Source organism: Populus nigra, chromosome 13, assembly GCF_951802175.1.
Source record: "Populus nigra chromosome 13, ddPopNigr1.1, whole genome shotgun sequence".
Classification (NCBI taxonomy): domain Eukaryota; kingdom Viridiplantae; phylum Streptophyta; class Magnoliopsida; order Malpighiales; family Salicaceae; genus Populus; species Populus nigra.
In genome coordinates, this window is record NC_084864.1 from 7875980 (window position 1) to 7940442 (window position 64463).

Genomic DNA, 64463 nt, shown 5'->3' on the forward strand with positions numbered 1-64463 from the left:
CATACCAACCGATATTTCATACTAACCAATCGACATCCCAATTATAATACCAGCAGCTTCTTCTTCTACTTCTTCCATATCAACTTGTCATAAACAACTCATAACTAATAATAAAACTTTGAATTTTAAAAGAAAGTGATGAATCACCTACCGTCTGCTAGTGATGGCCCAGCTCCTCCTGCCTGATGCACTGCTCCCAATACAACTCCTGAATCAATCAGATTGCACTACATTATTAATCCATTATTATTTCTCCTACGTGCCTAAATTTGAAGCACGTAATATCTTTTATTTAATTGGGGTTTACACCAAAATTTTCATTCATTTGTCACCTCATTTTCAACATATAGTTTTAATCAATTTTCTTCTTTTAACTCACTTAAAGAATTCTACCATGAACTTTTCCTACCATTTATTTATTCCTTCTTATCACATTCTTATGATGTTTCTTCACTTGTTTATATTTTGAATACTTCAAATAAGATAAAGAATATCATTTCTCAAACATAAAACAATCAAAACCTCATTCCTATATTTCCTCATCTTTAATTACAAGTTTTTTTTTCTTCAAAATTATTTAATTTCTTTCTTAATTACTACTTACATTCACTATTTCTATACTATTCTACCTCAATTCCATCATGTTTACTATTTTTCTCAAAATCCTCATAAGAACCCTAATTTAAAAAAAAAATCAAGATTATAAGAAATTAAATCAAATTTTATTGTCATTGTTTGATAACTCACTCAAATAAACCCAAAATCACTTTATTTAAGTAATAATCTAAACTTTTCATGCTTACCAATATAAGTTCTCCCAACGTTTCTTCTCCTCCTAGTGTGGCCAGCCCTCCTCACCTTTCTGATATCTTCCTTCACTTGATTCGTCCTTAATTTAATGTTCCAAGTCTTTCAATCTTACAAGTTTCAAACCTCTCTCTCTCACTCACTTTTTTCTTGTTTTTCTCTTAATTTCTCACATTCTTCTTTTATTTTCTTTTCACATTTGTTACTGCCCAGTCGGCAGTTCATAACAGAAAAGGGACCGCCTTGTTTTATTTTTAATGGTAAATTACCATTTTACCCTTAATGAGTATTTTTGCTTCGATTTGACGGTCCTTATTCTTTGCTAGCACTACCAAGCTCCGTTCATCCTAAACTTTTAACCAGATTTTATTCAATATATTTTAAGGTTTCCCATAAAATTTTAGCTCAATTTGATGGTCGGATTTCAAATTACATCCAATAACATAAAACTTGTCAAATTATGATTTTTCGTCAAATTTTTGAATTTCTTTAAAAATTCTGAAATTTTAACTCAATCTAAGGAATCATATTAGAAGGCTCCATGTAAATTTTCAGAAATTTCTGATAACCCGATCGAGAGTTACAAAATTTTTTCTTTTTGTTTTACATGAAACTAGTTAATTTATAATTTTTCGCCCGGGGATTTTACAATTATACAACTAAAAAAATTATTAGCACTTTTAATATTTAAAAAAATTAGTTGAACCCAAAAAGGCAAATAAAATAATACATACGCAAGGTTAATTTAGTCATGTAATTTTTCGAGCTATTAATTATAATTCCAACCAAATTACAAAATGCTTAATTTTCCAAATTAATAATAATAATAAGAAGAAGAACGATAACAATAAAAACCACCTTTGCATGCACAAAATAATGAGCATTGGCATTTAGCCCGATGAGCTCCCTCTCCCATAACTACCATCCAAAACAACCAAACCATACTCTTCAAAGCTTCCACAATCCTGTAATGACCAAACAATATCAAAGGCTGTCATAGTAAAAAACCAATGTTAATGTTTTTGAAAAAATTTCCCGAGCTCTACCTTCTCCGTTGCTATTAATATCCAGGATTCAACCATCAACAACAATCTACTTTCTCTCTCTCTCTCTCTAAAAAAATAAAAAAACTTTGAAAAAATAAATGAAATTTCCACTCTCTCTATAAATAGTCTTTTTTTTTTACTCTTCAAAACGCCCTCTCATGCTCTCTCATTATTATTTAAAACTCTAATTTATCATTGTTTGATTCAGTTATCGACTAAAATTAGAGAGAGAGAGAGAGAAGTGAAACTGCTAGGCGAAATGTTTGAAACAGCGATGTTGGAGTTTTTAGTGCCGGGAGATCTAGGTGACGGTGACGGCTCCGATATTTGTGATCGCGGCTTACTGGTCTTTCTTGTGGAGGTGGCAGAGATGATATTGGTGATTTAAGAGAATTTTGGACATGGCATTGATGATAAGGACAAGGATAGCTTACGGGTTATTTTTATGTTAATCTTGATTCTTATTATCTTTTTTAAACTTTGATTTTTTCATTCGATGAGATTTTTTTAATATGCCGAGATAGATTTTTGTGGTTTTTAGTTTGTTTTCATGAATTCAATTTCGTGTCAAATCTTGATATCTTAACATTATTTTTTATATGTTTTTTGGGTTTTAAATGTATAATTTGATTCTTTCTTTATTTTTATTTGATTTTTTATTGTTTTAGATAATTAGTGTTCTCGTTGTGGATTGTCTGAATGCTTGAAGATTTTTTTCATGAATTTTGTGTGGGCAATGTCATTGATACTTTGAAAAAGTCCAATCTTTTTTCAAAAAATAAAATAAAATAAAATAAAACTCTGATGTGTAATTGGTTTTCGATGATTAATATTTTCAATGCAAATAGTTTGATTTCTTTGTTTGTTGTTGGTGGGAAAGTATTAATTTGGTTTCTGTCTCATGTTGTTGGGTTATTTTTTTGCAATTTCACGTGTTTCCTTGCTCTTGTGGATATCAACACTTCTACTTTCCTTGTCGATTCAAGGAAGCTTAGTGCATAATTACATTGTTGGGCTTTGGGACATTTTTGAAATTTACCAGAACACAGTAGTATGTTGATAACTTTTAGTCTGTTTATAGATGTGCAGTAGAGTGAAGACCCAATCTATTAGGGCATCCAAACATTTGGATTATGGAATTCGCCTCTAACACTCAGGTTTTTTTTTCTTTTCATCTACCCATTTTTTACTCTCAGGTAAAGATCTTGATGTTGTTCTTAAAGCTACTCCTGTATTACCTGAAAGAGAAGCTAGGATCATTATTGTCCAAATATTTCAAGGCCTTGTATCCTTGAATAAGAGAGCACAAAAGATTATCCATTATGATCTAAAGCTCGTGAATGTTTTTTTTTTTTTATGGATTCGATATCGCAAAAGTTACTGATTTTGGTCTTAGCAAGATAGTGGAGGGAGATGTTGGATCCCAGGGAATGGAACTTACATCTCAGGGAGCTGGAACTTATTGGCAAGTAACACTAAAGTTTGTCATCTGTGATTTTGGATGTTGTAAATAAATGTTTGATCTTTTGCTTCAAGAAATAAATGCACTTACAGTAAGTTCCTAGACAATTATTTCCCACTCTCTTGATAAATCTTCTCTAGTTTAGCTATATGGGCAAAATTCCGATTCCGTTTTCTTCTTTTGTAATTTTAGGTATTTGCCACCAGAATGCTTTGAGCTCAGCAAGACCCCTTTAATATCATTGAAGGTATATTTCTCCCCATCAAGGACATTTAGTCATAGCCATAGCCATAGCCAAGAGAATAAAATGCATTTACTGAAATGAGAATGTCCCTATTTTTTTAGGATTCATGGTACTCTTACTCGTTGCTCACCTGCTATTCAGTGATTGAGTCTATTTAGACCTCCATGAAAATTTCAAAGAGTTGGTTATCACATAATAAAATTGACTGCTTAAGCTTCATCCATTTAACCTTATTTAAAATGCCCTTTCTTGGGATGCAGATTGATGTCTGGTCAGCTGGAGTTCTGTTTTAAGGAACTGATTGGATCTTGGTTAATTTATTAATTTTTCTTTTGAGCCTTCTTTGTTTCATCAATTTATCTGACTTTATGTGGATTCTCTATCTTTTAGACATTACCCAAGTAACCCTCACTCAAAATTATAATTATTGAACTTGACATGGTTAGAAGAATAGCTCAAAACCTAATATATATGGGTTTTCTTTTGAATTTGAATGGACATTGACTAGTCAAACTAAGATGAAACCTAATATTATGAATTTTAAAAATTTTTATTTTCAATTATTTTTTTTAAATAATATTATTTTAGGATAAATTTAGATTGTCTATTATAATTTATGAGTTTATCCATCAACTCACAATATGAATCTTGAATTAAATTTAATAACTATGAGAAAAACGTTTTTCTTCATAATGACATAAAAGAGTGACATAAAAAGAGGACCTATTTGTATTAAAATGAAAATATTTTTATCACATATTATAATAATATGGGTATTCCTAAATCCATGGGGATCCCATTAGTACTTGAGAAAAAAGAAAAAAAACTATCCGTTAACAGTCTAGAAATATCAAATCGACATCACAATCCTTGCGTTAAAAAACAACCCGTCTGTTACGCTTCCACTTTATTGATTTTGATTTACAGTACACGAAAAAAAAATTCCTTGATCTTTCAAGTTCCTCTTTTCTTTGCCTGTTAAATTCTGTATCAACAATGGAGTTCCACGGTGGAGACAGACAAAGTACAAGTATGGAGCGAAGAGACAGGATTTCTTGGATCATATTATGCAGCGCACAGCGGTCAAGAAACTTGAGGCCAACTCTTAAGTAGTGCAGTACGAGAACCTAGTGGAAGAGGAAGACATGTCAAAGCATCTGATAGAGACACACCGCAAGCCCAGCGCTAAAACACACCGCTGGAGCACTATACTCAACGGCCTTAACCTGCGCACTCACCCAACCCCTAAACCATTAACTCGCCCGCTCGCCCGCTCAAACCCAGTCCTCCACTACTCCTCATCTTCTTCAAGCCAAGCCCCTTTCTAGTCGATGGAGTGACAATTTCGTAAGTTTTCTTGCTAATCTTGCTCCGCTACGCCGTGGTTTTAGTGCCTGTATTTGTTACTTAGAACTTGGGGTTTGAGACTTCGATTTTTGTATGTTCTGTAAATTTCTGGAAGTTGAAACCCTAGTTAGTAGTTAGTTTTTTTAAGCATTTATTTTTTAATCCTGGAAACTGTTTTTTTTTTAATTTCCTGTTTAAAAAAGTAAGAAAACTAATTTTTTAATTTTTTTTATTTAAATTAATTATTTTCTGTCTCTAACAGTAAGAAAACTCCGCTAGTGGTGCTGTTCTTTAATCTCTTTGATAGAAGGTGGATGATTCTGTAATTTCAGGATGTATGTAAAGCAGGTAATGTCGTGCCGGAAGTGGGAAAAGTAGTGTTGTTGGTGTCTCTTATTTTGCACCCTTACTAATAATTGGATATTCTAAAGTGGGAAATGTAATGTTGAGGAGGAGAATACTTAGCAAATGGGTTCAGTTGTTGGTGTCTCTTATTTTGCACCCTTACTAATAATTGGATATTCTAAAGTGAGAAATGTAATGTTGAGGAGGAGATTAAATATGGCCTCCCAATAAAGAAATGTATAAATGGTGCAGGAAGCTTATAGAGTTGATGAAACTTGGAAAGAACAAAACATTTAACAATGTTTTAGCTTGAAGACAATGACATTTAAGGCATGCATTCTTGCATGTCATCGGTGAAGAGTTCTGGGCCTGTTGATTTACTTGATTTCAACTTGTCAGTTAATAGCATTTGCATATGGCTTTAGCTGGAATCTTGATACTGGCATTTTTTTTTTCAGGCATTTAACCTGCTTGCTTAGTTCTCTTCATTGTGCAACCAACAATAGGCAGGGTATCCACTCATTCAGCAGTGTAACAAGTTTTTCATTAGCAGATTTGTGACCATATCTAATGCTCGTCTTCTTCTTGATGCAGAGAACCAAAATCATATCGGATCTGCTGATATCTGTTTCAAAAGAATAGAGACAAGCCAGGATTAAAGTTCACCAAGATTCCTTAAGACTTGGTAGTGTGGGTGTTATCGGGTATACTCACATCTTTTTAAGCTTGTCCTGAATGTGCTTGAATGATCTCTCTTGGTGTTCTTTGTGAGTGATAAAAGTAGAGATAAAAGATATTGATAAAAAAGACCACCAAATTAGATAATCCAGTCTGCAAGTTTTGGATTGTATAACATGCATGATGCGTTGAGGAAATAACAAAAAAACTAAAAGGATTAGTGAATCCACTGTATATCAAGAGACAACTTCCTATTCAATGGAACAGTGCAAAGTGCTTCTTGGCTGGCTTTTTTACCTCTTGCTCATTTCTTTTTGGCTGGCTTTCCCCCCTTCTATTCAGCTTATGTTGGTGGGCTTGGGCTAGGAGCATGCTTTTTTTTTTCCTTGTGTTAATTTCCCTTCATTCGGCATAGGGCATTATGTTTTTTGGTTTGGGTTTCATTTGCTGGGGCTGGGATTGGGGCTGCTAGCTATTGGGTTAAGCTCATCTTCTCCTTTGTTTATGTGAATTTTTTGTGTCTCTCTCTCCTGGTTTTCGTGCACTCTTCTCTTTCTCCATCGAAGCCACCAAGAACTGAGCTGTTAGGGTAAGGTGGGATTGCTTTTGTGTCTCTATTTGCCTCGCAATGATGGCGTGACTTATCAGCCTTCTTTTTCTTCTTTTTTGTCTGGGTTTTGGCTTGCTGTTTTTGGGGGATTTGGTGCTGATCTCGAAGGCTTTTGGCTCTGATTCGTCGGTCCTTTTCGCTTTATTGATGCATTGGAATTGCTGCCCATGAAAGGTGCTCCAAGTTGGCAAGTTGTGCAGGATGTTTGCAGGTTATACAAGGTGTTTTTGTGTTGGGAAGGTGTTGATCCTACGTGAGGCTGGATTTGTTTTGGGTTACCCAATCCATCTTCTCTGTTTGGGGGTTATAGGTATGGTTTTCATTTAGTTAGGTTTGGTGATGACTGATTCTCAGCTTGGTTTGGTTTGATTTGCTTTTTTATTTATTGCTATTCAGTACATCCTTGCCATGTTAAGTTAATTGAATTTAGGTTGAGCAGCACGTTAGCTATGGCAATCATGCATTCTGCCCTAATTACCATCTTTCCCATCATGGGCAGATGGGGTTTGACTTTTTGGATTTTTTGGCTTGTGTCTATTTGAGTCTGATTAGGAGACTTGCAGAGAAATTCTTATGTTATCCAATCTCTTTTTTCCATTGTTTTGCATTCATACTCTTTTTCTCAGTGGTTAGCTCTACTTGGATTCCAATTGCTGTCATTTGTTTATTGTTAACTTTCAGGTTCCTATTATTCTTTCTTATCCCATTAAGAGCGCTTGTCATTTGCTCTTATTTGTTGTTGTGAGTTTGATTTTTGCAGTTTTATAAAGCTCAACTCTTTTTTGTAGCTTCCTTTTTCAGGTTTTCGGTACCTTTTATGACTTTTTTCTGTCGCAGCCACCTGGTGTTCCATGGCTTGGGTTGCTTTTTGTTGCTCCAATTCTAAAATTGTCATTAAAGCCTATGTTATTTTCTCTCCTTTTTCCACTGTTTTGCATTCCTACTCTCTTTTTCTTAGCGGTTTAGCTTTACTTTGATTCCAATTACTGTCATTTGTTTATTGTTAGCTTCCAGGTTCTTATTATTCAATCTTATCCCATTGTCTTGAGTTAGTCATTTTGCTCTTATTTTTTGTGTTACGAGTTTGATTTTTGTAGTTTTATGAAGATCAACTCTTTTTTGCTGCTTCCTTTCTCAGGTTTTCGGTACTTTTATAACTTTTTCTTGTCGCAGCCACCTGGTGTTCCATGGCTTGGGTTGCTTCTTTTTGCTCCAATTCTAAAATTGTCATTATAGCCTATGTATTACTGGTGTGCTTCTTTTAGAGCCCATCCAGGTGTCTTATTTTGGGGGGCTTTTTATTCAGTTTAAGAGCATATCTGTGTTTTCTGCTTTTTTTTTTGTTGCTCACCTTTATGGTTTGGTTTAATTTGGTGTTCTTTTTCTGGTGGTGTCCTGCTTTCAGGAATATCATGTATCGGGTATCTCATTGGTAATATTTTTATGTTTGGGTACCTATGTAAACCTCGGTTGAAAACTATTCGTTATAGCCTAGAAAAATCAAACCAACCTCACAATCCTTTTCCCTTCAGGAAAATAGTCAGGGCCAAAAACAACCCACCTGCAACACTTCCATTTCATTGATTTTGATTTGTAGTACACAAAAAACAATTTCTTGCTCATCAAGTTCCTCTTTTCTTTGCCTGTTATTAATTTCTTTAACAACAATGGAGTTCCACAAGGGAGACAAAGTAGAAGAGGGTCCATGTATTTTGTGTACTTCGTTCGAGACTATAGGGTTGAGGTTGCTTACCATGTTTCAAGTTTGAGGTTTCACTTGGATTGGTCTAATGGCTGGTGGGTTTCTTCAAAGAAAAGGGTTTCTTGATTATCTTATGTGTTCTTTTCTTGACTAGGAAGCATTATCATTAATATCTTATGTTTTGTAGGTCAAGTTGTTGAATTGCTGCATTCATCAGAAAAAAGTGGGAGGGGCTTGGCTATTATATGCTTGAAAAGCGTATTGTGCGGGACTGGTCAGAGCGTGTATGTTTGGTGTGTAAGGATTTCCTTATCCAAAACTTGGATAGCGCAATCCCATACACCGCAACCCCTTTCAGTTTGTTTTTCATTGTGAATTATTAATTTGTTTTAAATATAATCTTATTCATTTGTTGTGTGATGAGTATTTTAAATATTTGGACTGAAGGATTATTCCCTTTTTGATGAGTGTCAATAGTCAAATTTATCTCTTGTATTGCTATCCATGCAAACAATGCACTTAAGAGCCTTTGTTCTAGGGTCCCCTTAACTTTCCCTCTAAAAAGCTACATATCCAGACTACCATCAGACTTAACCTTAATCGAATAGACCCACTTACATCCAAGTGGAGACACACCTGCAGGACAATCCACCACGTCCCAAGTCTTGTTAGTCTCAAGAGCACAGTTCTTCTTCTATGGCCTGCTGCCAGAATTGTTCTTTGACTGCCTGTGAATAACCAGTAGGAATAACATTAGAAGATAGAGTGGCTAGCAATGCAGAAGTAGTATTTTAGCATTGTTCTTTGACTATTACTTTAGCCCCTCATGGCTTGCTTGGAAATGCATGGCAGTGTATTTTAACATCGATTAATAGGAAGATTGCTGCTTGTGCCTGTGAATTTTTTTTTTAATGCTGTGTTTTTCTTTTCCTTTTAAGATTTCTCTGAACTATTTATCATTGACGTGAAATATGCTTTTCTGCCTTAAACATAATGTTACAAAATGGAATTCCTTGGCCATAGATATCCGAGGAGGTGTTTAAGCAGTGTTAGATTATCTTGACATTCAATTTGAAGACTCTTTATCCAGGATCTAAACTGTATTGTTTCATTTTATTTTCCGAAGCAAGGTAGCCCTTATATATTTCTGTCCTTTTCTCATGTGGAGGAGGCTCGGAGTAAGATTTCTTAAAATCAGTAAAGATGTTTAATGAGGTGTTGAATTGAATGCCTATGAGGAGTCCAAGGACTTGGAGAAGGTGCTCAAAGATCTTACGAAAGAAGTTCAAGCATTGAGCAGAGAGAAAGAGGAAGCAAAGAAATGACAAACATAAGCGATAAAAAAGCAGACAGAGCTTGAGCTTGATGTGAAAGACCTGCTAGAGAGAATTTCAGGACATATCCAAGCAAAGGTATCAAACTCTAACAAAGAGAAAAATGCTAATTATTTTTTGGGGATGCATGTTGAATGCTTTTATTTAACATGTGCTTTGCTTTCAGGACGATGCTATGATTTAACATGTGCTATGCCAAAATGTAAGGTATCTCATCAACTAAAATTTTCCACATATTACTACCTAAGCAATAATTTTAGCTGAAAGTGCCTCACATTAGGTTTTTGTCGTCTATTGCAATAAACTAATGCATACACCTAACATGGTAGATAATAATACAACATAGTCTAGTACATGGACAATCTGCAAATAAGTAATTAAAACATCATTATTTAAGAATTATTTGGTATGTCTCTGGCTATGAGAAACTATCTGAAGCTTTTGTGGCATTCCAAGTTACTGCCATATTTCTGATATGCTTTGTGACAGGCCTCTTGCTTGTTATCATGCATGCCTATATGCTGATGGGTGTATGGTAATATATTGCCCCAAAAGTTTATGTATATTCGTTGCTAACTCAGGTGCGTGACTTTTTGGAAGAAAATAGTTTATTATCATTTATTATTGCCACCTGTTGCACTAGAGGTGATAGACTGATGTTGCACTGATGTGTCGTGGCCTCAAACCCCAGAAAAATAATTTTCAGATTTTAAATCACTGATATGCCCTTTTAACCCTTTTTGGGAAAGGAGGATTTAGTGAGGTTTACAAAGGAGGATTGGGATAACAATATAGGATTCTGCCACTATCCTTCCTTCCATGCATGAAATTGGAAACCTGTCATGCTAGAGGAACGGGGGCGGGGGGCGGGGCATTGAAGTGCTCTATATAATTTTTTTTTCTCTATTTTCTTCATCCCTCTCGACCCTCAAAAGATGAAAGTAAACCTGATTACTCTTTTCTTATTCGAAAGTGCTCAGTCTACGTGTTCTTTGTGAATATTTTTATCACATAGATCAACCAGTTTGGTTAATTTTTTATTAGCCTATTTTATAATTGGCTACATATTTCCTTACTGTTTTGGTTGTCCATCCAGAAAAGATTTGTTTTTGTGCTTCCGTGTTGGTTTGTTGTCTTTTATGAAACCTAGTGTCCACAAATATTTTTATTTTCTTTGTTGTGCTGGTGTGGATCTGTTGTCAGCATGGTTGGTTTTATCAGCTATATTCTGTCATCTTTTTATCGCTCACCACATCTCTTACAATCTACGATGCACTTCTCTGTGTTAATCTCTTATAGATTTGGTGCCTCATTTGGCACGATCATATACCAAACCTGCCTCATCCTTCTGATGTTTGATTGGATAATCTTAGAAATAATTGCTTGTTTTTCCATTTATTAGGTGATCGTTGTTTTTCCTTAAAAGTCATTTTTTAAGCATCTTTTCTGGAAGTGCTTAATTGGTTGAATGTGCTTTTAGTTTGTAAAGGTGTAATACTTTACAATCTTTCATTCCTGTATATTTATATAAGGCTACAAGAAATAATTGATTCTTTACAATATATTCTTCTATACTTTACAATCTTTCATTCTTGTATATTTTTATGGTCACGATCATGATGGAAAAGACATTGAAGAACTCAAGCATTCTGCGGCAAAAGATCACATCCAGGTTAGTCATCTTAAAGCTGCACCTTATTTGATGATGGTGTTGGAAAGATTAGCTTTTAAGGTCTTATAACACGGTGTATCCATGATTTCCAGCAATGTTGTTACAAGCATGGAAAATTTCCAAGTGAATTTACATTTAAAACAAGCTATTTTTTCCTGCAATTAAATGCTATGGGATCTATGGTTACTCTCCAGATAAAAGGTTAAGCACAAAGATTCAATTAAGTGCTCTTTCTGCTTGGCATTAAAAATATGCTATTGATAGATAGAAAAATTAAAATGTTCTTGTGATATATTGCTAGATTAGAAATAGAAACAAACATAAAATATGGAAACATACATGAAATTTTCTACCCTCATATTGGTTGATAACTATGAGAAATAAAAATGTTTTTAAATTTTTAGTCATTGAACATCCCATTTCATTCAAGCAATAGATTTGCTGGGCAGATGAGGTCCAAGAAGCTGCTTTGGTCTTGTGTGTCGATTTATTAGAAGTAAATGGTTTTACATTGCTGATCACTGAATCTCCCATTTCATTCAAGCATTAGATTCGTTGGGTAAAAGAGGTCCTGAAAGCTGCTTTGGGCTTGTGTAGATTTATCTTTGTGCCACCCTTAGTATTAATCATGTTGTTAACTCACCTTTTGATAAGTTTCGAGTCATTCAATGATCCTAAGTTATGATTGTGTCATGATTTGATCTCTAACTAATTGATTTCATGTTGTCTAGACTGTGGATGACTGCAAATTTGAGGGGTTATGTACTGACCAATAGTGATGGGGAAAGGTATATATATTATCTTGTTGTGCAGCATAGCTCTATTTTGTTGCCAAACATTTATGTTGTACTCCTAGACTTACTCTATCAACCACATTCTTAATATGAATAATTAAGGTATCCTCAGTTAGTTTCTCCAAATGTTGAAAGTGCATAGAATATTTAATCCACACAACAAGATGTAACTCCTCTTAAGAATACAATAGACCAGTCATACCATACATTCATGTTAAATATTTTTAATAAGTCTCTTTTGGGTACTTTGTTAACTTTAAATACTTGGAGTTTGACTGACCTTAAAAATTTTCTTATGATGCTTTTCTTAGGTAAAATGGCTGGAAGCTTTAACTTACTATGAGACACCTATTGCATAAGCTTTTCTCTTATCATAAATAGTAAGGACCTTAGCATCCATGATTATGTTTATTATGACTTTCATATAACTTTTCATTTTTTTTTTCTAAGATGATGAAACAAGAACACGTATGAAACATAACTCAAGACACACTTTTTGTGTGGCCATAATATTTCTCTTGCTAATAAGGCTGTTACATGTTTTGCTGGCAATGATAGTTTGTTTTTAGACTTTTGATGTCTCTTTATACTGTGACTGTGCGATGCTCTTATTAGCATTTCTTTAATGGGTGCTGGTAAGGATTATGAACATTAGTTTTATCAATAGTGATGCACATCATTCACATATTTGCCTTTTATGCCCATGTGTTGTGTTAACAAATGCTGTTGCCCATAATTTTTTCCCAGATCTTTTTCGTGCTTTCCTAGGCTGCCAATAAGGCTGTTACGTGTTTTGCTAGCAATGATAGTTTGTTTTTAAATTTTGATGTCTCTCTACATACTGTGACTATGCGATACCTTTATTAGCGTTTCTGTAATGGATGCTGGTAAGGATTATGAGCATTATTCAATCAGGATAAAATTGTTGCTGCTGCAACTTGACTACACCTACTAGAGAAAGCAGTTGAGAATATGATTGATTTGGTGACTGCCTTTATTTTAAACAAAACTGGTTTCCATTCTGTTTATGCAATAACTGTTTTGCTACTTAAATATGCATGGTGGATTGAATGGGTTCCCTATCTGCTTGGATATGTCTCTTTTTTCTCTCTTTTTTCTCTCTTTTTTTTCTGTTATTTTTTTCTTTTTTTTTTCGTTTTCTATGTCTTTATGGGTTTTTTTTTTGCTTTTTTCTGTGTTTTTTTTCTTTTAATGAAATTTTTTTGTTTAATTTAGTTTGTTAATGTTAATTTTTTTTTATTTAGTTATCAGATTTTCAAGACACGGATCCCGGGTTTGACGGGTTAACCTGATTTGACGAGTTAATCCGGAATTTTTTTTTGTTTTTTTTTTCTTTTTAATTAATAATATATACTAAAAATGTTTAGTGTTTCACTGTGGACTCCACAGTGAAACACTAAGCTGTTTTTTTTTTTGCTTTTTTTCTTTGTTTTTTTTCTTTTAATGAATTTTTTTTGTTTAATTTAGTTTGTTAATGTTATTTTTTTTAGTTATCACACTTTCATGACATGGATTACCTGATTTAACGAATTAACCCGGATTTTTTTTTTATTTAACATGACATGAATTTTTTTTGCTTTTTTTTAAGTTTGACGAGTTAACTCGAATTTTTTTTTTGCTTTTTCTCTTTTTAATTAATTTTTTTTGTTTAGTTTAGTTTTTTAATGTTAAATTTCTTTCTATTTAATTATCAGATTTTCATGACACGTATCCCGGGCTTGACGGGTTAACCTGTCAATTTTGTTTTCTATTTAGTTATCAAACTTTCATGGCGCGAATCCCAAGTTTGACGGGTTAACCTGGTTTGAAGGGTTAACCCAGTTAATTCAGATTTTTTTTCTTCATTAGTTTTTTTTCTTCGTGTTGGTTTTTTTTTCTTTGTTTTTTTAATTAATCTTTTTAATTATCACACTTTTATGACATGACCTTGCAGCCAGACCCACATTCAAGGCTCTTGAGTCCGGTGTTGCAGCCAGACTCACTTAAACTTGAGTCATGTAAGTTTAATATTATTATTAAAATTATAAATATTACTAATGGGTCAAGCGTTGCAGCTAAACCAAAGGCTCTAGGGCATATCTTTGCAGAAAGACCCAACACTTTTAGATCTTAGCCGTTTTTGATATTTTTTATGCAAGAAAAATTTTTAACACGTGGCGTGTGCCTTTGTTTCTTTTTTCTCTTTTCCTTTTTAAGCCTTTTATTGTGGATTGCACAGTACAGTCCACAGTGAAAAAACTGATGTCTTTAGTTTTTGTCTTTTTTTTAATTAATTTTTTTAATTTAGTTTCTTAATATTAAATTTTTTCTACTTAATTATCAGACTTTCATGACATGGATCCCAGGTTTGACGAGCTAACCTAGTTTATTCAGATTTTTTTTAATTTTTCTTTATTAATTTTATTTTTCCTGTATGTTCTTTTCTCTTTGCTTTTTCCTTTCTAATTAATCTTTTTTGAATTTATTTAATTAATAATAAATCTTTTTCTATTTAGTTATTATACTTTCATGACACAAATTTCAGGTTTGACAGGTTAACCTGATTTGGCGGGTTAACCCGGTTGATTCAGATTTTTTTCTTTTTCCTCATCTTTTTTTTATTTAGTTTCTTAATATGAAATTTTTTCTCTTTAATTATCAGACCTTCATGACATAGATTTCAGGTTTGACGGGTTAACCCAGTTTATTCAGATTTTTTTTATTTTTCTTAGTTAGTTTTTTTTCTTCCTGTATGTTTTTTTTTCTTTGCTTTTTCCTTTTTAATTAATCTTTTTTTTTAATTTATTTCATTAATAATAAATCTTTTTTCTATTTAGTTATTACACTTTCATGACACGAATTCCAAGTTTGACACGTTAACCCGGTTGATTCGGATTTTTTTTCCTCATTAGTTTTGTTCTTCTGATTTCATCTTTTAATATTGCATGCAGTCCACAGTGAAAAGGTTGAAGCCTTTTGTTTTTTTTTTCTTTTTTTTATGCCTTTCACTGTAGACTGCACTGTGCAGCCCACGGTGAAAAGGCTGATGCCTTCTTCTTCTTTTTTTTAATTAATATTTTTTATTTAGTTTGTTGATATTAAATTTTTTTCTATTTATTTATCAGACTTTCATGACATGGATCTCAGGTTTCACGGGTTAACCTAGTTAATTTAGATTTTCTATGTTTCTTCATTAGTTTTTTTCTTCTTATAAGTTTTTTTTTCTTTTATTGTTTCTTTTTATTTAATATTTTTTTATTTAATTTAGTTTATCAATATTAAAATTTTTCCTATTTAGTTATCGACCGATGCTTTTATTTTTTCTTTTTTTTTGTTTTTTTGCTGTTTTTATGCCTTTAACTGTGTAGTGCACACTAGAGTCCACAGTGAAAAGGTTGATGCCTTTTTGTTTGTTTTTTTTCTTTTTTTTTATTTATTTTTCATTTAGATTAGTTTGTTAATGTTCAATTTTTTTCTATTTAGTTATCAAACTTTCATGACACGGATCCCGGGTTTGACGAGTTACCCTGGTTAATTTTGTGTTAACCCGTTAATTTTTTTTTCTATTTAGTTATCAAACTTTCACGATATGAATCCAAGGTTTGACGGGTTAACCTGGTTTGAAAGGTTAACCCTGTTAATTCAGATTTTTTTTCTTTTTCTTCATTAACTTTTTTCTTCATTTTGGTTTTTTTTCTTTGTTTTTTTAATTAATCTATTTAATTATCACACTTTTATGACACGACCTTACAGCCAGACCCACATTCAAGACTATTGGGTCTGGTATTGCAGTCAGACCCACTTAAACTTGGGTCATGCAAGTTTAATGTTATTATTAATATTATAAATATTTGTCTTGGGTCAGGCGTTGCAGCCACGCCCAAGACTCTTGGGTATACCTTTGCAAAAAGACCTAATACTTTTAGATCTTAATTTTTTTTTGATATTTTTTATGCAAAAACCATTGACCCGCGGCATCGCACGGGTCATGTAACTAGTTAATTTCTATAAGAGATGCCTTTATGATGGATGATTTCTGCACAATTGTGTTGTTTCATTTACATTTTCATTGAGTCACTTTCTACATGCAACCATTGATTTATTTGATTTTTATCTTGAGAGAATATATGACCTGAGTGCATTTGAGTAGTTAAGGCCAAATGATGAGTTTGGGATCGGCTGGTGAGTGCACCTGCCATTCGTACCGTTCCACCACTGTTTACCTGTAGTAACCCCATTCAGCTCTTCTGCTTCTATTCCTCATAGCTCAGTTTGTTACAACACTTTTAGTCACTTATGTACTCGGATAGCAACCATGATTATTGATCTGAATGTTGTGTGATCTAGCCTTTTCAATTGTTAAGACATCTTAATAGAAAGCTTCTCCATATGGTTGCACATTTTGACCTAAACACTGAAGATTTTTCTTTAACCATTTATACTAGGTTCTTTGTCTGCTCCGCTTCTTAGATTAGTTCAAGTAATCCTCACTTGACTTCTTGCATCATTCCTATAACAACCCGTGACATCTCGCAAGTACTTTACCTAGTCTATTAGATTGTGTTAAATACTCTGTTAGAGTTGTGTTCCCAATCTGCTAGACGATATGGCATAATCAGTAGCAGTTTCTTGACCTTCTGCCATGGTCACTTTATCATTTGAATGATGTACTCAGATAATTATGCACCTTAATGCTTTGAAATGGGGACAAGCCACTTTTATCCCACTAAACAGGTAAGGATAAAGTATCCGTGTGTACCTTATCTATATGGTTTTGATGTGGTACCTTTATTAAAAAAGTTGAAGTTTCTCCCAATTTTACCCTAGAATTTGCATAGGATAGTCCTCCACCATGCTTGATCTAATTGAAATAGTATTGATCTAGTAGAAACATTGATTCAAGTTTTGTTGTTCTTAATTTATATGCAAGTCTCCTCGTGTAACTTATCCATCCACATGGTTCTGATGTGGTCCCTTTATTAAAAAAGTTGAAGTTTTCTCCTAATTTTTCCCCACGACTAGCGCAGGTTAGTTCTCCACTGTGCTTGTTCTAACTGAAATAGGAGATCCAGCAAAAACATTGGTTCGAGTCGAGTTGTTAATAATTTGTATGTTGGTCTACACACAAGTGAAAACTGAGTAATTACTTATGCTATTTTCTTCCAGATGGTCATTTCTCAACATGTTTTGTTAATTGATTGTTGATGTTTTCATTAGCTTGGTGTGCAAATTTGGGTTGAAAGTTTTTGGCATGAGAACCTTTGTAGTGATTGCTTTTGGAATCCAAGAATGGATAGTTGTGAGAGTTTTAATTTGATAATTGTGGTTGAGTGGTACCAATAACAAAAATACGCTCTAAAGTACCTGCATATATGTTTATGGTGTGCACCTCCAACCATAATGCTACTAGGAAATTTATATGATCTGCGAAGCAAAACACTTTTTACTTGATGTGATATTTGTAAGTAACTTAAATTATTTCACTAGCATGTTCTTGAATGCTAGTGGAGCATTGTTTATACCCAAGGACTTGTCTATAAATGTGTGTGCTTTTTGAAAATTTGCATGAGCTAAATTGTTGATGAAGTTGATATGACTCCTGTAATGGTCTGCATGCTTATATCGTTGATTATTCTTCTTATTCTCCTAAGTATTTACCTAAGCTGTAATCTGTTGAGATTTGGATGTGTCCATAAACTAATGGTTTGGACTGCATAACTGTGGATGGTTAGGATAAAAATCTTATATGTTATTTTTTACATGATGATTCTTATACATGTTTATGATGCCTTAACAAGTTACTAATGATCAGGTGATTAAGTAAGGAAGAAAGTTGATATGACGGGGGGGTTTTATGACTATCGATGCTCAAAGTTGAAGTTTATGGACATGAGTAATTACTTGTGTTATTTTGTTCTAGAAGGTTATTTCTCTACGTGTTTTGTTAATTGATTGCGGATGTTTTCATTAGCTTGGTGTGCAAATTTGGGTTGAAAGTTTTTGGTGTGAGAAGCTCTGTAGTTATTGCTTTTGGAATCCAAGGATGGATAGTTCTGAGAAAAAGTTTTAATTTGATAATTTTGGTTGATTGGTACCAACAATAAATGTAAGCTATAAAGTACCTGCATGTACGCTTCTGGTGTCCACCCCAACCACAATGCTACTAGGAAATTTATATGATTTGCGAAGTAAAACACTTTTTCTTTGATATGATATTTGTATGTAACTTAAATTATTTGACCGACATGTTCTTGAGGTAAGAACATGTTTATGATGCCTTATACATGATCCTTGTACATGTTTATGATGCCTTATACATGATGATCCTTCTACATGTTTATGATGCCTTATACATGATGATCCTTCTACATGTTTATGATGCCTTAACAAGTTACTAATGATCAGGTGATTAAGTAAGGAAGAAAGCCGCTTTTATGATTATCGATGCTCAAAGTTGAAGTTTATGAACATAATTATGTAGAACAAATCACATTGAGGTAAGAAATCTCATGAATGTGCAGTTTCCATCACAGACTAAAATGAGAAAACAGAGCTAGAGACTAATTTCACAACTAATCTGAAATAACAAAAACAAAATTTGGAAGCCCTAATATCCTTTGCTAAATCTGAGATGTTACATGGTTCTTTAATTGTAGGGGCAGGAACTAAATGATGCTAACTCATTGGCTGAAGTCATAACACTAACTCTAAAGTGTGCTTTGAGTTGTTTCTAGAAACTTGATTTTAATTTTGCACTATAAAAATATTTTTTTGACTAGCTGTTCTTCCAGGTGTTTCTGACAGGATGGATAGACTCAATGGCTGAAGTCACAACACAACTCTGAACTGTGAATATGCTTTATTGTTTCTTTATGTGATAAATGACTAGTCTAAGCTTCAGTTTTTTGTTCTTGCCTTTTAATGTATTATTAAACTATTATGGCTTGTAATCAATGTTTTAAATTAATTTATCCTGCCTGATTTTCCAGCCGTTATCCTTGCTGAAATCCTAGAAGATGATGTTTTGGTCTTCCCCCACATGTACTCGGTACTTACTGAGATAGGTCATGTTTACATGGTTCCACTTAAGCATTCATCTTTTCAAAAGTGACATGCTCTGTTTTATTGGAACTTATAGGTATAAGAGGAGTTTGAAAGAGTTGCATAAAATGCTTCATTGTTGCAATGAGCATTTCAACAGTTCAGCCATGTAAACAAGGAGGCACTAGATCAACATGTAAATCTCACTAGGAAACAGGAGGAACTTCAGACACGGCAAGCTGAACTTGAGGCAAGTGACAAGGTACTACGGTACTGGATTTTAATGGTTAAATGTCTTCTGTTGTACTTATTGTTTTTAATGTGAGATTATGATTTATGTATCTTTACTTCAACGATAAACATAAGCCATAAAAAAATAGACCGAGCTTCAACCTGATGTGAAAGACGTGCTAGAGAGAATTTCAGAACATATCCAAGCCAAGGTATCAACCTGTAGCAAAGAGAAAAATGCTAATTATTTTTTGGGGATAAAAAATGTTGAGTGCTTTTATTTAACATGTGCTTTGCTTTCAGGATGATGCTATGATTTAACGTGTGCTATGCTAAAGCTAAAATGTAAGGTATCTCCTCAACTAAAATTTTCCACATATTACTACCTAAGCTATAATTTCAGCTGAAAGGGCCTCAATTTAGGTTTTTGTCCTCTACTGTCAATAAACTAATTTATACAGCTAACATGGTCGGTAATAATAAAACACAGTCTAGTAGATGGAGAATTTGCAAATAAGTAATTAAAACATCATTATTTAAGAGTTATTTGTGTATTTTGTTACTTAAATTAATATGTTAGGGGATTTTATACCTTCTTTGATTTGACCTAGTGGAGGATTTGGGGGACCTGAATAGACACACATAGTCGAGTGAAATTTGATTTTTTGCACTTTGTACAGGTTTCCTTACTCTTGTGGATATGAACTCTTCTACTTTCGTCGTAGATTCAAGGAAGCTTTTGTGGATTTCTAGGTTTTCTTTCCTTCACTTGTTGTTGGGTGATTTTTCGTTTTAGTCCGAGGAACCGGAACCATCTTGTTATGAGAAGTAATTGATTTTTCTTTTCCACATTAACTGGACACTTCGATGATAAGTTTTTTACCTTTTCCAGATGTTGTACTGGCTACAAATGTTCGGGATTTATTCAAGGTCTATAGCAGTAACTAGTAGATGCCCACCATTATACTAAAAACAAGACCCCTTTGAAAATTTCTAGTTTTATGATGAGTTGTCTTCAAGGTTTATGTGTAAATGTATGGATTAATTGAAATTAGATAAGTATGTTTTGCTACTTGGTATGAGTATGCAATTGAACTTCTTAACTCTGTTGTTGCAAGTCCTCGTGCCTTTCTTGCCATTTCCTTTATATTCTGATTTTTTGATTTTAAATAAGTCATCTACTTCAGGAAGAAAATTATAGGCTGAATGCAGACTTCAAAGAGCGAAATGCCTACGTTGAGAGCTGCAGAGCTGAAATCGTTATTTTCTAGTCTCATGAAGGATTCAATAGTCATAAAGCATATAGAAACAAGCTATAGGAAGCATGTATCCTCTTCTCTTTCTATTTTGGTCAGGCTTATTGAAAGGGCATAGTTTGACTAGACTTTTCTGCTTCTGTAGATCATGGTGAAAAAGGGAAGTGAACTTATTGTTGAATTTGATAAGCTAAGACCACAAGTGTTCTTATTCCTCTGCCGTTGGGTCTTGTTTATAGGAAAAATCTCTTGTAGATGCCACTAATCAAATAGTGAGCTTAAAGCCACTGTGACCACGAAACAAGGTGAGGTGGGCACAGAGCTCATTGATCACTTAACACCACAGGAAAAACATGAACTATCCCAGCTGAACTAAGAAATAAAAGATCTTAAAGAGGAGCTTATTAAATTTAGAACAGATCGCATCGAGGTAAGATATCTCAACCTTGTTGAGAAGCAACTGTACTTATCCTTAACAGGTATTTGTTCTGTTTCACATTAAGCTTTTGTGGCCTTCCAAGCTACTTCCATATTTATGATCTGCTTTCTGATAGGCCTCTTGCTTGCTGTCATGCATGCCTATATGCTAATGGGTGTATGGTAATACATTGCCCCAAAAGTTTCTGTATATTTGTTGCTAACTGAGGTGGGTGACTTTTTGCAAGAAAATAGTTTATTATCGTTTATTATTGCCACCTGTTGCACTAGAGGTGATAGACTGATGTTGCACTGATGTGTCTTGGCCTCAAACCCTAGAAAAATAATATTACTTGTCACTGAAAAATGAGTAAATAAAAATAAACGAATTATTCCTCATGCTTTTACAATGTCTATCTGCTATTTGTGATTTATTAAGATACATTTTGAGTATTAACATTAGTTTTTGTTACTATGAAGGCAAAGGTGATGGTACAAATGCAAAATCTGGAGCACATGAAGAAGATTTTCTCATCCAGGATGAGATTTCTAAATCTTGTCTAGTGAGTGTCTAGCGTGTAAGTCATTCTTTATGGAGATGTTGCATTTTGCAAGTATTGCAAAAGTTGCAAGTGCTCCATTATACATGTGTCCCTTGTTATTGAGTTGTTGATTATCTGTAGGAGGAAGAGACAATTTTGCATGAGAGAGACGGCTATAAACTGGAAGAGGGACGTCTTATACGTGAATTGAAAAGGATACGAGATGAGGATGATTCAAGTTTTAATAATTTTCAGATTTTAAATCATCAATATGCCCTTTTAAACCTTCTTGGGCAAGGAGGATTTAGTGAGGTTTACAAGGTCCGAACTTCGGCAAGTAGTTTCAATTGATAATAGAAAGTAGTTTCATTTGATAATAGAAACACTAACCTTTGCTTGTTTGATGAAAATTCTTATATACCATGACAAGAGTATAGATCATTCTGTTGCCAATATTGGCAATTGTAAAAGCACATCCTTTTGCAGTGGTTTGAAGTGAGAAATTTCCGGCAGGCTTATGATTTGGTCGAGCATAGGTATGTTCCATGTAAGCTACATGGTTTGAATATCTATGAGATTGAGGTAGTTTCTCAATGTCACCGTTTTAAGTTTGTATTCTAATGATTGTTGTTATTCAACAGGAAGGTGCAGAGCATCATGTTTTATCTGCTTTTGTTGAGATTGTGTTGATAATTCCGACAATCACATCCCGGTAATACTTCATAACCTACCTTTTCTTTTCTGAGGTATGGAGTGTAAATAATGGTCCACATCTTATTACGAAAGGAGAAGGATCCTGAATTTTATATTTGTTTTTTTCTTCTTCTAACATATAAGCTTATCTTTATCTTTACAAAGCTTCTCCCACAATGCTCCAGAATTTCTTTTGAATTAGTTGCTCTATCATGAGGCATAATTTTATTTTAGTTCAGAAAGTCAAACTTTGGCCACCATTGATTGGGATAACAATCTAGGATTCTGCCACTATCCTTCCATCCATGCATGAAATTGGAAACATTGTAATGCTTTATGGAAGAACTAGGGGGGAAACAGAGAAGTGCTTTATATTTGCCGCCATAGAAATTTTTTTTTCTATTTTCTTCATCCCTCCGAACCCTTAGAAGATGAAAGGAAACCTGATTACTCTTTTCTTATTCCAAAGTGCTCAATCTAAGTGTTGTTCTTTTTGAATATTTTTACCACAAAGATCAACCAATTTGGTTAATTTTTTATTAGGTTCTTGTCTTCAATTACTACCTCTTGGAATCTTCAACTTTATCGATCTCGGCGAGTTGCTTGAACTTAACTGCTATAATTTCTAGTCCTCACTCTTCTGGCTTCCTAAATAGGTTGGGTTGGAAGTCTCTATTTCAGTTGTTTATTGTCCACATCAACCAACCAGGACCATCTTCACTGTTGATGGCCACCTCAAATAGCAAGTTGCTGGCATGGCTATTTTTTTATAGTAAATGGATGGCTATATTGTTGCGTGTGAGAGTCATGAGAGAATTCATTAAGAGTAAAAATTTGATTGGTGGTTCCATGTTGCTATGTTATTTTAACATGACTGCTAAATGCTTTATACAATATGTCCCCTGTATCCATGTTAACTTTTTCCTCATAAAGATATTGTTGCATATGGTGTGCGTTCGACTGTCGTTTTCTTCTTGTCCTCTCATTTGTTAAGCATGTTTTCACCTTTCAACAGGTTGATAAGGAGGAATTGCATCCCTGTAGAACAATTGCTTCTCCGTAGAAAAGAATCTATGTTCTTTATGCACTCTATTTCTCATTGCCTTTTGATTGGTGCTTCTTTGTTGCTATTTTATTTTAATGACTGCAAATTGCTTTATACAATGTCCTTGGATCCATGTTACCTTTCCTTATAAGAGAAATTGTTACATATGGCGTGCATTCATTTGGTGTTTTCTTCTTGCCCTCTCACTTGTTAGGCATATGCTTTCACAATTGGTTGATTAGGAGGAATTGCATCTCCATAGAACAATTGGTTTGAAACAGGATGAGTATTTTTTGGATGGAAAGCACATCACGTTCATCTATGTTCTTTATGCACTCTATTTCTCACTACCTTTTCCTTTGTTTTTGGAAGATCAATGATTGAAAGTAATAATTTTAGGAAAACTGAAGTTATGAATTTATTGGAAAGTGGTGGGTTCTCTTGCTCCAATCTATAGCAGCAAGGAAAGGTTTGATTCTTTGAACCTTTTGTTATTGCTTAATTTTCCCAAAAAATATGTATATTATTTTCCTATTGATTTTAAAATTTCTTTTGTTTCTCGTGACGATGATAGCATCATTGACAGTGATGAAAGACTTTGAGTGTCTTGATTTATTGAAAGAAGTTAGTGGCACTCAAGTGTATGAAGAGAGACGCCATGAAAGAATATTTGATTCCTTGAACCTTTTGTTAGTGCTTAATTTTGCTAAAAATTATGTATATTCTTTTCCTATTGATTTTTAAATTTCGTGTTTTTTGTGACACTTAATAGATAGCATCATTGACATTGTTGACAGACTCTGAGTGTCTCGAATGTGGGATGCCATGAAAGTTTGAAAATTATTCTGGAAACATGCAAGGTTAGTGGCACTCAAGTGTATGAAGAGAGACGCCATGAAAGAATATTTGATTCCTTGAACCTTTTGTTAGTGCTTAATTTTGCTAAAAATTATGTATATTCTTTTCCTATTGATTTTTAAATTTCGTGTTTCTTGTGACACTTAATAGATAGCATCATTGACAATGTTGACAGACTCCGAGTGTCTCGAATGTGGGATGCCATGAAAGTTTGAAAATTATTCTGGAAACATGCAAGGAAGGGATAGTTGAGGCGGGTTTTCTTCTGTTGATGGTTTTTCAGGGTGTATAATTTTATTTTCTCTGTTAAACAGGGATCAATAGAAAACAAATAATTCAAGTAGTTCAGTACTTGGATGAGAGGCTGAAGGACCGGTATGAAGAGAAAAGGGAGGTGAGAAAATATCAGCAGCTTGACAAGCAGTGAAAATCTCTAGAATATACTATTTATGATAAGGAACTCCAATGAGCTCAACAGATATTATTGGAGGTCAGTAGTTGTTAGATGTTTGGACATGCATAAGGTTTCTTCATGTAGTGATTTTATGAATCTCGCAAAATATGCACCAAATTGTTAGTTGAAGCATCGAAGGACAGGCATGCTGGTGACAATAAGGTTTCTTCCACTAGTTGTTGTTCCTTGTCCTTTATGTGTGTATTTATTACAAGATAATTTTGGAGTTTTAAACAACAAACTGAGAGGTGAGCTTAATTCTTACGTTAAAAATAAAATATTTGACAGTTATGTTATTCTTTATCAGGTTCTTGTTTCTAGACTAGTTTTGGAAACTGTTGGATTTATAATCAGCACCGCAATCCAGGAATTAAACATTAAATTGACAATCTTGAGGGTAGAATGTCGTGAAGTGTGAATGGCTAGTTGCCATACAATGAGTGCTGCATAAAGATTTAGGTCTAGTATTTCTCATTTGTATTCATTGTTGGAGACTTTTACTTTAGCCCCTCATGGCTTGCTTGGAAATGGCAGTGTGTTTTAGCATCAACTAGTAGGAAGAGTTGTGCTTGTGCTGTGATTTTTTTGATGCTGTGTTTTTTCTTTTCCTTCAAGATTTCTCTAGACTGTTTATCATTGGAATGACATATGCTTTTCTTCTTTAAAAATAATGTTACAAAATGGAAATCCTTGGCCATAGTTATATCAAGTGGTGTGTTAGATTGTCTTGACATTCAATTTCAAGACTCTATCCAGGATCTAAATTGTATTGTTTCATTTTTTTCTCTTGAGGCAAGGTAGTGCCCTTATATCTTTATTTGTCTCCTTCCAGGTGAAGGAGGCTCGAAGCAAGGTCTCTGAGAAATTGGCTAAGATGCATGATGAGGTGTTGAATGCCCATGAGGAATCTAAGGACTTGGAGAAGGTGCTCAAAGATCTTACAAAAGAAGTTCAAGCATTGAACATAGCGAAAGAGGTAGCAGAGAAACGAGAAACAGGAAGCGATAAAAAAAGCGGAAAGAGCTTGAGCTTGATATGAAAGACCTGCAAGAGTCCCTAGAGTGTATTTTCTTTCCTTATCTTGATGGTTCTGTGTATGCCAAAATAGCAATTTATATGGTAGAAGGATTTTTGGTTTGTGCAGGATCTTTCTTTCATAAACAATTTTGGCAACTTGCAGTATAATGGAGCGTGAAAAGCAGCTTAGCATCCTTTATCAAAAAACAAGGTCGGGCAACCCATTTTCCAGCAAAGCTACTCGTGAACAAAGGCTGCAAAAGGAAAATGGTGATTTACAATGTCTTTTTCCTTCAAATTTGGCTCAGGCAAGAGTTCAAATTAGTCTATTATGATACTTTAACATCAATGCAGATGTATGCTGCTAGTGTTGTCAGAATCTTCCAATAGGTGGCACTTTCTTATCTCATGCTCATCATTTAATTAGGAAAGGACTAGGCCCTCATATCTAATAATTCCCTGATCAAAACACAATGTTAAGGGTTTTCTTTTTTATTTTCTTTTTTGAATTGTTTAGGTAGTTTTAGTAAATTGGACTTAACAGGAGCTATATCTAAAGAAATGATTAACCTCTCTGGCATATTATTTGTTCAATTTCTTCATTTTGTTTCCATTCCTTGGATTGCAGGCAACTTGTGTTTTGCCTTTTCTTTTTTTTATAGGTATGCAAATTTCAAGAGGTTACTCCTTAGTATATTTAGGTTGAAAGGGACAATGTCAACACACTTATTGAATACTATAGGGGTGTGCCTTAGAATAGGATGTTACTCTTTAGTATATTTAGGTGTGAAAAGGACAATGTCAACACACTTCTTGAATGCTATAGGGGTGTAGCTTAGAATAAGCTAAAATGTAAGGCATCTCCTCAAGTAAAAGTTTCTACATGTTACTACCTAATTTATGATTTCAGCTGAAAATTCCCCTCACAATAAACTAATTCATGCAGCTGACATTGCAGATAATAATAAAACATGGTCTATAGAACACAATTATTTAAGAATTATTTGGGCATCTTATTTCCTGATTTGGTTTGGCCTAGTGTAGGATTTGAGGGACCTGTATAGGCACCCATTTTTTCAAGTCTTAATGCTAGATGCTTGTTGAGTGAAATTTGAGTTTTTGCAATTTTGCATGTTTCCTTACTCTTGTAGATAACAACACTTCTACTTTCTTGTAGATTCAGGGAAGCTACTTGTGGATTTCTTGGTTTTTTTCTTTCCTTAATTTGTTGTTGGGTGATTTTTTTCAATTTCACATGTTTCCTTGCTCCTGCGGATATCAACACTTCTACTTTCCTTGTCGATGTAAGGAAGCTTCTTGTGGATTTCTACGTTTATTTTGTTCTTCACTCGTTGTTGGTGATTTTTCATTTTTGTTTTCCTTCAATCCTTTGGTAAGCTTGCATTGCAGTTTTTTGTTTTGATCTACGTGATTTTAATCAGCATTTCAATTTTATATGTTTTTTCATCTTTTCAGAATGTTGGCACAGGTATTTTTATCAATAGTGTTGCACAACGTACACATGTTTGCCCTTTATGTCCATGTTTTGTGTTAACACATGCTCCTGCCTGTTATATTTTCCTAGATCTTTTCCGTGCTTTCCTAGGCTGCTAATAAGGTTGTTACATGTTTTGCTGGCAATGATAGTTTGTTTTTAGACTTTTGATGTCTCTTTATACTGTGACTGTGCGATGCTCTTATTAGCATTTCTTTAATGGGTGCTGGTAAGGATTATGAACATTAGTTTTATCAATAGTGATGCACATCATTCACATATTTGCCCTTTATGCCCATGTGTTGTGTTAACAAATGCTGCTGCCCATAATTTTTTCCCAGATCTTTTTCGTGCTTTCCTAGGCTGCCAATAAGGCTGTTACGTGTTTTGCTAGCAATGATAGTTTGTTTTTAAATTTTGATGTCTCTCTACATACTGTGACTGTGCGATACCCTTATTAGCGTTTCTGTAATGGATGCTGGTAAGAATTAGGAGCATTATTCAATCATGATAAAATTGTTGCTGCTGCAACTTGACTACACCTACTGGAGAAAGCAGTTGAGAATATGATTGATTTGGTGACTGCCTTTATTTTTAACAAAACTGGTTTCCATTTTGTTCATGCAATGACTGTTTTGCTACTTAAATATGCATGGTGGATTGAATGGGTTCCCTATCTGCCTTATCTAATGAATTAACAATAAACTAAAACTACTCAGTGTTTTACTGTGCAAGTCCATAGTGAAACACTAAGCAGTCTTCTTCTTTTTTTCTTTTTTTTTCTTTTTTTTTTCTGTTTTTTTTTTCGTTTTCTATGCCTTTATGGTTTTTTTTTTTGCTTTTTTCTGTGTTTTTTTCTTTTAATGAAATTTTTTTGTTTAATTTAGCTTGTTAATGTTAATTTTTTTATTTAGTTATCAGATTTTCATGACACGGATCCCGGGTTTGACGGGTTAACCTGGTTTGACGAGTTAACCCTGAATTTTGTTTTTGCTTTTTTTTCTTTTTAATTAATAATATATACTAAAAATGTTCAGTGTTTCACTGTGCAGTCCACAGTGAAACACTAAGCTGTTTTTTTTTTTTGCTTTTTTTCTGTGTTTTTTTTTCTTTTAATGAATTTTTTTTGTTTAATTTCGTTTGTTAATGTTATTTTTTTTTAGTTATCACACTTTCATGACACGGATCCTGGATTTGACGGGTTAACCCGGTTGATTTAGATTTTTTTCTTTTTCCTCATCTTTTTTTATTTAGTTTCTTAATATTTAATTTTTTCTATTGAATTATCAAACTTTCATGACATGGATCCCAGGTTTGACGGGTTAACCTAGTTTATTCAGATTTTTTTAAATTTTTCTTTATTAGTTTTTTTCTTCTTGTATGTTTTTTTTCTCTTTGCTTTTTCCTTTTTAATTAATCTTTTTTTTTAATTTATTTCATTAATAATAAATCTTTTTATATTTAGTTATAACACTTTCATGACACGAATTTCAGGTTTGACAGGTTAACCTGATTTGGCGGGTTAACCCGGTTGATTCGGATTTTTTTTTCTTTTTCCTCATTAGTTTTGTTCTTCTGATTTCATCTTTTAATATTGTATGCAGTCCACAGTAAAAAGGCTGAAGCCTTTATTTTTTTTTTTTTGCTTTTTTTATGCCTTTCACTGTACACTGTATAGTGCACCCCACGGTGAAAAGGTTGATGCTTTTTTTTTTCTTTTTAATTAATTTTTTTTATTTAGTTTGTTGATATTAAATTTTTTTCTATTCATTTATCAGACTTTCATGACACGGATTTCAGGTTTCACGGGTTAACCTAGTTAACCTAGTTAATTTAGATTTTTTCTCTCTTTCTTCATTAGTTTTTTTCTTCTTATAAGTTTTTTTTCTTTTATTGTTTCTTTTTATTTAATATTTTTTTATTTAATTTAGTTTATCAATATTAAAATTTTTCCTATTTAGTTATCTACCGATGCTTCTTTTTTTTTTTTTATGCCTTTAACTGTGGAGTGCACACTGGAGTCCACAGTGAAAAGGTTGATACTTTTTTGTTTGTTTTTTTTCCTTTTTATTTTTTTTTCATTTAGTTTAGTTTGTTAATGTTTAATTTTTTTCTATTTTGTTATCAAACTTTCACGACACAGATCCCGGGTTTGACGAGTTACCCCGGTTAATTTTGTGTTAACCCGTCAATTTTTTTTTTCTATTTAGTTATCAAACTTTCACAATACGAATCCAAGGTTTGACGGGTTAACCTAGTTTGAAGGGTTAACCCTGTTAATTCAGATTTTTTTTCTTTTTCTTCATTAATTTTTTTCTTCATTTTGGTTTTTTTTCTTCGTTTTTTTAATTAATTTATTTAATTATCACACTTTTATGACACGACCTTACAGCCAGACCCACATCCAAGACTATTGGGTCTAATATTGCAGTCAGACTCACTTAAACTTGGGCCATGCAAGTTTAATGTTATTATTAATATTATAAATATTTGTCTTGGGTCAGGCGTTGCAGCCACGCCCAAGACTCTTGGGTTTACCTTTGCAAAAAAATCTAATACTTTTAGATCTTAATTTTTTTTATATTTTTTATGCAAAAACCATTGACCCGCGGCATCGCGCGGGTCATGTAACTAGTTAATTTCTATAAGAGATGCCTTTATGATGGATGATTTCTGCACAATTGTGTTGTTTCATTTACATTTTCATTGAGTCTTTTTCTACATGCAACCATTGATTTATTTGATTTTTATCTTGAGAGAATATATGACCTGAGAGCATTTGAGTAGTTAAGGCCAAATGATGAGTTTGGGATCGGCTGGTGAGTGCACCTGCCATTCGTACCGTTCCACCACTGTTTACCTGTAGTAACCCCATTCAGCTCTTCTACTTCTTTTCCTCATAGCTCACATGGTTTACCTATAGTAACCCCATTCGTACTTCCACTAAACAGGTAAGGATAAAGTATTTGTGTGTAGTTTATCTATATGGTTCTGATGTGGTACCTTTATTAAAAAAGTTGAAGTTTTCTCCCAATTTTACCCCAGTATTTGCACAGGATAGTACTCCACCATGCTTGATCTAATTGAAATAGTATTGATCTAGTAGAAACATTGATTCAAGTTTTGTTGTTCTTAATTTATATGCAAGTCTCCTCGTGTAACTTATCCATCCACATGGTTCTGATGTGGTCCTTTTATTAAAAAAGTTGAAGTTTTCTCCCAATTTTTCCCCACGACTAGCGCATGTTAGTTCTCCACCGTGCTTATTCTAACTGAAATAGTAGATCCAACAAAAATATTGGTTCGAGTTTTGTTGTTAATAATTTGTATGTTGGTCTACACACAAGTGAAAACTGAGTAATTACTTGTGTTATTTTGTTCCAGATGGTCATTTCTTAACATGTTTTGTTAATTGATTGTTGATGTTTTCATTAGCTTGGTGTGTAAATTTGGGTTGAAAGTTTTTGGTGTGAGAAGCTTTGTAGTGATTGCTTTTGGAATCCAAGAATGGATAGTTTTGAGAGAGTTTTAATTTGATAATTGTGGTTGAGTGGTACCAACAATAAAAGTACGCTATAAAGTACCTGCATATATGTTTCTGGTGTGCACCCCCAACCACAATGCTACTGGGAAATTTATATGATTTGCGAAGCAAAACACTCTTTCCTTGATGTGATATTTGTAAGTAACTTAAATTATTTGACTCGCATGTTCTTGAATACTAGTGGAGCATTGTTTATGCCCAAGGACTTGTCTATAAATGTGTGCTTTTTGTAATCTGTTGAGATTTGGATGTGTCCACAAACTAATGGTTTGGACTGCATAACTGTGGATGGTTAGGATAAAAATCTTATATGTTATTTTTTACATGATGATTCTTATACATGTTATGATGCCTTAACAAGTTACTAATGATCAGGTGATTAAGTAAGGAAGAAAGTTGATTGACGGGGGGTTTTTCTGACTATCGATGCTCAAAGTTGAAGTTTATGGACATAATTATGTAGAACAGATTGCATTGAGGTAATAAATCTCATGAATGTGCACTTCCCATCAAATAGACTAAAATGAGAAAACAAAGCTACAGACTAATTTCACAACTAATCTGAAATGACAAAAACAAAAGTTGGAAGCCATAATATCCTTTGTAAAGTTTGAAATGTTATATGGTGAAGCTGAATTGAAGGAGCAGGAACTAAATGATGTTAACTCATTAGTTGAACTCATAAAACAAGAACTCTAAAGTGAGCTTTGAGTTGTTTCTAGGAACTTGATTTTAATATTTCACTATAAAAAGATTTTTTTTACTAGCTGTTCTTCCAGGTGTTTTTGACAGGATGGATAGACTCATTGGCTGAAGTCACAACACAAGAACTATGAATTGTGAATCTGCTTTATTGTTTCTTTATGTGATAAATGACTAGTCTGAGCTTCAGTTTTTTGTTCTTGGCTTTTAATGTATCGTTAAACTATTATTTCTTGTAATTAATGTTTTAAATATATTTATCCTGCTTGATTTGCCAGTCGATATCTTTGCTGAAATCCTAAAAGATGATGTTTTGGTCTTGCGCATACTCGGTACTTACTAAGATAGGTCATGCTTCCACTTAAGCTTTCATCTTTTCAGAAGTGACATGCTCTCTTTTATTGGAACATATACTCGGTACTTACAGAATTTATATGTAAGTCTCCTTGTTCAACTTATCCATCCACATGGTTCTGATGTGGTCCCTTTATTAAAGAAGTTGAAGTTTTCTCACAATTTTTTCCTTGGATTAGCGAAGGTTAGTATATATACCTTAATTCACAATATACTAACAAGAAAATCAATTACAATTTGACAATTAATTTAATCCAATTATAATCATCATCAACACATCTTCATATGCTAAATACATACAATAATTAAACATTCACTTTAGCTCCATAATTTCCTCACTTTTTACCTATTTGGTCGGTTTTAATTTAACCAAAATACCAAAATTTTCTTCTTTAGTTACTCATTATTTGAGTCATTCATATTCTAATCTTCTCCAATTACATCATTCCACTATAATTTCATAATTCACTCAATTTTCATCCAAAAATCCTAATTGAAATTTAAGAATTTTACATAAAAATTCATTTGTCTCTACTTTAACTTGCACATTTGAGTTCAGAACTCCTTACCGAACAATCAAATGAGCTTCGAATGTTAACTAGTCAATATTTTTTCACTCCTTTTTTTTGCTAACTTTTTTTACTTGTTATTTATTTTATTTTCAAGTTTTTTAAGGGTTTACAGAACTGCTCATACTTATCCTTTTCTACTCATTTGCAAAGAGCTTCACAAGCTCTCCCGGAAGACATTGAAAATACAAAAATTATATGAGTGATGTAAGTTTTTAAATTAACATTGAAATACAAAAATACATTGGAATCACTTAAATTAACATTTTTACTAGTGATGTCCAAGAATAAACACTCCATGATTGCAAAACTAGCATCAAACAACTAGCATCATACATACATCCAAATGTTCATATAACATACAAAACCTGTAATTTGTATGCAGTTCATATCACCTAATGCAACATTATTAACAATATCTTATATGCATATATGAATAAATACAAACGCTAATATGCAAACCGACACACTCACTTTAAGGAACGCTTGTACTCAGAAGAAAAGTAGAATAAAACGGAAAGCCTACATAACAGCAGGTATGAAAGGAGAAATTGAGTGAGTCCAAGAAACTGTAAACAAAAGTACTAATAGATGGAAAACTTAAAGTGACAGAATGGCGCCTTAAAATTACAAGTGGTTGCTCCATCGATTGGTTGTTCACATCATTGGAGTTCTCTTCTTGGAAATGCTAATATTAACAGTTAAAGTAATCCTCCAATATAAATGTAAAATTAATGTTTTTCTTACAAAAAAGTTTGGTTGATGAAAAATGCATAATAGTTAGAGGACTCACATGAGAAAGATTTTAGTCTATAGACCATGTTAAAAAAAGTTGATAATTAAAGGACTCATTCCAAGGTTTGCCTAAATCTTCTGATAACCAATTAACCATAACAATAAGAAAAAATCACCCTTGGCAAGTTTTTAATGAATTGCGATTACCCGCTGTATTTTGAAAAATTACACTTTACATCTTGTACTTGTATACTCGCACTAGCACATTATATCATAAAAATATATGAATATTTACAAAATTGTCATTATTTTTTATTTATGGATTAAAGAGCCCTTGCAATATTAAGATGACAACTTTCCCATCAAATTAATATTAAACTCTGCCAAAAAATATAAAGGAACTATAACTTGGTATTTCGCGTGCGCAATACAAAATCAACTCCAATTTCATATTTTTCAGCAACACAAACCTAAAAGATGGACGAACTTGGTTTAGATCATCAAGAGAAGAGAATATTAGTGTTTAAAGAGAGAAACTTTGTGTAATTGATTTTTATGATATATATTATAAGAAAAATTAAATGGTGTGGTGTTTTTACTACAATTTAATTATTGTTTATCTTAACACATTTCACTGTGGATTATAGTAGTGAAATTTTTTAAAAAATTTAATTTGATCCCTAAGTTTTTTTTTTTTTGCACAATTGAACCATTTTGAGCCAAAATTAGAACTCAATAGCATGTTTTTTAGGGGTGGGGGTTGAATTGAAATCTAGGAGACTGAAGTGATAAAAGCAGATAAAATTGATAGCAGGTATATAATTTGTTTGAGAATTTCATTTTCTCCCACCATTTTTTTAAGCAATTAGGTATCCGGTCTCTATAATTTTCAAAAAATATATTTTGAAACCAAACTTCATTTTTCTCTTTTCTTAGTCTTTTTATTATAGAGGAGAGAGAGGAGGTCGCCAAATCCCGGTTTAGAGAGAGAAAATTATTGTTGGGGAAGCTTTAGGCCACCAAAACATATAGTGTTTGTGTCAAAAGGTTCCATATAATATAAAAAGTTAAGATTATGTATTTTTTTCTTACCTTGAAAACATCTAAAAAACAAATCTGAGCCCGAGAAGATTTTTGGTTTCTAGTTGATTTTAGGTTTCGGGCTAGGTTTTTTTTGCGTTTTTATAGGCCATGGTTAGGTTTAACAAGGTTCCTTGGGTGTTAGTAAAAAACGAGTTGAAAATGAGTTTTTGAAAGGAAAAAAACAATGGACCCTGTTTTTCTGGCTACTATAGTGGCATGATTCTGGGATTTCAAATAGCACTGTGTTTTTTTTTTATATAAATAAAAAAAGCATTAGGGCATATGAGATGTCATCTGCCCCTTTAACTTAAAAAAACATTACAGGTCCATGTGCGACCTGAACTAGTAGCTAGGCCTGCACGTGATCATATTGAGTTGGAGTTTGATTTTGTGATTGTCTGTTTTTGTTATCATATAGTTAAATAAAAAATAGTTTTGAAAAAAAAATTATAATTCTATTGGAGTTCATAACCCGGTTTACAGGCTAGTCTGAGTTGCTCGGTTTATAGGTTTGACGAGTTCACCTATTAGACCAACACGCTTTTTTGTTTTGTTTTTGGTTCTTTAATTTTTTTTCTCAATTTTACCCTTCAATATTATATTGGTTTCGAAATAAACCATATGATTTATTTTTGTTTGCTTTCTATAATGATTATTTCTATAGGTTGGCGCTCAATTTTGTAACCATATATTTTTATCATACAATTAAAAAAAATGTGCATAAAAAAGTTATTAAACTCTATAGGGTCCATGACATGGGTCGTTGGGGGACTCAGATTCAATATATCCTTGTCTCAATAATTTTTTTTTAAATAATTATCATATTGAAGTTTTTTTACAAGCTAAGTCATCAAGTTTGTATTTGAACCCATGAAATCAATCATTTTAGTTTGGGCTAGCTCCAACGTAATTTAGTTAAAAACTAGAGTTAGACAAATAGATTATAAGATTTTAAAATTGACCATTAAACCATATTTAATTATTGTAACACCCTCAAATTATAATGTCATAAAATCTCAAACATTTCTTTACTAATGTCAAGTATTGAATAGTATGTCTAAGGAAATTCTGAAATTTTAACTCAATCTAAGGAATCATATTAGAAGGCTACACGTAAATTTTCAGAAATTTCTGATAACCCGATCGAGAGTTATAAAATTTTTTCTTTTTGTTTTACATGAAACTAGTTAATTTATAATTTTTCGCCCAGAGATTTTACAATTATACAACTAAAAAAATTATTAGCACTTTTAATATTTAACAAAATTAGTTGAACCCAAAAAGGCAAATAAAATAATACATATGCAAGGTTAATTTAGTCATGTAATTTTTCAAGCTATTAATTATAATTCCAACCAAATTACAAAATGCTTAATTTTCCAAATTAATAATAATAATAAGAAGAAGAACGATAACAATAAAAACCACCTTTGCATGCACAAAATAATGAGCATTGGCATTTAGCCCGATGAGCTCCCTCTCCCATAACTACCATCCAAAACAACCAAACCATACTCTTCAAAGCTTCCACAATCCTGTAATGACCAAACAATATCAAAGGCTGTCATAGTAAAAAACCAATGTTAATGTTTTTAAAAAAATTTCCCGAGCTCTACCTTCTCCGTTGCTATTAATATCCAGGATTCAACCATCAACAACAGTCTACTTTCTCTCTCTCTCTCTCTCTAAAAAAATAAAAAAACTTTGAAAAAATAAATGAAATTTCCACTCTCTCTATAAATAGTTTTTTTGTTTTACTCTTCAAAACGCCCTCTCATGCTCTCTCATTATTATTTAAAACTCTAATTTATCACTGTTTGATTCAGTTATCGACTAAAATTAGAGAGAGAGAGAGACGTGAAACTGCTAGGCAAAATGTTTGAAACGGCGATGTTGGAGTTTTTAGTGCCGGGAGATCTAGGTGACGGTGACGGCTGCGATATTTGTGATCGCGGCTTACTGGTTTTTCTTGTGGAGGTGGCAGAGATGATACTGGTGATTTAAGAGAATTCTGGACATGGCATTGATGATAAGGACAAGGATAGCTTACGGGTTATTTTTATGTTAATCTTGATTCTTATTATCTTTTTAAACTTTGATTTTTTCATTCGATGAGATTTTTTTAATATGCCGAGATAGATTTTTGTGGTTTTTAGTTTGTTTTCATGAATTCAATTTCGTGTCAAATCTTGATATCTTAACATTATTTTTTATATGTTTTTTGGGTTTTAAATGTATAATTTGATTCTTTCTTTATTTTTATTTGATTTTTTATTGTTTTAGATAATTAGTGTTCTCGTTGTGGATTGTCTGAATGCTTGAAGATTTTTTTCATGAATTTTGTGTGGGCAATGTCATTGATACTTTGAAAAAGTCCAATCTTTTTTCAAAAAATAAAATAAAATAAAATAAAACTCTGATGTGTAATTGGTTTTCGATGATTAATATTTTCAATGCAAATAGTTTGATTTCTTTGTTTGTTGTTGGTGGGAAAGTATTAATTTGGTTTCTGTCTCATGTTGTTGGGTTATTTTTTTGCAATTTCACGTGTTTCCTTGCTCTTGTGGATATCAACACTTCTACTTTCCTTGTCGATTCAAGGAAGCTTGGTGCATAATCACATTGTTGGGCTTTGGGACATTTTTGAAATTTACCAGAACACAGTAGTATGTTGATAACTTTTAGTCTGTTTATAGATGTGCAGTAGAGTGAAGACCCAATCTATTAGGGCATCCAAACATTTGGATTATGGAATTCGCCTCTAACACTCAAGTTTTTTTTCTTTTCATCTACCCATTTTTTACTCTCAAGTAAAGATCTTGATGTTGTTCTTAAAGCTACTCCTGTATTACCTGAAAGAGAAGCTAGGATCATTATTGTCCAGATATTTCAAGGCCTTGTATACTTGAATAAGAGAGCACAAAAGATTATCCATTATGATCTAAAGCCCATGAATGTTTTTTTTTTTTATGGATTCGGTATCGCAAAAGTTACTGATTTTGGTCTTAGCAAGATAGTGGAGGGAGATGTTGGATCCCAGGGAATGGAACTTACATCTCAGGGAGCTGGAACTTATTGGCAAGTAACACTGAAGTTTGTCATCTGTGATTTTGGATGTTGTAAATGTTTGATCTTTTGCTTCAAGAAATAAATGCACTTACAGTAAGTTCCTAGACAATTATTTCCCACTCTCTTGATAAATCTTCTCTAGTTTAGCTATATGGGCAAAATTCCGATTTCGTTTTCTTCTTTTGTAATTTTAGGTATTTGCCACCAGAATGCTTTGAGCTCAGCAAGACCCCTTTAATATCATTGAAGGTATATTTCTCCCCATCAAGGACATTTAGTCATAGCCATAGCCAAGAGAATAAAATGCATTTATTGAAATGAGAATGTCCCTATTTTTTTAGGATTCATGGTACTCTTACTCGTTGCTCACCTGCTATTCAGTGATTGAGTCTATTTAGACCTCCACGAAAATTTCAAAGAGTTGGTTATCACATAATAAAATTGACTGCTTAAGCTTCATCCATTTTACCTTATTTAAAATGCCCTTTCTTGGGATGCAGATTGATGTCTGGTCAGCTGGAGTTCTAATTTAAGGAACTGATTGGATCTTGGTTAATTTATTAATTTTTCTTTTGAGCCTTCTTTGTTTCATCAATTTATTTGACTTTATGTGGATTCTCTATCTTTTAGACATTACCCAAGTAACCCTCACTCAAAATTATAATTATTGAACTTGACATGGTTAGAAGAATAGCTCAAAACCTAATATATGTGGGCTTTCTTTTGAATTTGAATGGATATTGACTAGTCAAACTAAGATGAAACCTAATATTATGAATTTTAAAATTTTTTATTTTGAATTTTTTTTTAAATAATATTATTTTAGGATAAATTTAGATTGTCTATTATAATTTATGAGTTTATCCGTCAACTCACAATACAAATCTTGAATTAAATTTAATAACTATGAGAAAAACGTTTTTCTTCAGAATGACATAAAAGAGTGACATAAAAAGAGGATCTATTTGTATTAAAATGAAAATATTTTTATCACATATTATAATAATATGGGTATTCCTAATATATCCATGGGGATCCCATTAGTACTTGAGAAAAAAGAAAAAAAACTATCCGTTAACAGCCTAGAAATATCAAATCGACATCACAATCCTTACGTTAAAAAACAACCCGTCTGTTACGCTTCCACTTTATTGATTTTGATTTACAGTACACGAAAAAAAAATTCCTTGATCTTTCAAGTTCCTCTTTTCTTTGCCTGTTAAATTCTGTATCAACAATGGAGTTCCACGGTGGAGACAGACAAAGTACAAGTATGGAGCGAAGAGGCAGGATTTCTTGGATCATATTATGCAGCGCACAGCGGTCAAGAAACTTGAGGCCAACTCTTAAGTAGTGCAGTACGAGAACCTAGTGGAAGAGGAAGACATGTCAAAGCATCTGATAGAGACACACCGCAAGCCCAGCGCTAAAACACACCGCTGGAGCACTATACTCAACGGCCTTAACCTGCGCACCCACCCAACCCCTAAACCATTAACTCGCCCGCTCGCCCGCTCAAACCCAGTCCTCCACTACTCCTCATCTTCTTCAAGCCAAGCCCCTTTCTAGTCGATGGAGTGACAATTTCGTAAGTTTTCTTGCTAATCTTGCTCCGCTACGCCGTGGTTTTAGTGCCTGTATTTGTTACTTAGAACTTGGGGTTTCAGACTTCGATTTTTGTATGTTCTGTAAATTTCTGGAAGTTGAAACCCTAGTTAGTAGTTAGTTTTTTTAAGCATTTATTTTTTAATCCTGGAAACTGTTTTTTTTTTTAATTTCCTGTTTAAAAAAGTAAGAAAACTAATTTTTTAATTTTTTTAATTTAAATTAATTTTTTTCTGTCTCTAACAGTAAGAAAACTCCGCTAATGGTGCTGTTCTTTAATCTCTTTGATAGAAGGTGGATGATTCTGTAATTTCAGGATGTATGTAAAGCAGGTAATGTCGTGCCGGAAGTGGGAAATGTAGTGTTGTCGGTGTCTCTTATTTTGCACCCTTACTAATAATTGGATATTCTAAAGTGAGAAATGTAATGTTGAGGAGGAGATTAAATATGGCCTCCCAATAAAGAAATGTATAAATGGTGCAGGAAGCTTATAGAGTTGATGAAACTTGGAAAGAACAAAACATTTAACAATGTTTTAGCTTGAAGGCAATGACATTTAAGGCATGCATTCTTGCATGTCATCGGTGAAGAGTTCTTGTTCTGTTGATTTACTTGATTTAAACTTGTCAGTTAATAGCATTTGCATATGGCTTTAGGTGGAATCTTGATACTGGCATTTTTTTTTCAGGCATTTAACCTGCTTGCTTAGTTCTCTTCATTGTGCAACCAACAATAGGTAGGGTATCCACTCATTCAGCAGTGTAACAAGTTTTTCATTAGCAGATTTGTGACCATATCTAATGCTCGTCTTCTTCTTGATGCAGAGAACCAAAATCATATCGGATCTGCTGATATCTGTTTCAAAAGAATAGAGACAAGCCAGGATTAAAGTTCACCAAGATTCCTTAAGACTTGGTAGTGTGGGTGTTATCGGGTATACTCACATCTTTTTAAGCTTGTCCTGAATGTGCTTGAATGATCTCTCTTGATGTTCTTTGTGAGTGATAAAAGTAGAGATAAAAGATATTGATAAAAAAGACCACCATATTAGATAATCCAGTCTGCAAGTTTTGGATTGTATAACATGCATGATGCGTTGAGGAAATAACAAAAAAACTAAAAGGATTGGTGAATCCACTGTATATCAAGAGACAACTTCCTATTCAATGGAACAGTGCAAAGTGCTTCTTGGCTGGCTTTTTTACCTCTTGCTCATTTCTTTTTGGCTGGCTTTCCCCCCTTCTATTCAGCTTATGTTGGTGGGCTTGGGCTAGGAGCATGCTTTTTTTTTTCTTGTGTTAATTTCCCTTCATTCGGCATAGGGCATTATGTTTTTTGGTTTGGGTTTCATTTGCTGGGGCTGGGATTGGGGCTGCTAGCTATTGGGTTAAGCTCATCTTCTCCTTTGTGTATGTGAATTTTTTATGTCTCTCTCTCCTGGTTTTCGTGCACTCTTCTCTTTCTCCATCGAAGCCACCAAGAACTGAGCTGTTAGGGTAAGGTGGGATTGCTTTTGTGTCTCTATTTGCCTCGCAATGATGGCGTGACTTATCAGCCTTCTTTTTCTTCTTTTTTGTCTGGGTTTTGGCTTGCTGTGTTTGGGGGATTTGGTGCTGATCTCGAAGGCTTTTGGCTCTGATTCGTCGGTCCTTTTCGCTTTATTGATGCATTGGAATTGCTGCCCATGAAAGGTGCTCCAAGTTGGCAAGTTGTGCAGGATGTTTGCAAGTTATACAAGGTGTTTTTGTGTTGGGAAGGTGTTGATCCTACGTGAAGCTGGATTTGTTTTGGGTTACCCAATCCATCTTCTCTGTTTGGGGGTTATAGGTATGGTTTTCATTTAGTTAGGTTTTGTGATGACTGATTCTCAGCTTGTTTTGGTTTGATTTGCTTTTTTATTTATTGCTATTCAGTACATCCTTGCCATGTTAAGTTAATTGAATTTAGGTTGAGCAGCACGTTAGCTATGGCAATCATGCATTCTGCCCTAATTACCATCTTTCCCATCATCGGCAGATGGGGTTTGACTTTTTAGATATTTTGGGTTGTGTCTATTTGAGTCTGATTAGGAGACTTGCAGAGAAGTTCTTATGTTATCTTATCTCATTTTTCCATTGTTTTGCATTCATACTCTCTCTTTTTCTCAGTGGTTAGCTCTACTTGGATTCCAATTGCTGTCATTTGTTTATTGTTAACTTCCAGGTTCCTATTATTCTTTCTTATCCCATTAAGAGCGCTTGTCATTTGCTCTTATTTGTTGTTGTGAGTTTGATTTTTGCAGTTTTATAAAGCTCAAAATTCTGTTATGGGCATACAGTACGTTTCTTTAGTAGCCATTCGTTTTGTATTGAGTGATCTCTTCCACAACCTATGCAATTATTACAAGCATCAACTACTCGATGTATGTTTCATCATACACTATCTCATTTCCAATCTATGAGATTGAGGTATTTTCTCAATGTCACCCTTTTAAGTTTGTATTCTAATGATTGCTGTTATTTAACAGGGAGGTGCAGGAGATCAAGTTTTATCTGCTTTCGTTGAGATTGTGTTGATAATTCTGACAATGTCCCGGTAATACTTCATAACCTACTTCCTTTTCTTTTCTGAGGTATGGAGTGTAAATAATGGTCTAGATCTTATTATAAAAGGAGAAGGATCCTGATTTTTATGTTCATTTTTTTCTTCTTCTAACATATAATCTTATCTTTATCATTACAAATCTTCTCCCACAATGCTCCAGAATTTCTTTTGAATTAGTTGTTCTGTCATGAGGCATAATTTTCTTTGAGTAGTTCAGAAAGTCAAACTGTGGCCACCATTGATTGGGATAACAATATAGGATTCTGCCACTATCCTTCCTTCCATGCATGAAATTGGAAACCTGTCATGCTAGAGGAACGGGGGCGGGGGGCGGTGCATTGAAGTGCTCTATACAATTTTTTTTTCTCTATTTTCTTCATCCCTCCCGACCCTTAAAAGATGAAATTAAACCTAATTACTCTTTTCTTATTCGAAAGTGCTCAGTCTACGTGTTCTTTGTGAATATTTTTATCACATAGATCAACCAGTTTGGTTAATTTTTTATTAGCCTATTTTATAATTGGCTACATATTTCCTTACTGTTTTGGTTGTCCATCCAGAAAAGATTTGTTTTTGTGCTTCCGTGTTGGTTTGTTGTCTTTTATGAAACCTAATGTCCACAAATATTTTTATTTTCTTTGTTGTGCTGGTGTGGATCTGTAGTCGGCATGGTTGGTTTTATCAGCTATATTCTGTCATCTTTTTATCGCTCACCACATCTCTTACAATCTACGATGCACTTCTCTGTGTTAATCTCTTACAAATTTGGTGCCTCATTTGGCACGATCATATACCAAACCTGCCTCATCCTTCTGATGTTTGATTGGATAATCTTAGAAATAATTGCTTGTTTTTCCATTTATTAGGTGATCGTTGTTTTTCCTTAAAAGTCATTTTTTAAGCATCTTTTCTGGAAGTGCTTAATTGGTTGAATGTGCTTTTGGTTTGTAAAGGTGTAATACTTTACAATCTTTCATTCCTGTATATTTATATAAGGCTACAAGAAATAATTGATTCTTTACAATATATTCTTCTATACTTTACAATCTTTCATTCTTGTATATTTTTATGGTCACGATCATGATGGAAAAGACATTGAAGAACTCAAGCATTCTGCAGCAAAAGATCACATCCAGGTTAGTCATCTTAAAGCTGCACCTTATTTGATGATGGTGTTGGAAAGATTAGCTTTTAAGTTCTGATGATGGTCTTATGTATCCATGATTTCCAGCAATGTTGTTACAAGCATGGAAAATTTCCAAGTGAATTTACATTTAAAACAAGCTATTTTTTCCTGCAATTAAATGCTATGGGATCTATGGTTGCTGTCCAGATAAAAGGTTAAGCACAAAGATTCAATTAAGTGCTCTTTCTGCTTGGCATTAAAAATATGCTATTGATAGAAAAATTAAAATGTTCTTGTGATATATTGCTAGATTAGAAATAGAAACAAACATAAAATATGGAAACATACATGAAATTTTCTACCCACATATTGGTTGATAACTATGAGAAATAAAAATGTTTTTAAATTTTTAGTCACTGAACATCCCATTTCATTCAAGCAATAGATTTGCTGGGCAGATGAGGTCCAAGAAGCTGCTTTGGTCTTGTGTGTCGATTTATTAGAAGTAAATGGTTTTACATTGCTGATCACTGAATCTCCCATTTCATTCAAGCATTAGATTCGTTGGGTAAAAGAGGTCCTGAAAGCTGCTTTGGGCTTGTGTAGATTTATCTTTCTGCCACCCTTAGTATTAATCATGTTGTTAACTCACCTTTTGATAAGTTTCGAGTCATTCAATGATCCTAAGTTATGATTCTGTCATGATTTGATCTCTAACTAATTGATTTCATGTTGTCTAGACTGTGGATGGCTGCAAATTTGAGGGGTTATGTACTGACCAATAGTGATGGGGAAAGGTATATATATTATCTTGTTGTGCAACATAGCTCTATTTTGTTGCCAAACATTTATGTTGTACTCCTAGACTTACTCTATCAACCACATTCTTAATATGAATAATTAAGGTATCCTCAGTTAGTTTCTCCAAATGTTGAAAGTGCATAGAATATTTAATCCACACAACAAGATGTAACTCCTCTCAAGAATACAATAGACCAGTCATACCATACATTCATGTTAAATATTTTTAATAAGTCTCTTTTGGGTACTTTGTTAACTTTAAATACTTGGAGTTTGACTGACCTTAAAAATTTTCTTATGATGCTTTTCTTAGGTAAAATGGCTGGAAGCTTTAACTTACTGTGAGACACCTATTGCATAAGCTTTTCTCTTATCATAAATAGTAAGGACCTTAGCATCCATGATTATGTTTATTATGACTTTCATATAACTTTTCATTTTTTTTTCTAAGATGATGAAACAAGAACACGTATGAAACATAACTCAAGACACTCTTTGTGTGGCCATAATATTGCTCTTGCTAATAAGGCTTTTACATGTTTTGCTGGCAATGATAGTTTGTTTTTAGACTTTTGGTGTCTCTTTATACTGTGACTGTGCGATGCTCTTATTAGCATTTCTTTAATGGGTGCTGGTAAGGATTATGAACATTAGTTTTATCAATAGTGATGCACATCATTCACATATTTGCCCTTTATGCCCATGTGTTGTGTTAACAAATGCTGTTGCCCATAATTTTTTCCCAGATCTTTTTCGTGCTTTCCTAGGCTGCCAATAAGGCTGTTACGTGTTTTGCTAGCAATGATAGTTTGTTTTTAAATTTTGATGTCTCTCTATATACTGTGACTGTGCGATACCCTTATTAGCGTTTCTGTAATGGATGCTGGTAAGGATTATGAGCATTATTCAATCAGGATAAAATTGTTGTTGCTGCAACTTGACTACACCTACTGGAGAAAGCAGTTGAGAATATGATTGATTTGGTGACTGCCTTTATTTTTAACATTCTGTTCATGCAATGACTGTTTTGCTACTTAAATATGCATGGTGGATTGAATGGGTTCCCTATCTGCCTTATCTAATGAATTAACAATAAACTAAAACTGCTCAGTGTTTCACTGTGCAAGTCCATAGTGAAACACTGAGCAGTCTTCTTCTTTTTCTCTTTTTTTTTTGTTTTTTTTGTTTTTTTTTCGTTTTTTTTCTTCTTTTTTTTTTTTCGTTTTCTATGTCTTTATGGTTTTTTTTTTTGCTTTTTTCTGTTTTTTTTTCTTTTAATGAAATTTTTTTGTTTAATTTAGTTTGTTAATGTTAATTTTTTTTATTTAGTTATCAGATTTTCAAGACACGGATCCCGGGTTTGACGGGTTAACCTGGTTTGACGAGTTAATCCGGAATTTTTTTTTGCTTTTTTTTCTTTTTAATTAATAATATATACTAAAAATGTTCAGTGTTTCACTGTGCAGTCTACAGTGAAACACTAAGCTGTTTTTTTTTTGCTTTTTTTTGCTTTTTCTCTTTTTAATTAATTTTTTTCGTTTAGTTTAGTTTTTTAATGTTAAATTTCTTTCTATTTAATTATCAGATTTTCATGACACGTATCCCGGGCTTGACGGGTTAACCTCTCAATTTTTTTTTCTATTTAGTTATCAAACTTTCATGACGCGAATCCCAAGTTTGACGGGTTAACATGGTTTGAAGGGTTAACCCAGTTAATTCAGATTTTTTTTCTTCATTAGTTTTTTTTATTCCTGTTGGTTTTTTTTTCTTTGTTTTTTTTAATTAATCTTTTTAATTATCACACTTTTATGACATGACCTTGTAGCCAGACCCACATTCAAGGCTCTTGAGTCTGGTGTTACAGCCAGACTCACTTAAACTTGAGTCATGTAAGTTTAATATTATTATTAAAATTATAAATATTACTAATAGGTCAAGCGTTGCAGCTAAACCAAAGGCTCTAGGGCATATCTTTGCAGAAAGACCCAACACTCTTAGATCTTAGCCGTTTTTGATATTTTTTATGCAAGAAAAAATTTTAACACGTGGCATGTGCCTTTGTTTTTTTTTTCTCTTTTCCTTTTTAAGCCTTTTATTGTGGATTGCACAGTACAGTCCATAGTGAAATAGCTGATGTCTTTAGTTTTTTTGTCTTTTTTTTAATTAATTTTTTTAAATTTAGTTTCTTATATTAAATTTTTTTTACTTAATTATCAGACTTTCATGACATGGATCCTAGGTTTGACGGGTTAACCTAGTTTATTCAGATTTGTTTTTAATTTTTCATTATTAGTTTTATTTTTCCTGTATGTTCTTTTTTCTCTTTGCTTTTTTCCTTTCTAATTAATCTTTTTTGAATTTATTTCATTAATAATAAATTTTTTTCTATTTAGTTATTACACTTTCATGACACGAATTTCAGGTTTGACAGGTTAACCTGATTTGGCGGGTTAACCTCGTTGATTCAGATTTTTTTCTTTTTCCTCATCTTTTTTTTATTTAGTTTCTTAATATTAAATTTTCTCTTTAATTATTAGACCTTCATGGCATGGATTTCAGGTTTGACGGGTTAACCCAGTTTATTCAGATTTTTTTTTTTTTTCTTCGTTAGTTTTTTTCTTCCTGTATGTTTTTTTTTCTTTGCTTTTTTCTTTTTAATTAATCTTTTTTTTAATTTATTTCATTAATAATAAATCTTTTTTCTATTTAGTTATTACACTTTCATGACACGAATTCCAAGTTTGACACGTTAACCCGGTTGATTTGGATTTTTTTCTTTTTCCTCATTAGTTTTGTTCTTCTGATTTCATCTTTTAATATTGTATGCAGTCCACAGTGAAAAGGCTGAAGCCTTTAGTTTTGCTTTCTTTTTTTTTTATGCCTATTGTTTTTTTTCAGGTTTGACGGGTTAACCCAGTTTATTCAGATTTTTTTTATTTTTCTTCGTTAGTTTTTTTCTTCCTGTATGTTTTTTTTTCTTTGCTTTTTTCTTTTTAATTAATCTTTTTTTTTTAATTTATTTCATTAATAATAAATCTGTTTTCTATTTAGCTATTACACTTTCATGACACGAATTCCAAGTTTGACACGTTAACCCGGTTGATTTGGATTTTTTTTCTTTTTCCTCATTAGTTTTGTTCTTCTGATTTCATCTTTTAATATTGTATGCAGTCCACAGTGAAAAGGCTGAAGCCTTTAGTTTTGTTTTCTTTTTTTTTATGCCTTTCACTGTAGACTGCACAGTGTAGCCCACGGTGAAAAGGCTGATGCCTTCTTTTTTTTTAATTAATTTTTTTTATTTAGTTTGTTGATATTAAATTTTTTTCTATTTATTTATCAGACTTTCATGACACGAATCTCAGGTTTCACGGGTTAACCCAGTTAATTTAGATTTTCTCTGTTTCTTCATTAGTTTTTTTCTTCTTATAAGTTTTTTTTCTTTTATTGTTTTTTTTATTTAATATTTTTTTTATTTAATATTTTTTTTATTTAATTTAGTTTATCAATATTAAATTTTTTTCTATTTAGTTATCGACCAATGCTTTTATTTTTTATTTTTTTTATTTTTGTTTTTTGCTGTTTTTATGCCTTTAATTGTGGAGTGCACACTGGAGTCCACAGTGAAGAGGCTGATGTCTTTTTGTTTGTTTTTTTCCTTTTTATTTAATTTTTTTCATTTAGTTTAGTTTGTTAATGTTTAATTTTTTTCTATTTAGTTATCAAACTTTCATGACACGGATCCCGGGTTTGACGAGTTACCCCGGTTAATTTTGTGTTAACCCGTTAATTTTTTTTTTCTATTTAGTTATCAAACTTTCACGACACGAATTCAAGGTTTGACGGGTTAACCTGGTTTGAAGGGTTAACCCTGTTAATTCAATTTTTTTTTCTTTTTCTTCATTAATTTTTTTCTTCATTTTGGTTTTTTTTCTTTGTTTTTTTTTAATAAATCTATTTAATTATCACACTTTTATGACACGACCTTACAGCCAGACCCACATCCAAGACTATTAGGTCTGGTATTGCAGTCATACCCACGTAAACTTGGGTCATGCAAGTTTAATGTTATTATTAATATTATAAATATTTCTCTTGGGTCAGGCGTTGCAGCCACGCCCAAGACTCTTAGGTATACCTTTGCAAAAAGACCTAATACTTTTAGATCTTAATTTTTTTTGATATTTTTTATGCAAAAACCATTGACCCGCGGCATCGTGTGGGTCATGTAACTAGTTAATTTCTATAAGAGATGCCTTTATGATGGATGATTTCTGCACAATTATGTTGTTTCATTTACATTTTCATTGAGTCACTTTCTACATGCAACCATTGATTTATTTGATTTTTATCTTGAGAGAATATATAACCTGAGTGCATTTGAGTAGTTAAGGCCAAATGACGAGTTTGGGATCGGCTGGTGAGTGCACCTGCCATTCGTACCGTTCCAGCATTGTTTACCTGTAGTAACCCCATTTAGCTCTTCTGCTTCTATTCCTCATAGCTCAGTTTGTTACAACACTTTTAGTCACTTATGTACTCGGATAGCAACCATGATTATTGATCTGAATGTTGTGTGCTCTAGCCTTTTCAATTGTTAAGACATCTTAATAGAAAGCTTCTCCATATGGTTGCACATTTTGACCTAAACACTATAGATTTTTCTTTAACCATTTTTACTAGGTTCTTTGTCTGCTCGGCTTCTTAGATTAGTTCAAGTAATCCTCAGTTGACTTCTTGCATCATTCCTATAACAACCCGTGACATCTCGTAAGTAATTTACCTAGTCTATTAGATTGTGTTAAATATTCTCTCTTAGAGTTGTGTTCCCAATCTGCTAGACGATATTTGCACAGGATAGTCCTCCACCATGCTTGATCTAATTGAAATAGTATTGATCTAGTAGAAACATTGATTCAAGTTTTGCTGTTCTTAATTTATATGCAAGTCTGCTCGTGTAACTTATCCATCCACATGGTTCTGATGTGGTCCCTTTATTAAAAAAGTTGAAGTTTTCTCCCAATTTTTCCCCACGACTAGCGCAGGTTAGTTCTCCACCGTGCTTGTTTTAACTGAAATATTAGATCCAACAAAAACATTGGTTCGAGTTTTGTTGTTAATAATTTGTATGTTGGTCTACACACAAGTGAAAACTGAGTAATTACTTGTGCTATTTTGTTCCAGATGGTCATTTCTCAACATGTTTTGTTAATTGATTGTTGATGTTTTCATTAGCTTGGTGTGCAAATTTGGGTTGAAAGTTTTTGGCAAGAGAAGCTTTGTAGTGATTGCTTTTGGAATCCAAGAATGGATAGTTGTGAGAGTTTTAATTTGATAATTGTGGTTGAGTGGTACCAACAATAAAAGTACGCTCTAAAGTACCTGCATATATGTTTCTGGTGTGCACCCCCAACCACAATGCTACTAGGAAATTTATATGATCTGCGAAGCAAAACACTTTTTACTTGATGTGATATTTGTAAGTAACTTAAATTATTTGACTCGCATGTTCTTGAATACTAGTGGAGCATTGTTTATACCCAAGGACTTGTCTATAAATGTGTGTGCTTTTTGAAAATTTGCATGAGCTAAATTGTTGATGAAGTTGATATGACTCCTGTAATGGTCTGCATGCTTATATCGCTGATTATTCTTCTTATTCTCCTAAGTATTTACCTAAACTGTAATCTGTTGAGATTTGGATGTGTCCACAAACTAATGGTTTGGACTGCATAACTGTGGATGGTTAGGATAAAAATCTTATATGTTATTTTTTACATGATGATTCTTATACATGTTTATGATGCCTTAACAAGTTACTAATGATCAGGTGATTAAGTAAGGAAGAAAGTTGATATGACGGGGGGGTTTTATGACTATCGATGCTCAAAGTTGAAGTTTATGGACATAATTATGTAGAACAGATTGCATTGAGGTAATAAATCTCATGAATGTGCACTTCCCATCAAATAGACTAAAATAAGAAAACAAAGCTAGAGACTAATTTCACAACTAATCTGAAATGACAAAAACAAAAGTTGGAAGCCATAATATCCTTTGCAAAGTTTGAAATGTTATATGGTGAAGCTGAATTGAAGGAGCAGGAACTAAATGATGCTAACTCATTAGCTGAAGTCATAAAACAAGAACTCTAAAGTGAGCTTTGAGTTGTTTCTAGGAACTTGATTTTAATATTTCACTATAAAAAGATTTTTTTGACTAGCTGTTCTTCTAGGTGTTTCTGACAGGATGGATAGACTCATTGGCTGAAGTCACAACATAAGAACTATGAATTGTGAATCTGCTTTATTGTTTCTTTATGTGATAAATGACTAGTCTGAGCTTCAGTTTTTTGTTCTTGGCTTTTAATGTATTGTTAAACTATTATGTCTTGTAATTAATGTTTTAAATATATTTATCCTGCTTGATTTGCCAGTCGATATCTTTGCTGAAATCCTAAAAGATGATGTTTTGGTCTTGCCCCCACATATACTCGGTACGTACTGAGATAGGTCATGCTTCCACTTAAGCTTTCATCTTTTCAGAAGTGACATGCTCTCTTTTATTGGAACATATACTCGATACTTACTGAATTTATATGTAAGTCTCCACGTTTAACTTATCCATCCACATGGTTCTGATGTGGTCCCTTTATTAAAGAAGTTGAAGTTTTCTCACAATTTTTCCCTTGGATTAGCGAAGGTTAGTTCTCCACCGTGCTTGTTCTAATTGAAATAGTATTGATCCAGCAAAAACATTGGTTCGAGTTTTGTTGTTTATAATTTGTATGTTGGTCTACACACAAGTGAAAACTGAGTAATTACTTGTGTTATGTTGTTCTAGAAGGTTATTTCTCTACACACAAGTGAAAACTGAGTAATTACTTGTGTTATTTTGTTCTAGAATGTTATTTCTCTACGTGTTTTGTTAATTGATTGCTGATGTTTTCATTAGCTTGGTGTGCAAATTTGGGTTGAAAGTTTTTGGTGTGAGAAGCTCTGTAGTTATTGCTTTTGGAATCCAAGGATGGATAGTTCTGAGAAAAAGTTTTAAGTTGATAATTGTGGTTGATTGGTACCAACAATAAATGTAAGCTATAAAGTACCTGCATGTACGCTTCTGGTGTCCACCCCAACCACAATGCTACTAGGAAATTTATATGATTTGCAAAGTAAAACACTTTTTCTTTGATATGATATTTGTATGTAACTTAAATTATTTGACCGACATGTTCTTGAGGTAAGAACATGTTTATGATGCCTTATACATGATCCTTGTACATGTTTATGATGCCTTATACATGATGATCCTTCTACATGTTTATGATGCCTTAACAAGTTACTAATGATTAGGTGATTTAAGTAAGGAAGAAAGTCGTTATGACGGGGGGGCTTTTATGATTATCGATGCTCAAAGTTGAAGTTTATGAACATAATTATGTAGAACAAATCACATTGAGATAAGAAATCTCATGAATGTGCAGTTTCCATCACAAACTAAAATGAGAAAACAGAGCTAGAGACTAATTTCACAACTAATCTGAAATAACAAAAACAAAATTTGGAAGCCCTAATATCCTTTGCTAAATCTGAGATGTTACATGGTTCTTAATTGTAGGGGCAGGAACTAAATGATGCTAACTCATTGGCTGAAGTCATAACACTAACTCTAAAGTGTGCTTTGAGTTGTTTCTAGAAACTTGATTTTAATATTTCACTATAAAAATATTTTTTTGACTAGTTGTTCTTCCAGGTGTTTCTGACAGGATGGATAGACTCAATGGCTGAAGTCACAACACAACTCTAAACTGTGAATATGCTTTATTGTTTCTTTATGTGATAAATGACTAGTCTAAGCTTCAATTTTTTGTTCTTGCCTTTTAATGTATTATTAAACTATTATGGCTTGTAATCAATGTTCTAAATTAATTTATCCTGCTTGATTTTCCAGCCGTTATCCTTGCTGAAATCCTAGAAGATGATGTTTTGGTCTTCCCCCACATGTACTCGGTACTTACTGAGATAGGTCATGTTTACATGGTTCCACTTAAGCATTCATCTTTTCAAAAGTGACATGCTCTGTTTTATTGGAACTTATAGGTATAAGAGGAGTTTGAAAGAGTTGCATAAAATGCTTCATTGGTGCAACGAGCATTTCAACAGTTCAGCCATGTAAACAAGGAGGCACTAGATCAACATGTAAATCTCACTAGGAAACAGGAGGAACTTCAGACACGGCAAGCTGAACTTGAAGCAAGTGACAAGGTACTACGGTACTGGATTTTAATGGTTAAATGTCTTCTGTTGTACTTATTGTTTTTAATGTGAGATTATGATTTATGTATCTTTATTTCAACGATAAACATAAGCCATAAAAAAATAGACTGAGCTTGAGCCTGATGTGAAAGATGTGCTAGAGAGAATTTCAGAACATATCCAAGCCAAGGTATCAAACTGTAGCAAAGAGAAAAATGCTAATTATTTTTTAGGGATAAAAAATGTTGAATGCTTTTATTTAACATGTGCTTTGCTTTCAGGATGATGCTATGATTTAACGTGTGCTATGCTAAAATGTAAGGTATCTCCTCAACTAAAATTTTCCATATATTACTACCTAAGCTATAATTTCAGCTGAAAGGGCCTCACTTTAGGTTTTTGTCCTCTACTGTCAATAAACTAATTTATACAGCTAACATGGTCGGTAATAATAAAACATAGTCTAGTAGATGGAGAATTTGCAAATAAGTAATTAAAACATCATTATTTAAGAATTATTTGTGTATTTTGTTACTTAAATTAATATGTTAGGGGATTTTATACCTTCTTTGATTTGATCTAGTGGAGGATTTGGGGGACCTGAATAGACACACATAGTCGAGTGAAATTTGATTTTTTGCAGTTTGTACAGGTTTCCTTACTCTTGTGGATATGAACTCTTCTACTTTCGTCGTAGATTCAAGGAAGCTTTTGTGGATTTCTAGGTTTTCTTTCCTTCACTTGTTGTTGGGTGATTTTTCGTTTTAGTCCAAGGAACCGGAACCATCTTGTTATGAGAAATAATTGATTTTTCTTTTCCACATTAACTGAACACTTCGATGATAAGTTTTTTACCTTTTCCAGATGCTGTACTGGCTACAAATGTTCGGGATTTATTCAAGGTCTATAGCAGTAACTAGTAGATGCCCACCATTATACTAAAAACAAGACCCCTTTGAAAATTTCTAGTTTTATGATGAGCTGTCTTCAAGGTTTATGTGTAAATGTATGGATTAATTGAAATTAGATAAGTATGTTTTGTTACTTGGTATGAGTATACAATTGAACTTCTTAACTCTGTTGTTGCAAGTCCTCGTGCCTCTCTTACCATTTCCTTTATATTCTGATTTTTTGATTTTAAACAAGTCATCTACTTCAGGAAGAAAATTATAGGCTGAATGCAGACTTCAAAGAGCGAAATGCCTACGTTGAGAGCTGCAGAGCTGAAATTGTTATTTTCTAGTCTCATGAAGGATTCAATAGTCATAAAGCATAGAGAAACAAGCTACAGGAAGCATGTATCTTTTTCTCTTTCTATTTTGGTCAGGCTTATTGAAAGGGCATAGTTTGACTAGACTTTTCTGCTTCTGTAGATCATGGTGAAAAAGGAAAGTGAACTTATTGTTGAATTTGATAAGCTAAGACCACAAGTGTTCTTATTCCTCTGCCGTTGGGTCCTCTTTATAGGAAAAATCTCTTGTAGATGTCACTAATCAAATAATGAGCTTAAAGCCACTGTGACCACGAAACAAGGTGAGGCGGGCACAGAGCTCATTGATCACTTGACACCATAGGAAAAACATGAACTATCCCAGCTGAACTAAGAAATAAAAGATCTTAAAGAGGAGCTTATTAAATTTAGAACAGATCGCATCGAGGTAAGATATCTCAACCTTGTTGAGAAGCAACTGTACTTATCCTTAACAGGTATTTGTTCTGTTTCACATGAAGCTTTTGTGGCCTTCCAAGCTACTTCCATATTTATGATCTGCTTTCTGATAGGCCTCTTGCTTGCTGTCATGCATGCCTATATGCTAATGGGTGTATGGTAATACATTGCCCCAAAAGTTTCTGTATATTTGTTGCTAACTGAGGTGGGTGACTTTTTGGAAGAAAATAGTTTATTATCGTTTATTATTGCCACCTGTTGCACTAGAGGTGATAGACTGATGTTGCACTGATGTGTCTTGGCCTCAAACCCTAGAAAAATAATATTACTTGTCACTGAAAAATGAGTAAATAAAAAGAAACGAATTATTCCTCATGCTTTTACAATGTCTATCTGCTATTTGTGATTTATTAAGATACATTTTGAGTATTAACATTAGTTTTTGTTACTATGAAGGCAAAGGTGATGGTACAAATGCAGAATCTGGAGCACAAGAAGAAGATTTTCTCATCCAGGATGAGATTTCACTGTTGATGGCCACCTCAAATAGCAAGTTGTTGGCATGACTATTTTTTTATAGTAAATGGATGGCTATATTGTTGCGTGTGAGAGTCATGAGAGAATTCATTAAGAGTAAAAATTTGATTGGTGGTTCCATGTTGCTATGTTATTTTAACATGACTGCAAAATGCTTTATACAATGTCCCCTGGATCCATGTTAACTTTTTCCTCATAAAGATATTGTTGCATATGGTGTGCGTTCGATTGTCGTTTTCTTCTTGTCCTCTCATTTGTTAAGCATGTTTTCACCTTTCAACAGGTTGATAAGGAGGAATTGCATCCCTGTAGAACAATTGCTTCTCCGTAGAAAAGAATCTATGTTCTTTATGCACTCTATTTCTCATTGCCTTTTGATTGGTGCTTCTTTGTTGCTATTTTATTTTAATATGACTGCAAATTGCTTTATACAATGTCCTTGGATCCATGTTACCTTTCCTTATAAGAGAAATTGTTACCTATGGCGTGCATTCATTTGGTGTTTTTTTCTTGCCCTCTCACTTGTTAGGCATATGCTTTCACAACTGGTTGATTAGGAGGAATTGCATCTCCATAGAACAATTGGACTGAAAAAGGATGAGTATTTTTTGGATGGAAAGCACATCACGTTCATCTATGTTCTTTATGCACTCTATTTCTCACGACCTTTTCCTTTGTTTTTGGAAGATCAATGATTGAAAGTAATAATTTTTAGGAAAATGGAAGTTATGAATTTATTGGAAAGTGATGGGTTCTCTTGCTCCAATCTATACTATGTAGAGCAGCAAGGAAAGGTTTGATTCTTTGAACCTTTTGTTATTGCTTAATTTTCCCAAAAATTATGTATATTATTTTCCTATTGATTTTAAAATTTCTTTTGTTTCTCGTGACAATGATAGCATCATTGACAGTGATGAAATACTTTGAGTGTCTTGATTTATTGAAAGAAGTTAGTGGCACTCAAGTGTATGAAGAGAGACGCCATGAAAGAATATTTGATTCCTTGAACCTTGTTAGTGCTTAATTTTGCTAAAAATTATGTATATTCTTTTCCTATTGATTTTTAAATTTCGTGTTTCTTATGACACTTAATAGATAGCATCATTGACATTGTTGACAGGCTCCGAGTGTCTCGAATGTGGGATGCCATGAAAGTTTGAAAATTATTCCGGAAACATGCAAGGAAGGGATAGTTGAGGCGGGTTTTCTTTTGTTGATGGTTTTTCAGGGTGTATAATTTTATTTTCTCTGTTAAACAGGGATCAATAGAAAACAAATAATTCAAGTAGTTCAGTACTTGGATGAGAGGCTGAAGGACCGGTATGAAGAGAAAAGGGAGGTGAGAAAATATCAGCAGCTTGACAAGCAGTGAAAATCTCTAGAATATACTATTTATGATAAGGAACTCCAATGAGCTCAACATATATTATTGGAGGTCAGTAGTTGTTAGATGTTTGGACATGCATAAGGTTTCTTCATGTAGTGATTTTATGAATCTCGCAAAATATGCACCAAATTGTTAGTTGAAGCATCGAAGGACAGGCATGCTGGTGACAATAAGGTTTCTTCCACTAGTTGTTGTTCCTTGTCCTTTATGTGTGTATTTATTACAAGATAATTTTGGAGTTTTAAACAACGAACTGAAAGGTGAGCTTAATTCTTACGTTAAAAATAAAATGTTTGACAGTTATGTTATTCTTTATCAGGTTCTTGTTTCTAGACTAGTTTTGGAAACTGTTGGATTTATAATCAGCACCGCAATCCAGGAATTAAACATTAAATTGACAATCTTGAGGGTAGAATGTCGTGAAGTGTGAATGGCTAGTTGCCATACAATGAGTGCTGCATAAAGATTTAGGTCTAGTATTTCTCATTCATATTCATTGTTGGAGACTTTTACTTTAGCCCCTCATGGCTTGCTTGGAAATGGTAGTGTGTTTTAGCATCAACTAGTAGGAAGAGTTGTGCTTGTGCTGTGATTTTTTTGATGCTGTGTTTTTTCTTTTCCTTCAAGATTTCTCTAGACTGTTTATCATTGGAATGACATATTCTTTTCTTCTTTAAAAATAATGTTACAAAATGGAAATCCTTGGCCATAGTTATATCAAGTGGTGTGTTAGATTGTCTTGACATTCAATTTCAAGACTCTATCCAGGATCTAAATTGTATTGTTTCATTTTTTTCTCTTGAGGCAAGGTAGTGCCCTTATATCTTTATTTGTCTCCTTCCAGGTGAAGGAGGCTCGAAGCAAGGTCTCTGAGAAATTAGCTAAGATGCATGATGAGGTGTTGAATGCCCATGAGGAATCGAAGGACTTGGAGAAGGTGCTCAAAGATCTTACAAAAGAAGTTCAAGCATTGAACATAGAGAAAGAGGTAGCAGAGAAACGAGAAACAGGAAGCGATAAAAAAAGCAGAAAGAGCTTGAGCTTGATATGAAAGACCTGCAAGAGTCCCTAGAGTGTATTTTCTTTCCTTATCTTGATGGTTCTGTGTATGCCAAAATAGCAATTTATATGGTAGAAGGATTTTTGGTTTGTGCAGGATCTTTCTTTCATAAATAATTTTGGCAACTTGCAGTATAATGGAGCGTGAAAAGCAGTTTAGCATCTTTTATCAAAAAACAAGGTCGGGCAACCCATTTTCCAGCAAAGCTACTCGTGAACAAAGGCTGCAAAAGGAAAATGGTGATTTACAATGTCTTTTTTCTTCAAATTTGGCTCAAGCAAGAGTTCAAATTAGTCTATTATGATACTTTAACATCAATGCAGATGTATGCTAGTGTTGTCAGAATCTTCCAATAGGTGGCACTTTCTTATCTCATGCTCATCATTTAATTAGGAAAGGATTAGGCCCTTATATCTGATAATTCACTGATCAAAACACAATGTTAAGGGTTTTTTTTATTTTCTTTTTTGAATTGTTTAGGTAGTTTTAGTAAATTGGACTTAACATGAGTTATATCTAAAGAAATGATTAACCTCTCTGGCATATTATTTGTTTAATTTCTTCATTTTGTTTCCATTCCTTTGATTGCAGGCAACTTGTGTTTTTTTGCCTTTTCTTTTCTTCATAGGTATGCAAATTTCAAGAGGTTACTCCTTAGTATATTTAGGTTGAAAGGGACAATGTCAACACACTTATTGAATACTATAAGGGTGTGCCTTAAAATAGGATGTTACTCTTTAGTATATTTAGGTGTGAAAAGGACAATGTCAACACACTTCTTGAATGCTATAGGGGTGTAGCTTAGAATAAGCTACAATGTAAGGCATCTCCTCAAGTAAAAGTTTCTACATGTTACTACCTAATTTATGATTTCAGCTGAAAATTCCCCTCACAATAAACTAATTCATATAGTTGACATTGCAGATAATAATAAAACATGGTCTATAGAACACAATTATTCAAGAATTATTTGGGCATCTTATTTCCTGCTTTGGTTTGGCCTAGTGTAGGATTTGAGGGACCTGTATAGGCACCCATTTTTTCAAGTCTTAATGCTAGATGCTTGTTGAGTGAAATTTGAGTTTTTGCAATTTTGCATGTTTCCTTACTCTTGTGGATAACAACACTTCTACTTTCTTGTAGATTCAGGGAAGCTACTTGTGGATTTCTTGGTTTTTTTCTTTCCTTAATTTGTTGTTGGGTGATTTTTTTCAATTTCACATGTTTCCTTGCTCCTGCGGATATCAACACTTCTACTTTCCTTGTCGATGTAAGGAAGCTTCTTGTGGATTTCTACGTTTATTTTGTTCTTCACTCGTTGTTGGTGATTTTTCATTTTTGTTTTCCTCAATCCTTTGGTAAGCTTGCGTTGCAGTCTTTTGTTTTGATCTACGTGATTTTAATCAGCATTTCAATTTTATATGTTTTTTCATCTTTTCAGAATGTTGGCACAGTTATTTTTATCAATAGTGTTGCACAGCGTACACATGTTTGCCTTTTATGTCCATGTTTTGTGTTAATACATGCTCGTGCCTGTTATATTTTCCTAGATCTTTTCCGTGCTTTCCTAGGCTGCTAATAAGGCTGTTACATGTTTTGCTGGCAATGATAGTTTGTTTTTAGACTTTTGATGTCTCTTTATACTGTGACTGTGCAATGCTCTTATTAGCATTTCTTTAATGGGTGCTGGTAAGGATTATGAACATTAGTTTTATCAATAGTGATGCACATCATTCACATATTTGCCCTTTATGCCCATGTGTTGTGTTAACAAATACTGCTGCCCATAATTTTTTCCCAGATCTTTTTCGTGCTTTCCTAGGCTGCCAATAAGGCTGTTACGTGTTTTTCTAGCAATGATAGTTTGTTTTTAAATTTTGATGTCTCTCTACATACTATGATTGTGCGATACCCTTATTAGCGTTTCTGTAATGGATGCTGGTAAGGATTATGAGCATTATTCAATCAGGATAAACTTTTTGATGCTGCAACTTGACTATACCTACTGGAGAAAGCAGTTGAGAATATGATTGATTTGGTGACTACCTTTATTTTTAACAAAACTGGTTTCCATTCTGTTCATGCAATGACTGTTTTGCTACTTAAATATGCATGGTGGATTGAATGGGTTCCCTATCTGCCTTATCAGATGAATTAACAATAAACTAAAACTACTCAGTGTTTTACTGTGCAAGTCCATAGTGAAACACTAAGCAGTCTTCTTCTTTTTCTGTCTTTTTTTTTCGTCTTTTTTTTGTTTTTTTTGTTTTGATTATTTATTCAGATTTTTTTAATTTTTCTTTATTAGTTTTTTTCTTCTTGTGTGTTTTTTTTCTCTTTGCTTTTTCCTTTTTAATTAATCTTTTTTTAATTTATTTCATTAATAATAAATCTTTTTATATTTAGTTATAACACTTTCATGACACGAATTTCAGGTTTGACAGGTTAACCTGATTTGGCGGGTTAACCCGGTTGATTCAGATTTTTTTCTTTTTCCTCATCTTTTTTTTTTATTTAGTTTCTTAATATTAAATTTTTTCTATTTAATTATCAGACTTTCATGACATATATTTCAGGTTTGACGGGTTGACACAGTTTATTCAGATTTTTTTTATTTTTCTTCGTTAGTTTTTTTCTTCCTGTATGTTTTTTTTCTTTGCTTTTTCCTTTTTAATTAATCTTTTTTTTTAATTTATTTCATTAATAATAAATCTTTTTTCTATTTAGTTATTACACTTTCATGACACGAATTCCAGGTTTGATACGTTAACCCGGTTGATCCAGATTTTTTTTCTTTTTTCTCATTAGTTTTGTTCTTCTGATTTCATCTTTTAATATTGTATGCAGTCCACAGTAAAAAGGCTGAAGCCTTTAGTTTTTTTTTTTTGCTTTTTTTTATGCCTTTCACTGTACACTGCATAGTGCAGCCCACGGTGAAAAGGCTGATGCCTTCTTTTTTTTCTTTTTAATTAATTTTTTTATTTAGTTTGTTGATATAAAATTTTTTTCTATTTATTTATCAGACTTTCATGACACGGATTTCTGGTTTCACGGGTTAACCCAGTTAATTTAGATTTTTTCTCTTTCTTCATTAGTTTTTTTCTTTTATTGTTTCTTTTTATTTAATATTTTTTTATTTAATTTAGTTTATCAATATTAAAATTTTTTCTATTTAGTTATCGACCGATGCTTTTATTTTTTCTTTTTTTTTCTTTTTTTGTTGTTTTTATGCCTTTAACTGTGGAGTGCGCACACTGGAGTCCACAGTGAAAAGGTTGATGCCTTTTTGTTTGTTTTTTTTCCTTTTGTATTTATTTTTTTTTCATTTAGTTTAGTTTGTTAATGTTCAATTTTTTTCTATTTAGTTATCAAACTTTCATGACACGGATCCCGGGTTTGACGAGTTACCCCGGTTAATTTTGTGTTAACCCGTTATTTTTTTTTTCTATTTAATTATCAAACTTTCACGATACGAATCCAAGGTTTGACGGGTTAACCTGGTTTGAAGGGTTAACCCTGTTAATTCAGATTCTTTTTCTTTTTCTTCATTAACTTTTTTCTTCATTTTGGTTTTTTTTCTTCGTTTTTTTAATTAATCTATTTAATTATCACACTTTTATGACACGACCTTACAGCCAGACCCACATCCAAGACTATTGGGTCTGGTATTGCAGTCAGACCCACTTAAACTTTGGTCATGCAAGTTTAATGTTATTATTAATATTATAAATATTTCTCTTGGGTCAGGCATTGCAGCCACGCCCAAGACTCTTGGGTATACCTTTACAAAAAGACCTAATACTTTTAGATCTTAATTTTTTTTGATATTTTTTATGCAAAAACCATTGACCCGCGGCATCGCGCGGGTCATGTAACTAGTTAATTTCTATAAGAGATGCCTTTATGATGGATGATTTCTGCACAATTGTGTTGTTTCATTTACATTTTCATTGCGTCACTTTCTACATGCAACCATTGATTTATTTGATTTTTATCTTGAGAGAATATATGACCTGAGTGCATTTGAGTAGTTAAGGCCAAATGCTGAGTTTGGGATCGGCTGGTGAGTGCACCTGCCATTAGTACCGTTCCACCACTGTTTACCTGTAGTAACCCCATTCAGCTCTTCTGCTTCTATTCCTCATAGCTCAGTTTGTTACAACACTTTTAGTCACTTATGTACTCGGATAGCAACCATGATTATTGATCTGAATGTTGTGTGCTCTAGCCTTTTCAATTGTTAAGACATCTTAATAGAAAGCTTCTCCATATGGTTGCACATTTTGACCTAAACACTGTAGATTTTTCTTTAACCATTTTTACTAGGTTCTTTGTCTGCTCGGCTTCTTAGATTAGTTCAAGTAATCCTCACTTGGCTTCTTGCATCATTCCTATAACAACCCGTGACATCTCGCAAGTAATTTACCTAATCTATTCTATTATGTTAAATATTCTCTCTTAGAGTTGTGTTCCCAATCTGCTAGACGATATGGCATAATCAGTAGCAGTTTCTTGACCTTCTGCCATGGTCACTTTATCGTTTGAATGATGTACTCAGATAATTATGCACCTTAATGCTTTGAAATGGGGACAAGCCACTTTTATCCCACTAAACAGGTAAGGATAAAGTATATGTGTGTAGTTTATCTATATGGTTCTGATGTGGTACCTTTATTAAAAAAGTTGAAGTTTTCTCCCAATTTTACCCCAGTATTTGCACAGGATAGTACTCCACCATGCTTGATCTAATTGAAATAGTATTGATCTAGTAGAAACATTGATTCAAGTTTTGCTGTTCTTAATTTATATGCAAGTCTCCTCGTGTAACTTATCCATCCACATCGTTCTGATGTGGTCCCTTTATTAAAAAAGTTGAAGTTTTCTCCCAATTTTCCCCCACGAGTAGCGCAGGTTAGTTCTCCACCGTGCTTGTTCTAACTGAAATAGTAGATCCAACAAAAATATTGGTTCGAGTTTTGTTGTTAATAATTTGTATGTTGGTCTACACACAAGTGAAAACTGAGTAATTACTTGTGCTATTTTGTTCCAGATGGTCATTTCTTAACATGTTTTGTTAATTGATTGTTGATGTTTTCATTAGCTTGGTGTGCAAATTTGGGTTGAAAGTTTTTGGTGTGAGAAGCTTTGTAGTGATTGCTTTTGGAATCCAAGAATGGATAGTTGTGAGAGAGTTTTAATTTGATAATTGTGGTTGAGTGGTACCAACAATAAAAGTACGCTATAAAGTACCTGCATATATGTTTCTGGTGTGCACCCCCAACTACAATGCTACTAGGAAATTTATATGATGTGTGAAGCAAAACACTCTTTCCTTGATGTGATATTTGTAGAAGTGACATGCTCTCTTTTATTGAAACATATACTCGGTACTTACAGAATTTATATGTAAGTCTCCTCGTTCAACTTATCCATCCACATGGTTCTGATGTGGTCCCTTTATTAAAGAAGTTGAAGTTTTCTCACAATTTTTCCCTTGGATTAGCGAAGGTTAGTTCTCCACCGTGCTTTTTCTAACTAAAATAGTATTTATCCAGCAAAAACATTGGTTCGAGTTTTGTTGTTTATAATTTGTATGTTGGTCTACACACAAGTGAAAACTGAGTAATTACTTGTGTTATGTTGTTCTAGAAGGTTATTTCTCTACACACAAGTGAAAACTGAGTAATTACTTGTGGTTTTTTGTTCTAGAAGGTTATTTCTCTGAGATAGGTCATGTTTACATGGTTCCACTTAAGCATTCATCTTTTCAAAAGTGACATGCTCTGTTTTATTGGAACATATAGGTATAAGTGGAGTTTGAAAGAGTTGCATAAAATGCTTCATTGGTGCAATGAGCATTTCAACAGTTCAGCCATGTAAACAAAAAGGCACTAGATCAACATGTAAATCTCACTATGAAACAGGAGGAACTTCAGACAAGGCAAGCTGAACTTGAGGCAAGTGACAAGGTACTACGGTACTGGATTTTAATGGTTAAATGTCTTCTGTTGTACTTATTGTTTTTAATATGAGATTATGATTTATGTATCTTTACTTCAACGACAAACATAAGCCATAAAAAAATAGACTGAGCTTGAGCCTGATGTGAAAGGCGGTGCTAGAGAGAATTTCAGGACATATCCAAGCCAAGGTATTAAACTCTAGTAAAGAGAAAAATGCTAATTATTTTTTGGGGATAAAAAATGTTGAATGCTTTTATTTAACATGTGCTTTTCTTTCAGGATAATGCTATGATTTAACGTGTGCTATGCTTGTTTCCTCACTCTTGTGGATATCAACATTCTACTTTCGTTGTAGATTCAAGGAAGCTGCTTGTGGATATCTAGGTTATTTCTTTCCTTCAGTTGTTATTGGGTGATTTTTTTGCAATTTTGCGTGTTTCCTTGCTCTGAATGTTTTGTGCTCTGGCCTTTTTAATTGTTAAGACATCTTAATAGAAAACTTCTCCATATGGTTGCACATCTTGACCTAAACACAATTGATTTTTCTTTTCCCATTTTTACCAGGTTCTTTGTCTGCTTGGCTTCTTGGATTAGTTCAGGTATTCCTCACTTGGCTTCTTGCATCATTCTTATAACAACCCGTGACATCATGCAGGTAATTTACCTACTCTATTATATTATGTTAAATATTTTCTATCTTAGAGTTGTGTTCCCAATTCGCTAGACGGTCTGGCATAATCACTTGCAATCTCTTGACCTTCTGCCATGGTCACTTTATCGTTTGAATGATGTACTTCATATCAATATGTATTTCGAGCAACTTATCTCATGTGGTGGTTTGGTATAATAACATATCAACTCACATAATTAGGTACCTTAATGCTTTGAAAAGAGGACAAGCCACTTTTACCCCACTAAACAGGCAAGGATAAAGTATCCTCGTGTAACTTATCCACATGGTTTTGATATGGTACCTTTAATAAAGAAGTTGAAGTTTTCTTCTAATTTTTCCTAGGATTTGTGCAGGTTAGTTCTCCATCGTGCTTGTTCTAACTGAAATAGTATTGATCCAACAAACACTTTGATTCGAGTTTTGTTGTTAATAATTTATATGTTGGTCTACACACAACTGAAAACTCAGTGATTACTTGTGCTATTTGGTTCTAGAAGGTTATATCTCTACATGTTTTGTTAATTGATTATTGATATTTTCTGCAAATTTGGGTTGAAAGTTTTTGGTGTGACTCTCTTTAGTGATATCTTTTGAAATCCATGGATGGATAGTTGTGAGAAAAAGTCTTAATTTGATAATTGTGGTTGATTAGTCCCAACTATAAAAGTGCAAGGCTATAAAGTGCCTACTTATACGCTTTTTCCTTGATGTGATATTTGTAAGTAATATAATTATTTGACCGGCATGTTCTTCGATACTAGTGGAGCTTTGTTTATGCTTGAGGGCAAGTCTATAAATGTGTATACTTCTTAAAAATTTACACGGGCTAAATTGTTGGTGATGTTGATATGACTCCTGCAATGGTCTGCATTCTTATATCGTTGATTATTCTTCTTATTCTCCTAAGTATTTACCTAAACCGATCTGTCGAGATTTGGATGTGTCCACAAACTGATGGTTTGGTTTGCATAACTGTGGATGGTTACAATAAAAATCCTATATGTTATTTTACATGTCGATCCTTATACATGTTTACGATGCCTTAACTGTCAATAAAATCCATAATTAGCTTACCATACAGGCTGTATATACTCTTATAATTAGGAAAAGAGATTTAGCTTACCATGAATAACTTCCTAAGATCACTCTAGTTTTCTGGTTTCCTTCTATAACTAGCAGCCACCCTGGTTTCCCTGCAGTGTCTTTCTTTCATAAACGGTTTTGGCAACTTGCAGTACAATGGAGCGTGAAAAGCAGCTGAGCATCCTTTATCAAAAAACAAGGTCGGACAACCCCTTTTCCAGCAAAGCTACTCGTGAAAAAAGGCTGCAAAAGGAAAATGATGATTTACAACGTCTTTTTTCTTCAAATTTGGCACAAGCAAGAGTTCAGATTAGTCTATTCTGATACTTTAACATCAATGTGGATGTATGATGGTGTTGTCAGAATCTTCCTATAGGTGGCACTTTCTTATCTCATGCTCATCATTTAATTAGGAAAGGACCAGGCCCTCTTATCATATAATTCCATGATCAAAACACAATGTTAAGGTCTTTTCTTTTTTGAATTGTTTAGGTATCTTTAGTAAATTGGACTTAACATGAGCTATAACTAAAGAAATGATTAACCTCTCTAGCATATTATTTATTCAAGTTCACAGG

At 33.2% G+C, this 64463-nt stretch overlaps 1 long non-coding RNA gene across 12 annotated transcripts; it reads left to right on the forward strand.

Annotated features, from left to right (window-relative positions):
* Nucleotides 1-4370: 4370 nt before the first annotated feature.
* On the forward strand, nt 4371-31620 carry LOC133671294 (uncharacterized). Of its 12 annotated transcripts, XR_009834252.1 has the most exons (17): nt 4371-4906; nt 5214-5254; nt 5710-5762; nt 5846-5955; nt 6648-6849; nt 7945-8336; nt 8429-9653; nt 9742-9782; nt 21124-21564; nt 21670-22064; nt 22170-22240; nt 23666-23735; nt 24439-24614; nt 25411-25641; nt 25723-25865; nt 31010-31113; nt 31414-31620. It is a non-coding gene; the product is annotated as an uncharacterized LOC133671294 (long non-coding RNA). The 12 variants fall into 12 exon arrangements; XR_009834250.1 differs by lacking the exons at nt 31010-31113; nt 31414-31620 and having other exon boundaries at nt 21670-22075; nt 25759-26175; XR_009834247.1 differs by lacking the exons at nt 31010-31113; nt 31414-31620 and having other exon boundaries at nt 23841-24614; nt 25759-26175.
* Nucleotides 31621-64463: the final 32843 nt, after the last annotated feature.